Source organism: Macrotis lagotis, chromosome 1 (assembly GCF_037893015.1).
Source record: "Macrotis lagotis isolate mMagLag1 chromosome 1, bilby.v1.9.chrom.fasta, whole genome shotgun sequence".
Classification (NCBI taxonomy): domain Eukaryota; kingdom Metazoa; phylum Chordata; class Mammalia; order Peramelemorphia; family Peramelidae; genus Macrotis; species Macrotis lagotis.
Window position 1 is genome coordinate 43,511,151 of NC_133658.1, and position 60,948 is coordinate 43,572,098.

A 60,948-nucleotide genomic window follows, 5' to 3' on the forward strand; every position below is an offset into this window, starting at 1 on the left:
AATGATCTCCCCAAAGATCAGGGGTGAAACCAGGGTGCCCATTATCACCACTACTATTCAATATTGTATTAGAAATGTTAGCATCAACAATTAGAAAAGAAAAAGAAATTGAAGGAATTAGAATTGGGAAGGAAGAGACAAGACTCTCACTCTTTGCAGATGACATGATGGTATACCTAGAGAGTCCCAAGAAATCATCCAAAAAACTACTGGAAACAATTAGCAATTTTAGCAAAGTTGCAGGTTATAAAATAAACCCTCACAAATCTTCAACTTTTCTATATATGTCTAGCAAGATACAGCAGGAAGAGCCAGAAAGAGAAATCCCATTCAAAGTAACCTCAGACAATATAAAATACTTGGGAATCTATTTGCCAAGACAGACTCAGAATCTTTTTGAAAACAATTATAAAACACTTCTCACACAAATTAAATCAGATTTAAATAACTGGGCAAATATCAACTGCTCATGGATAGGTAGAGCTAATATAATAAAAATGACAATTCTACCAAAACTAAACTACCTGTTTAGTGCCCTGCCAATCAAAATTCCAAAAAATTACTTTAATGAGTTAGAAAAAGTTGTAAGTAAATTCATATGGAGAAATAAAAAGTCAAGAATTTCCAGGGATTTAATGAAAAAAGGTGCAAAAGAAGGGCTAAGCCCTACCTAATCTAAAATCATATTATAAAGCATCAGTCATCAAAACTGTTTGGTATTATCCTAAAAAAAAACTGTTTGGTATTGGTTAAGAAATAGAGTGGTGGATCAGTGGAATAGACTAGGTGTAAAAGCAGGAGATGATTATAGTAAGATGCTGTTTGATAAACCCAAAGAGCCCAGCCATTGGGATAAATACTCCCTCTTTGATAAAAACTGCTTGGATAATTGGAAGTTAGCATGGAAGAAACTTAGATTAGACCAACACCTCACACCCTTAACCAAGATAAGATCCAAATAGTTACAGTACTTAGACATAAAAAAACAATACTATAAGCAAATTAGAAGATCAAGGACTAGTTTACCTGTCAGATCTATGGAAAGGGGAGCAGTTTATGGCTAAGGAAGAATTGGAGAACATCACCAAAAACCAATTAGATGATTTCGATTACATTAAATTAAAAAGCTTTTGCACAGATAAAACCACTGTAACCAAGATCAAAAGAAATGTAGTAAATTGGGAAACAATCTTTACAACTAATGATTCTGACAAAGGACTTATTTCTAAAATATACAGAGAACTGAGTCATATTTTTAAAACAAAAAGCCATTCCCCAATTGACAAATGGTCAAAGGATATGCAAAGGCAATTTACAGATGAAGAGATCAAAGCAATGCATAGCCATATGAAAAAAATGCTCTAAATCATTAATTATTAGAGAAATGCAAATTAAAGCTTCTCTGAGGTACCACCTCACACCTCTCAGATTGGCCAATATGACCAGAAAGGATAATGATCATTGTTGGAAGGGTTGTAGGAAATCTGGGACACTATTACACTGTTGGTGGAGCTGTGAACTCATCCAACCCTTCTGGAGAGCTATTTGGAACTATGCCCAAAGGGCAACAAAAATGTGCATACCCTTTGACCCAGCAATACCACTACTGGGTCTATACCCTGAAGAGATGATGAAAAAGGGTAAAAACATCATTTGTACAAAAATATTCATAGCAGCCCTGTTTGTGGTGGCAAAGAATTGGAAATCAAGTAAATGTCCTTCAATTGGGGAATGGCTTAGCAAACTGTGGTATATGTATGTCGTGGAATACTATAGCTCTATTAGAAACCAGGAGGGATGGGAATTCAGGGAAACCTGGAGGGATTTGCATGAACTGATGCTGAGTGAGATGAGCAGAACCAGAAAAACACTGTACACCCCTTTGATAGAATCACCCCTACAATCAAGAAGCACAAGAGGGAAAAAGTAAATACAAATATAAACTTCTGGTCCATTTCTTCTCTCTTCTGGATACATCTGATATCTTTTGTATCCCAAGGAGCCTGTGAATGACCAGGCTTTTCCCAAGTACATTCAAATTACTTGTATGCAACTTCCTTTCTGATAAAAGAAATAATCTCAATACAAATTTCAGGTCAAAGCTTATGATTTTAGAACATCTTTGATTTCCAGTTTTACAGAAGGACCTTAGTTTACAGACAGAAATTTTTATAAAACAAATCTTATGCAATCTGGTTGTTCCACTAACAAAAACAACTTCCATAAGAATAATCATTTTTGGAACTGTGTTTATCTAGTAGGTGGTTTATGAATCAGTTTTAACCTTTTGCCCATGAATCAGAAATAATCAGGAAAAAGAAAAACAATTAAAAAAACCAAATGTTTTAAAATAGACCACATCATCCTTCTTTGTATTCATTTTAGTTGACTTGCTAAAATATCGCCTTAGTATTTTGAAAAGCTAAAGTATACTAATTGTCACAGGAGAATGAAGCTGATAACTTTTTCCAAGTTTAGCCTATCTATTAGAATAAGATATTAGTAAGCATGATGCTGCTGAGATATTGTGAGGAATATGAGGGTATTTGGGTTCCACAAGAATGTGAAGGGAGATTGTTTATACTACAAAGACTGGGGTCTGCCTGTATAGGTGCCTATGAGCAGGTATGGGAGGGTAAGACAAAAGACTTAGCCTCAACCTGATCAAAACCTGCGATTAAATCAGGTCTACCCCTGAGTTAAGCTAGTTCTGAGTTAACCTAGGGTCTGCCTGCTTCTCCTTTGTGCATGGTCAAGGGGATTACTGCATTTCCAGGCCTAGCATTTCCAGGCCTAGCATTTCCAGAATTCAACATTCTTCTTTCCTTTAGAGACATATGGTCCTTTTATTAATAAGTCTTAATAAAAGACCATTTTAATCACTCTAGAATAAGTATTCATGAGCCATTTATAACAATATAGGGGTTAAGAGGGCAGCTAGGTGGCATAGTGGATAAAGCACTGGCCCTGGAGTCAGGAGTACCTGGGTTCAAATCCAGTCTCAGACACTTAATAGTTACTTAGCTGTGTGGCCTTGGGCAAGCCACTTAACCCCATTTGCCTTGCAAAAACCTAAAAAATAAAAAATAAAGCAATATAGGGGTTCGTCCGTCATATAATGTAAATCCTTTCAATATTTTCCTGGAAGAACATAAGAAAATACGTGCACTTGATTTCAAGAAAACTTTCTTGGTGTTCTCCGGGACAGGGGGAGGAGGGAAGTATCTGGGAAGACTGGACCTGGTTTGGAATCAAGTGATTAAAACGTCTTGGAGTAAAACTGTGTAAAGGACTTAAGGTAGTAACAGGGGTTTCTAGAACTACCTTAACCTAGCTAAGAAGTTCTTGTACTGAGCTAAGACCCAAATAGGAAAAATAGGCGGGGGGATGATTTGTATGTGTGTGTGTGTGTGTGTGTGTGTGTGTGTGTGTGTTCCTGCAGGTGTCTTTGAATCTATGTTCTGGGTTAGTTATTTCTGGATCTGGAGATCCGGTCTAAGTTTTAACCTGTGGGGGAAGCTGGGAGTTGAGGCAAGGAATTTCAGTAGGGGGGGAGAAGGAAGCTCTGCAGCATCTAGGTGTCCCTTGTGGAGCTCAGCCCCTTCCCTCTGAGCAGTGAGGAGGGAGGCCATTAAAGAAAGAAGCTGTGATAGAGGGAAAGTTTAGAAGAGAACAATGATTAAGATTGAGAAGTTTTAGGACAGAAGATTTCTTATGAACATCTGGGGAGAAAGCTTCTAAGAAGAGACATTCAAATGATTTTCTTTCTGGTCACTTTGACAGAGACATATAGTTGGAATCCTAATGGAACTTCCATTGCCCAAGTGGAAAATAGAGACAGCTGAGAACTGCTCTCCAGGAACCACCACAGACTATCCCATGGACCCCTAGCATTTTTATCTACATCCTAATCCAAATGACCAATAGGAACACACTCAAGCTACACAACAGAACATTTCATAGATCCCAAGGCCTCTCATCTCTATTTCTGATACCTTTACCCAGGAGCATCCATCCCAACAGCCAATACAGATCATCTCATTTCCTATATTCAGTATCAAGACGGAGAATAACCCCCCACTATGAACCCCAGGACATCCCTTCAGCTATTGATGATTTTTGGTATCATGAATGAGAAAGAAACAAGTTAGTCTAATTTCCCAAAATAGAATCCAGAACATCTATTCCACTGATACCCCTTTGATAACATAAACTATGAAGAACCAGTTGGAAACAGTTCCCAAGACTCAACTTTCCATCTCACAGACTGTGCCAACTCTAGATTCAATCTAGAATGAGAGATAGCTGACACCACCACCCAAGATCATACCCCACAACAGAATTACTACATCCCAACATTCTGTACCCAGAATCAAGGGACCTATGAATGTCATCCCCTAAAGTCAAGCTTAATATGTCCATCACCACTGCCCAACTGTTTGATTAATGAGTTTGATTTTGATTCACTCCTACAAAATGGCACATTTACACCAACAAATGTAAAAAGTATATTTAATAAAGTGATTATACAACAGGTAGAAATAAATCATTTTTTTGTAGCAAAAGTAACTTATAAGTCCTAATGTAATAAAAAGAAGAGCAAAACCTACATAAACATAAATATTATGAGAAAACATCACCAATTCAGAAGAGCTTCAACATCTGAATCAACAGTGGCTAGGGGGTCCCAGGGTACAGCCTCCAGAGTCCCAATCAGGAAGGTCCAAGGCAGAGAATCCTCTCCATGTGCGAGACTCCAATTAGGCTAAGGTATATAAATCATATAGCTTGAGAACAAAGAAGGTTTCTTGCCAATTTTTGTGGAATAAAACCAAATTTTCCAGGTTTTCTAAGGAGGGAGCCACCCCTCCCTGAACTCCAAGAATTATTGTGTTTACATTCAGGAATGGCTAGTTCCTGAGGAGATAGGCAACGTTAATCAAATACAGCCTTGAGAGTCTGGCCAGAGCTAGTCAAGGAATTCATTGGTTCTTTTAAATACTCAAGCTGTTTTAAATATATGCATAAGAGCAATCCTGTTCATCTCCCCTCCCAATACATCAGGGGTGAATTGGGGGTCAGCGATTCTCTATACACCAGAGGTAAATTGAGGGTCAGTAATTCTCTAGAGCTAAACTATAAGGCCTTACCATGGAAAATCTTATATCTTATGTATTAACCCTAGACCAATCCCTATGGACCATCACAATTTTCCACCCACTTCTGTATTTCTTACCCAACATCTCTGTCAAAACATGATAGGAACTCCAAAATAAAGACACCAATTTTCTCAAAAATAGAAGATCATTACATTATTTATTTTGGATAAAACTTGGTGGTTAGAGACCTTGGTTGGGTCCCTAGACTTCTCCTTTCATGTCCTCATGTTCCTTCTCTTCTTCTTGACTGAATCTGCCCAAACTAACCAAGATTTTCTACAAATTTTGAGATGTCATCAATCTGGATTTCAGAGGAAAATAGTGGTGGCATCTCACATGTAAGGGAATAGACCAAGATTGAGTAGGGGATCCATCCTCTGGAAATTGAGAGGGGTACTCAGCTAGGGAGTCTCTCTTCCTGGAGACTGGGCCAAGATCTCTGGCCAATGGAACACATAAGAACTAAACAATGCCCCTTCCAATCCAAAGTCCTTCATAGTATGTTTGCTCTGTTTAGTGTCTATGACTTCTTAGGAAACCATGTCTAGCTTTGTGTCCAAAGAAGGTACCACTAAACTAAGAAATAAAATTGTCAGATCCTATCACTATTTCTTTTTTTATTTTTTCTTTATTTAATATTTATTTATTCTCATTTTGTATAATTAATGTTTTTATACATTAATAAAATATTCTTGTTTAAGAGTAAATAAAATACCCCCTCCCCCAAAAAATATAGACTCGCTTGAGCAAAGTAAAGGGGAGAGAAAAAAAATTTAAAAAATTAAAAACATAATAGTAATAATTGTAGGTATGGCCAAGTGGCGCAGTAGACTGAGCACCAGCCCTGGAGCCAGGAGGACCTGAGCCCACATCCGGCCCCGTACTCCCAACAATCACCCAGCTGTGTGCCATGCAAGCCACCCCAACCCCACTGCCCTGCAAAAAAACAAAAACAGAAAAAAAATACCCAAAATAAAATAAAATAGTAATAATAGTAGGGGCATCTAGGTGGCAGACAGAGCACTGGCCCTTGAGTCAGGAACACCTGGGTCCAAATCCGGCCTCAGACACCCAACGATCACCCTGCTATGCAGCCCCAGGCAGGCCACCCAGCCCCATTTGCCGTGCACCCCCCCCAAAAAAAATAATAATAATAATAAATATGCTTCAGTCTGTGTTCCAACACCACCAACTCTGTTGTGGGTGGATCACATTCTTTATGATAAGTCCATCACAAAAGTTACTTCCATATTTTTCCACCATTGCCATTGCTGATCGCAGCTCCCTCCTTTCATATTTCTCCACTACCATGTACTATGCAAGAAGTAAAAAAGAAAATGTGTTATATCTGACCACTCTCCCCCCATGGTCCATCCTCTTTTACATCATTCACATCCCCACCCCTTCCCCCTGTCCCCCACCTCTCTCCTTCTTATTCCAGATGCCTATACCCCATTGAGTATATATATGCTGTTTCCTCTCCTAGCCACCTCTGATGAGAGTGAAGATTCCCTCATTCCTCCTTGCCTTCCCCCTTCCATGTCATTGCAATAGCTCATTGTAACAAAGAAAAATCTTATTATATGAAATATCTTGGCCTATTTCCCCTCGCCTTTTTCTTTCTCCCATTACATTTCCTTTTTTCTATTCACTCTATTTTTACACCATATTTTATCTTCAAATTCAGCTTTCTCCTGTGCTTCATCTATAAAGTCTCCTTCTACCAGCTCTGTTAATTGAGAAGGTTCATTTGAGTATTATCAGTGTCATTTTTCCATACAGGAATACATGCAGTTCATCATCATTAAGTCCCTCATATTTTCCCCTTCTCTTCCAATCTCTATGCTTCATCTGAGTCCTGTATTTGAAGATCAAACCTTCTGTTCAGCTCTGGCCATTCCAACAGGAACATTTGAAATTCCCCTGGTTTATTGAAAGTCCATCTTTTTCCCTGGAAGAGGACATTCAGTTTTGCTGGGTAGTTCATTCTCGATTGCATTCCAAGCTCTTTTGCCTTCTGGTATGTTATATTCCAAGCCCTATGAGCTTCCAATGTAGTTGCTGCTACGTCCTGTGTGATCCTGACTGCAGCTCCACGATATTTGAACTGTGTCCTTCTGGCTGCTTGTAATATTTTCTCTTTGACTTGGGAGTTCTGGAACTTGGCTATAATATTCCTGGAGGTTGGTTTTTTGGGATCTCTTTCTTGGGGGGGATCGGTAGATTCTCTCCATTTCTATTTTGCCCTCTGCTTCTAGGATATCAGGGCAATTTTCCTGTAGTAATTCTTTGAAAATGATGTCAAGGCTCTTTTCCTGATCATGACTTTCAGATATTCCAATAATTTTTAAATTATCTTTCCTAAATCTGTTTTCCATAGTTGTTTATTCAATGAGATGTTTCACATTTTCTTCTAATTTTTCATTCTTTTGGTTTTGAAGTATTGAGTCATGATTTCTCGTAAATTCATCAATCTCCCTGAGTTCTATTCTTTGTCTGAAGGATTTGTTTTCCTCAGAGAGCTTTCTTATCTCTTTTTCCATCTGGCCAGTTCTGCTTTTTAAAGCATTCTTCTCCTCAATAACTTTTTGAACTGTTTTATCCATTTGACCTAAGCTGGTTTTTAGCATGATATTTTCTTCAGCATTTTTTTGGATTTCCTTGACTAAGCTGCTGGCTTCATTTTCATGTTTTTCCTGCATCTTTCTCATTTCTTTTCCCAGTTTTTCTTCTAACTCCCTCATTTGATTTTCAAAGTCTTTTTTGAGCTCTGTCATAACCTGAGCCCAATTTCTGTTTTTCTTGGAGTCTTTAGATGCAGGAGCTTGTGCTTCCTCATCTTCAGACTGAGTGTTTTGATCCTTTTTGGGCTTATATGCGAAATATTTCTCAATGGTGTTCCTCTTTGTTCTCTACTTGCTCATTTTCCCAGCCTTAGCCTGTTTTGGAGGTGCTTCCTGAGCTTTTGGGACACTCCTACAAGGGTCTCAGTGTGTGAGGCTCTGTCCTCCCTCCTGGTCTGTGAATGACCATAAGCGCTCCCCTCTGCCATGGGGCTGAGGTGGTTGGGGGGGGGGGGCTGCTGTTCTATGGGGGGTTTAGACTGCGATCAGATCGTCTCTCTCTTCACTCCCCTCCCTAGATTCAATGGGCTCATACCCTGGGGGCTCCTGCTTACCGGGCTCTGCCTGCTTCTGTTTCCTGGATCTGGACTGCCTTGGCCACACTGCTCGCTGTGTGCCCTGAGGGCTGGACTTCACGTGTTTGCTCTGGCAGAGGTCCCACCCCCTCCCCCATTCCCCCAAGGTGTAGGTCAGGAAACTCCCCGGCTGCTGTGAGGAAATGAGATGTTTAAATAAGAATCTTAATGTTTAATTTATATTAACAATGTATGTTTCATTTTAAAGAAGTCAAAAATGTGGACTTCTCTCTTACTGCAGACAACTGATGGGGGCTCTGAACAAATTGCAATGGTGGGCCTTATTGTAAGATAACTTATTGATGAATAAGATGTTTTTATCAGTTATGTGATTCTTTTGTAACTGCGAGGAGATTATATTTGCAATATTTAGTTATCTATTGTGAATATGTTATTTAAGTACTGTATTGTTAAAGCCTGGGATTAATATGATTGCTTTGAAGGGCAATAAGGAAAATATGAAAAAGTATGACCCTTTCTGGGATAGCTCTGTGGGTTCATGAATAATGTAATAATGGAGGAATTGCTTTAAAAAAAAGTGTGTTACTCTGTTACTCTTATTGCTGTTCTGTTATAATGAAATTAATAATGCATGTTGGAAAGTTAAAGCTACCTAAGATGTTTTAATGGTTTTAAAGAATTCTGAAAAGTAATTTGTATGTTAGGGGGCAGCTGAGTGGTGCTGTGGTTAGAGCACTGACCCTGGAGTCAGGAGACCCCGGTTCAGGTCAGGCCTCAGATACTTAGTGATTGTCTAGCTCTGTGACCTTGGGTAAGTCACTTAACCCCAATTGCCTTGCCAAAACAAAAATAACCATTTGTATGCTGAGGATGGCTAGCAGGTAAACAAGTTTATGTATAGAAGTTTCTAACTAACTAACTAACTATATATATATATATATATATATATATATGTATATGTATATGTGTGTGTGTGTGTGTGTGAATTGGGAATATTTTAGATCTATATGTATATTCTAAAGCAGTGGTTGTTTGTTTTGAAGTAAAAGCACTATATAATATAGGAAAGATAAACACAAGATAATTTGATATTTCTCTATGCAATCTCCTGGACGAAGAAGGAATTTATTTGTTGTAAGATACAACAGACTAGAAGGAGGTTTCTCTAACCAAGGGGGCTCTGATTATACCATCTTTATATACAGTTAGAGTAGATATGATTTCAGACAAAGGGATGTCTCTAGTAAGAGGTAGGAGACAGGCCTGTAGGGCCAGTCATAGTTAGAATACCTGGTTTTAGGCAAAGACCCAGGAAGGATACTCAGGGCTTTAGGTAGGGGTTTCACTAATTGGGACTCCATTAAGATTATAATTGGAATTTAGTGAATTGTATTCACTGGAAGTTCTAACTAGGTAAAACAACTATTTTAGATCACAGGACTTTTAACTGATTGTCTCTTATGTCAGATACTAGGATGGTCAACAAAAGGAAATGCTACTAGGTAAATGTTATGTTCTTGGAGCCAAGGATACCAATGGGTCAAGGATGTCAGGTGACAGGGATGGGCAGCCGAAGGGGCCACTTCTCAGTATGGCTGAGGTTGGACCCCTTTGACTTGATTTCCCAAAAATGACATTTGGATAATATCTCACCTGGAAGAATAAATCTGGCCCAAGACATGTGATTTACCCACATGACCTACCTGGACACTGACATTCAATACTTATATCTGTAAAGGAATTTTCCTTTAATGTCCTGGACCTTTATAGTTAGTTACTAAGCAAACTAAAAAGGTTTTAGGTGAATTGGATCCAATAGCCAGAGATAGGTTAGGTGTCTGGCTCTGACACCTGCTATCAGCTACATGCTAAGGTAGGAATTAAGTTTCCTTAGTTTTTCTTTTAGAGGGGATATTTAGGTAAGGAGAAGAATGGGAAATTCTTAGGATAATTACAGTTTCAAATTCTAGTTTAAGGAAAGGAATGTGAGTTAGATAAATGCACCAGGAAAAGGAAAATATGGGAATATTTGGAAAAAAATCATTTTGGTTAAGGATGTTAGAGTCATTGTAATGGGAACAAAGGTTAAAATTGTTTTATTCTAAACCAGATGTTGGGTACTCTTAGAACAAAGATGACTGTTGAATGTATATGTTACAAGCTTGTGAGTTTGCTCATGTAGTAAAATACTAACGGAAGTTAAAAGTATTGAAAGTGAAGTATGTCTGTCAATATGGCAATAAGGCAAAATGTAAATTGTAATAACCTCCAGAATCTCATTGTTTTGTGATGTAAGACATGAGTTTTGAACTGAATTAAGATGTTAAGCAGTTTCTTTACCAGAAGACAAGTAGTCACCAGAGCTGGAGAGGACTTTTTGGAACAGATTCAGAGGATGCTGAAAGACATCGGATGCCTCCAAGGGAGAAGAGAAGAGAAGGAGAAATGAGGAGAGGAGAGACACTGAACCAGTTCCATCTCCACCATCTCTCACCTATGTGTACATTGTTTATCTGTAACTTTTCCTTGACTCTGTAAGCGTGACACCCCTACTTATGCCCTTCTCCTTATGGAAAGGAAGAGGGGGAAGCAGGGTGAAAATGTTCTCCACTGAGAGAGAAAGAGAGATTAGTAGGTGGCAGTACCCCTGGGTCTGACCTAGATTCTCAGTCCCTGATCAGAGGTGCACTGTGGCACAGGATTCTGATCCAGAGGAGAGAACCAGTGGCATATGACTGAGTCAGTTCAGGGAGACTATTGTTTATAACTGACTGGCCAGGATATTTACCTGGGGAGTAGAATATGTCTGATTATGTCCAGAAGCAGGGTGCATATATTTTGGATTGTACAATTTAGAGACAGGTGGCCTCAGGTTAATGAGGTTAATGTGAGGTTAATGATGATACCCAGATCCTTTGTAAAGATACACAAACTGGGGCATTTATTAAGGGAAACTGATTGTGAGTTAGTATGAACTTGCAAGGAAAGTGTGGAAATGGCCATTTGCAAGAAAAATAAATTAAGGAACATCACTAGATATATTAGCTATTCTTGGGGTTAATCCAATGACACAAAATCAGGGATTTAGTTTGATCAATTTTGGAGCCAGAAAGACCTTTCTAAAGATTTTGGTATAAAACTTAAAGTGGAAGGAGGTAGAGCAACCTTGGAAATGTACCTATTATCATGGTGATTATAGGGTTTATCTAAAAGGGTCCCTGGGAAGTAAGCAGGTGATCAGAGTTGTTATTTAAAATTTAGGGCCAACTCAGAAAGGTGAAGAAAACTCATCAAAATAAAAGAGGAGGGATTGAGTGGGATAAAATTCTGAGATTTCTTCAGTAAAATATAGATTGAATCTGGTTAGCTATGTGCCCCTCCTTGACAAAGCAAACTCCTGGGGTATTGAAGTCAACTGACTTCATCTTATCTGTTGATATCTGGAGAATCATTCAATTCCTGGGACTAAAGGGATAATCTGGTTTCGATTTGAATTTTATGTTCTTTTCCCTAGATTAGTTTGCTTTGTTTGAATTCTATGCCCCTTTCCCTAGGGTAGTTCTCATGTTTAGATTGTAAGACCACATTCCTCATTAACAAGGGTGGGTCAGTTGGGGGGGGGAGGAATCATGTTGGGATAAATGTGATTCTTGAAACTTTTCAGCTTTTGCCTCAATCTCTCTCATTGATTGTGGCCCGTTTCTCATTTCTCAAGAAACGAATAAAGCCTTCTCTTCATACCTTGAGAGATCTCTGAAATTTATTTAAGTGGTCTTTGTCCCACACATGTCCATGATTTAACACCCAGATTAGGTGTTGAGTAGGCTGCCAATAGGATTACTAGGATCAGGTGAGAACTCACCTTTGTAATCTATTTACAGGGTCTATGTAAACCTGAGGGAACTCAATCTGAGCCAATCCCTGTTTGAGGTTGCAATTGAAAGAAAAACACCAACCACCAATAAAGCTTTAAAGATGGGGCAAAGATCTACATCATCCACCAAAAGTGAGAAGTTCATGAACCCCAGGGATCAGGCTTGAAAAGAAGCCCCCAAGAGAGAATTAAAGAATAACAAAAAATAATGATGGTTCAAGCTGCAGTACTAAAGGTGAAAGATCCCAAACAGATTATCTGGGACATGTAGAAACTGGATGAGATGGAGTTCAATCCAGTACAGCAGCCACAGCTAAATGAAAAGGTACTAAAAGATAAGCAAAAAAAAAAAACTTCAGGAAACTTTTGAGCACATTCTCCAATTCTATAAAAAGGAAAATATAGGTAGCTACAAAAGTTAGTGGTAGAATATGAGCAGAAAAGAGCCCAACTCAGGCAATACTGTGATACTGTAAGGAATGCTCAGTATATTGAAGTAGAAAGCAATCCATTGCCAGACATTCCTTATGCTCCTTCTAACATCGTGATCCAAGACATCCCATTGCCTGGTGCTCAGTCACTCTCTATTCTCAAAAAAAAAAAAAAATCTGCCTGTAGACCTCCCACTAGGAAAAATTATATATTCCCTCTTCTTGGATATGGAGTCCCTTGTTTGCCTCCTGGTTCACCCCTGAGACCACCTCCTCCCCAAGTTCTGCCCATGAATGGCTGTAAAGTGGGCTTTGCCCTAGAACCTGCCCCTCCTCAGCAAGGGGCATATTTCATATAGTCCAGAACTTGCTCATCAAGGTCATGCTTCCAGCATGGGCAAAGATAAAGGTTATCCTGACAACATGGATCAAAGTAAGCATGATGACTACAGTGATGACAGTGAGGCTGACAGGTCAAATGCTGACAGTGAAGGAGAGGAGTTCATGCACTGTAATGATGATGGAGAGAGAGAGAGAGAGAGAGAGAGAGAGAGAGAGAGAGAGAGAGAGAGAGAGAGAGAACAAGGACTTCAAGTCAGGTCTCAATGTCAAAGTTGTTGATGCTCCTGGAAAATCATGAAAGAAAAAGAAAAACACAAAGGCATTAACACCACTTCAAGTTATGATGTTAGAATGGCAGGTCAGGAAATTCCTGAGGAGGGGCAAGAAGTGGAGGAATTTTCAGAAGAGGAGGAGGACACAACACAGCAGCAGCACAAAGAAGAATCTCTTTCTGATGGGGCATCACCATCTCCTGCTTCCCAACAACAGCAACTACTACATCTACAATCTGTCCCTCCTACTCAAAAACAGGCATCTCTCATGTCAGAACCACCACCCACTCCACCATTTCAACCACCTAGGCTACCTACTAGCCTTCCTCCTGGTCTACTTCCAGGAGCTCCTCCATTTTTTTAAATTTTATTTTTTTGAGCTCCTCCATTTTTAAGACCACCTGGAATGCTAGGGTTTCAAGGGCCTTTGCACTGGTTTTTTCCTTCTGGTCCTCCTCCACAAGGACCACCACCAAGGCTACCTCCTCCAACAACTCTAAGCACACCTCCACCTCATGTTGCTGTGATGCGTGCACCATTGTTGCCTCCATTTGGAACTGCTCCACCTGGGCTTTACCCATCAACTCTCTTGTCTAATCCAGAGATTTTAAATGCCCCACCCAATTTGATCCAGAGACCCAAAGCAAATGTTACCAGTGCAGTCACTATTGAGAAGAAAGCCACAGCCACCATCAGTGCTAAAGCACAAATCATCAATGCCAAGGCACAAATGACCACATTTCTGCACTGAGGGTTCAACAAGAAAACAAAGGAGCTGCTTCAGTTCCCCAAAGAAGTCAGAAGATTCTATTATACCTTTTGCCAAAGTGGGTCCTAAATCTGGCCCCTCTGCTCCTGTTTCAATACAAACCAAGGATAAGGTGTATGAAGCTTTCATGAAAGAGATAGAAGGGTTACTGTAACAATCTTTAATGCTGGGGAAGTTTTAATCCCACAAATTCATGTGAGAAAATCATCATAGAGGAAGGAGGCCTTAAATATTGGAATGTCAGAGTATTTCCTAACTTCAGTACAAGGATTATTTTAACATTATTTAGTCTGGATCAAATCCACTGCATTGAAGAAAAAGATGTTTCCTTCAGAGTAGACTGGTAAGCTTCTCTGGCAATATCCCTTCAAATTTCCAATATAGCCATCATAACTCACCATTTCCTTTCTTTGGAGATATGAGATAGAGAGGATTTTAGTGTCTACTTTTATTTTTGAAATCCTTTTCTAAAGAGGGTTGGGTAAGCTACTGAAGTGATATTTGTCAAAAACAATGAATTTTCTTTTGTGTTTTTACTTCTGGTTTTGTTTTTTTTATCTTGTAAATATTTTTAACATTTGTAGTAAAATGAATGGATCACAACTTCATTTTCTTCTTATATATGTGTGTTGTAATTGAGATGACTTCTCCGGGGCCCAAAAAAAAGTTTTGACTGTCTTTCATGAAAAAAAATTAAAAAAATAAATGTTCTACAAGAATAAAAAAAAAATTACAGCAGTTGTAAATGTATAATTTTAATAGTTCATTTAAAAGTTATTTTTAACTAAACATCTCCTGTGAGAAGTGATTTTTGATCTATTGTTACTATATTAACTTGTGAATGTCAAATAATCCAATCAACTGGGGCATCATTCTCTTCTGTGTGGCTGCCATGGTAATCTCTTCCCATCGAACCTTAAACCCCCACCTCACCAGCTCCTGGCCAGGGGTTCCCCCAAAGTCATGTACCAGAAATTTTATTTCTATGAGGAAAATGAGGTTGATCTGAGTGGCATCATTCACACTCCCTTATACCATGTTCCCCTTTAGATCTGCTTCAAAGCTCATTGGCTGAGTATTGAAGGGGTTCAGTCAGCTGTCCCAGAGAACCCAGCTCCCAAAAGGGAACTGCATGGGTTGATGAGAAAGGGAAAGGGAAAAAATCCATCTCTCTTACAGAATATCAAATTGAGAGTGAGGATGCCCCAGATGTCTGTGGAGCAGCAGCTCTACCACAAGGAGATCACTGAGGTTTCTTTAGGGTCCTGTGTGATCAACAGACTTGGCTCCAGATACCTTCAGAGGGCCAGGGGAGACTGAGGAAGAACTCCTAGGAAATGACCCTTTAACCATTTGTTCCTATTTCCTTTTTTTCATTTCATAGAGGCATAGAGTTGGGAACTCCTTGCCAGGGTGAACTCCGCATCTGGGCCAGGTGCTAAATCAGATAACTGCTTAGAATGTAACCTCCATTTGACATGAGCAGAACTGAGTCAGACCTAAAAGTCCCAGTAGCCACTATATGCAATCCCCTGGAACCCAAGTTCTTTTAAATGCATCTCAAAACACATGACAGATGGCAATAAGTCCCCAAAACTCACCTCAGGTCATTCCATGGTTAGCCAGTGTCTCCTCCCTAGATCCTGGATCAAGAGCCATAGAACACCTTTCAAAGTATACCTCAAAAGATCCCATGGATTCCAAGCCCATTTATCTAGATCCCAAAGCACAAGACCCAGAAGAATATCCCTCAGGTCCACCTCAAGAGATCACATGGACCTCAAATTATTTTAATGTCCCAACAACATGAAAGCATAACACACACCTTGTCTTCTATCTCAAGGTTCACCCCACATTATCCTGAACCAAAAAAGCTCAGGAGTATATCCACAAAGGTCAACACCAAGAGATCCCATATTCCCTCAAGGCCTGTCATCTCTCAAATTACTTGACCCAGAACACCTTCCAAAATGCATCACAGATCATCCCATATCAGTCAATATAGCTTCTTTAGAGCCAGGACACTGGGATCACTACTTCTGCTGTTAGAAGCTTTGATGTTTTGTCCTTCATTCTCAAAGAAAACCAAGACATCAGGGAGGTGATACCATGACAAGCACATGAATTGGACTGGAATGAGTAGGGACCCCTCCAGAACCATCTGGGTCCAGTGGGCCAGATATGAAGCAGGACCACTGGAGATGGCCCTGGATGCAAGGCATTCAGGGTTAAGTGCCATGCCCAAGGTCACACAGCTAGCAAATAAATGAGGCAGGATTTGAATTCCTGTCCTCCTGACTCCAAGGCTGGTACTCTATCCACTGTGCCACCCAGCTCTGAAGAACCAGCTGAGAAACACCCTGTTAGTGGTTTTATCCCTGTTAGTAACAGAAAATGAAGAGTTGGCTGAGTCCATGCCCCAACTTCATCCCCAAGAGATGACTTCCACTGTTTCCCTTTTTACACACTCTCCAACTTCCTCCCCAGGAGATTTCCTCCACTGTTTCCCCTTTTACTATCACAATGAGGGAACAGCTGAGAACACCCCCCACAATAAGGTGAACCCAAGAGAATTCCTTCGGAAGTTGCCCCTTTGAATATCAAACAATGAAGAAAGAGCTGCCTCTTAGTTCTGGGGAAATATCTTTGTATTTGAAGGTCAAGCACCTAAGTTCTTAATCTCTGAGGTTACTATCTATAAGTTGCAAGAAACCTTTACCTTCTCTGAGCCTCAGTTTCCTCTTTTGAAAATAAGAGTGTGGGGGAGATGACACTGGGCTCAGATGCTTCTAAGGTTCCTTCGAGCTCTTCCTGTGCTTCTTAAAGAAAAGGTACCATAACCAATCCTCAAGGGCACTGTGTGCCCTCCTTCTTCTGGACACATCTGCAGTTACATGCCCAGTGGTGACCACCATGTTTTAGCATTAAGAGTACTGAAAAGTTGGAGTGTCCAGAGGAGAGCAGCCAGCAGGGGCAGCTCTTGAAGCCCCTGTCCTGGGAGCTTAAGAAGTAGGGGCTCATCTTGAAGAAGCAAAGACATGAGGTAGACAGCGCTATCTTGATATAGCTCCACATTTGTGGCTCTGAAAAGAAATCTGATGCCTGCTTGGCCCCAAGGGCAGAACTGGTAACAACGGGTGGCAGTTACAAAGAAGCACATTAAGGTTTGTGGGCAGGAAAAAACTTCCTCTGTTGGAAAAGGGTTCAAAACAAAATGGAAGAAGGCCAGGAAGAGGTTCCCCCTCAAAGAAGGTCTACTGGCAAAGTCTGGGAGAAGACATTTTGAACCTTTTGTGTTTGGACATTCTTGTTCAGGAATAGACTGAACTGACCTCTGTGGTTCTTTCTAACTCTGGCATCCTAGGAACCTGGTTTCAGCTCCAAGGCCTCAGAACAGGACTGGAAAATACATGTTTGGGTCACTTGCTTCTCTTTATCCTTCACAGAGGGGCAGAAGGAAATGGGAAGCAGGGATTGTAGTGGAGGGGAAAACCAGAGGCTCTTCAATCAATTGGTGTCCAAGTTGTCACATTTAGTTGCTAGGTGATCAGGGGACTGTAACAAGACTGAGGTGATTTCTCACTCTTACCTCCCTCACCACAGGGTAGATGTGAATCAAGTGGTCTGTAAATGGCAAAGGCCCTTAGAAATGTCCTTATTTGTTCACACGGAGCAGCCTCAGATCAAGTTAAGGCAATGGGATAAGCAGCCAGACCATACCATCTCCTCTTCCAATAGATTCTTCCTTCCAGAGGGACATCTAGGGAATGTTCTGTGTCTGAGATTTTAAGTCTTGTCTCTTCCCTCCAGGATCACCAGAAGAACGGCAAGTGTACTTCATAAATATAAAAAGTACATAAAACATACTTCAGCTTCTGAAGATTGTGATGGTAGACTAGCATACCAGATTCTCCTGCCGAATCTTCAAGTATTTTGCCCTCCCCTTTGTACAGTCTGGGTTCAATGAATCCTAAATAGATCCTTTACACCAACCTACCCTTCCCAATGGGGCCTCCCTCCTCAGGGCAATGATGGCCAGGAAGCATAGGAGCAAATTCTGCCACTGGTGAGTTGACCCAGTCAACCCACTGGCATGAACAGAGCAAAGAAAGCAGTTGAAGGAGTCCACTTTAAAGTCCCAGCCCTAATCCTATAGAACCTTGTGATTTGAAGCCATTTTCTCAGAGCATCCTCATTCATTTATTTTTTTGCAAGTCAGTGGGGTTAAGTGACTTGCCCAAGATGACCCAGGTAGGTAATTAATGTCTAAGGGTCACATTTGAATTCAGGTCCTCCTGACTCCAGGGCCAGTGCTCTACCTACTGCACCACCTAGTTGCCCCCCCATCCTCATTCATTTATAAACTGTTGAGTGAACCTTGTTGGAGTACATCAAGTCAGCGTCACCCTTCTGCTCTCCAAGGACATGCCTGGAAGAGATTCTGTGTCATCTACAAAGGTATAATCAACCATTTGCACAAGAAAGATGTGCAGCAATGCTAAGTGCAGTGTTCAGATGGGATGTGATCTTTGGAAGACTTGTACTGGTCTATCTAGGAGGCTAAGGAGAAAAAGCAGGGGGAACCCATTCCCTGTCCATTTTACGAGGGCTTGGAAAAACTCCTACTCTGCACACAATAACTGATATAAAGATCCTGAGTCTGAAGCCCCTAATTATGATCTCACAAAGGATCTCAGGAAAGTACTGGACAAATAAATGTAACAGTCCCAGTTTACTCAGGCAAGGTCCCTCAGGAGACCCAAGGATCACTGTCCATGCTCTCCCTGGTGAGCACCAGGAGGGGATATCAGGGTGAAGTCCTTTCCCATGGTTCTCCCATTTAACTAAAAATACAGGTGACCCTGGGGTCCATCTGAAGTCCTACCTGGGAGTCAGAATGGGACCAGGGAGACAGTATGAAAGATATTCTAAGAACAGACTTTTAAGCCTTCCTACACATTTACTCCTCTTGTCCCTTTCATAAGGGTACAGTTGGAAGTACATACCAGGGTAAACTCCTTCCTGTCTGGAATAGGTGCTAAGTCAGGTAATTGCTGAAAATATAAACTCTGACATGAGCAGAACAGAAAGACAGCCCCCCAAAAGTCCCCTCAGAAGCCACCACAGGCAATCTCATGGACCCCAAGCCCTTCTATCTATGCCAAGGTGATATGATAGATGGCAACATCCCCCAAAAGTCCATCCCGGGTCATACCATGGCAGCCTCTTCCCTCTATCCTGCATCAAGAAGGCACAGAACACCTTCCAAAGTACATCCCAAGAGACTCCATGGTTTCCAAATCTGTTTTTTTTTGCAAGGCAATTGGGGTTAAGTAGCTTGCCCAAGGCCACACAGCTAGGTAATTATTAAGTGTCTGAGACTGGATTTGAACCCAAGTACTACTGACTCCAAGGCCAGTGCTTTATCCACTGCACAACCTGGCCACCCCCAAATCTGTTTTTATATCCAAAACCATGTGATCCAAAATTATATTCCTTAGGAACCACCCCAAAAGATCACATGGACCCCAAACTATTTTAATGTCCCAAACATGACAGTATAATACACCCTTACTCCCTACCTTAAAGTACACCCACCCACCATGATCTCTTGGCAGTACACCCCAAATGAAGAAACACAGAATATCCACAAAAGTCAACACCAAGAGATCCCATGGATCCAAGGTCACTCATCTCTCAAGTGATTTGATCCAGAACACCTTCCAACATAAATCACTTATCATCCCACACCAACCAATACAGCTTCCCTACAGAAGGACTGGGATAGAACAACCCCCATCAACACCAGATCTCTTCTACTTTTAATGTTCTTTAACATAATGGTGATGATCAACTGTGATGGACTTGTTCATCCCAGCAATATGATAATCAAGGACAATTTTTCTGATGGAAAATATCATTCACATAGAAAGAAGGAACTATTGAGTCTAAATGCAGGTAGCTTACTATTTTCAATTTTTAAAATTTAAGGTTTTTTCACTCGTGGTTTTTTCTGATTCTTCTTTTATAATATGATTAATATGGAAATATGCTTAACATAGTTATATATGTATAACCTGGTTTTTTTTAGATTTTTTTGCAAGGCAAATGGGGGTTAAGTGGTTTGCCACACAACTAGGTAATTATTAAGTGTCTGAGGCTGGATTTGAACTCAGGTACTCCTGACTCCACGGCTGGTGCTCTATCCACTGCACCACCTAGCCACCCCATATAACTTATATTAGATTGCTCTCTGTCAGGGGAAGCAGGGAGAGGAGGTAAGGATGAAAATGTGAAACTCAAAACCTTACCACAAACCATCAATGAAAAATCTTTGCATGTAATTGGCAAAGTTAATCAATTAAAAAAACATTAAAGTGAAGAGGGAAGACCATCCCCAAGATCAACTCCAGGGGATCACTTCCACTTAATCTTTTGCCATGGTAAACATTGAAGAAATGGTTGAGCTGGTCACCTGGACAATGTCTCATGTCTGAGATTAAAGCTTTGTCTCTTCCCTCCACCATCATCAGGAAAATGATCAGTGTACTTTACAAAAGGAATTATTAGATCTCTCATGAGTACATGAGCAGAGCAGCACATTCTTCTGCAGAATATTTAGTTACTGGCATGTACCCTCAGAAAGGCTGGGGTCCTTACATCCCAAATGGATGGTCCTTAATCCCAACCTCCAGGTGATGAAGAAAATAAGGAAGAAACTCTGTGTGATGTATAGGGCTATAGCCAACCATTTACACAATGAGGGTGTGTAGTAAAGCAGGATTCAGAGTCAGGACAGAATGCTGCCTTTGGAAGATTTATCCTGGTCTATCTAGGAGGCCAACCAAAAGACAGGGTGAACCCATTCTCTGTCTATTTCATGAGAGCTTGGGAAAAGTTCTGCCCTGCACACATTAATATGAAGGCCTTGGGGGCAGCTAGGTGGCGTAGTGGATAAATCACCGACCCTGGAGTCAGGAGTACCTGGGTTCAAATCCAGTCTCAGACACTTAATAATTACCTAGCTGTGTGGCCTTAGGCAAGCCACTTAACCCCATTTTCCTTGCAAAACCTAAAAAAATAAATATGAAGGCCTTGATGATGATCCCTCAGTTTATGAACCTCAGATAAATACTGGAAAAATAGATTTAACAGGGAAGAGCCAAGATGGCGACAAGAGAGGAAAGTCTCTTAGGCGCTCTCATAAAATTTTGAAACTAAGAACTTCAAGGGCTCACAGCAGAGGGGGAGTTTCCTGAGCTATGCCCCGGGGAGCACCAGGCACAACTTGGGTCCCCCCCCCCCTCTGCCCAGCCCTCAGGGAACACAGCAAGCAGCAAGCAGCAGTGTGGCAGACCAGGAAACAGAAGCAGGTGGAGCCGATAAGCAGGAACCCCCAGGGCATGAGCCCATTGAATCTCGGGAGGGGAGTGAAGAGACTGCTGAGCTCCGTCCTCTGCCCCTGGAACAAAAATCTGGGGTTCTGACCACATTCAGATCCTGATCGAAGTCTAGACCCCCCCCCAATAGAACAGCAGGGGGCCCCTCCACCTCAGCCCCGTAGCAGAGGGGGGCGCATATGGTCATTCATAGTCCAGGAGGGAGGACAGAGCCTCATACAGAGACCCTTGTGGGAGTGTCCCAAAAGCTCAGGAAGCACCCCAAAACCAGGCCCAGGCTGGGAAAATGAGCAAGCAGAGGAAAAAAAGAGGAACACCATTGAGAAATATTTCGTATATGAGCCCAAAAAGGATCAAAACACTCAGTCTGAAGATGAGGAAGCACAAGCTCCTGAATCTAAAGACTCCAAGAAAAACAGAAATTGGGCTCAGGTTATGACAGAGCTCAAAAAAGACTTTGAAAATCAAATGAGGAAGTTAGAAGAAAAACTGGGAAAAGAAATGAGAGAGATGCAGGAAAAACATGAAAATGAAGTCAGCAGCCTAGTCAAGGAAATTCAAAAAAATGCTGAAGAAAATAGCATGCTAAAATCCAGCTTAGGTCAAATGGATAAAACAGTTCAAAAAGTTATTGAGGAGAAGAATGCTTTAAAAAGCAGAACTGGCCAGATGGAAAAAGAGATAAGAAAGCTCTCTGAGGAAAACAAATCCTTCAGACAAAGAATAGAACTCAGGGAGAATATGAATTTACCAGAAATCAGGAATCAATACTTCAAAACCAAAAGAATGAAAAATTAGAAGAAAATATGAAGCATCTCATTGAAAAAACAACTGATATGGAAAACAGATTTAGGAAAGATAATTTAAAAATTATTGGAATACCTGAAAGTCATGATCAGGAAAAGAGCCTTGACATCATTTTCAAAGAATTACTACAGGAAAATTGCACTGATATCCTAGAAGCAGAGGGCAAAATACAAATGGAGAGAATCCACCGATCCCCCAGAGAAAGAGATACCAAAAAACCAACCCCTAGGAATATTATAGCCAAGTTCCAGAACTCCCAAGTCAAAGAGAAAATATTACAAGCAGTGAGAAGGACACAGTTCAAAAATCGTGGAGCTGCAGTCAGGATCACACAGGACTTAGCAGCAACTACATTAAAAGCTCGTACGGCTTGGAATAGAATATACCGAAAGGAAAAAGAGCTTGGAATGCAACTGAGAATCAACTACCCAGCAAAACTGAATGTCCTCTTCCAGGGAAAAAGATGGATTTTCAATGAACCAGGGGAATTCAAATGTTCCTGTTGGAATGGCCAGAGCTGAACAGAAGGTTTGATCTTCAAATACAGGACTTAGGTGAAGCATAGATTGGAGAAGGGGAAAAGACGAGGGACTTGATGATGATGAACTGCATATATTCCTGCATAGAAAAATGACACTGATAATACTCATATGAACCTGCTCAATTAACAGAGCAGGTAGAAGGAGCTTTTATAGTTGAAGCACAGGAGAAAGCTGAATTTGAAGATAAAATATGGTGTAAAAATGGAGTCAATAGAAAAAAGGGAAATGTAATGGGAGAAGAAAAAGGAGAGGGGGAATAGGCCAATATATTTCATATAATAAGATTTTCTTTATCACAATGAACTATTGCAATGTTATGGAAGGGGGGAAGGCAAGGGGGAATGAGGGAATCTTCACTCGCATCAGAGGTGGCTAGGAAACAGCATATATACTCAATGGGGTATAGGCATCTGGAGTAAGAAGGGGGGGGACAGGGGGAAGGGGGGAAATGTGAGTAATGGAGGAGAGGATGGACCATGGGGGGAGAATGGTCAGATATAACACATTTTCTCTTTTACTTCTTGCAAGAGGCTGGGATTGGAAGGACTGTCCGGGACCATAGGACCAGGTGGATGCTGGGCCTAAGGGGTGGTAAGGGAACTTGGGGCCTCTTGGCCCCAGGACCAGGGATCTGTCTGCTGCGCCACTCAGCAACCCTACAGCAGAGTCAGAGTAAAAGGAGAGAGAAAATTATAGTACATGGTAGTGGAGAAATATGAAAAGAGGAAGTTGCGATCAGCAATGGCAACAGTAGAAGTAACTTTTGTGATGGACTTATCATAAAGAACATGATCCATCCACGACAGAGTTGGTGTTAAAACAAAAACTGAAGTGCAGAGCAAATGGGGCTGGGTGGCCCGCCTGGGGCCACATAGCAGGGTGATCTTTGGGTGTCTGAGGCCAGATTGGGACCCAGGTGCTCCTGGTTCAAGGGCCAATGCTCTGTCCACCACCCAGCCACCCCTACTATTCTTGTGCTCCATCCATTGTGCCAACTGGCCATACCTACAATTATTACTATTTTTTTAATTTTAATTTTTTTTCTCTCCCCTTTATCACTTAAGCGAGTCTCTATTTTTGGGGGGAGGGGGTATTTTGTTTACTCTTAAAGAAGAATATTTTATTAATGTATAAAAAGTTATTTGTACAAAATGAGAATAAACATTAAATTAAAAAAATAAAAAAATTTTTTTAAAAATTTAAAAAATAGATTTAACAGTTCTGAACAGAATACTGACAGGACACCTTAGAGGACACAAAAGCCAGTCCCATTTCCCATTGGAAAGCACTATTAAGGTCTATCAAGGTGAAATCCTTTCCCCAACTGTCCTTCTTGGGCTAATAATACATGTAGCCTGGATTCCTCTGAATTTCTACCTGGGGGGTGGAAGGATGGGGACAAAAGAGTGAGAGATGCTCAAGAACAGACCATCAATTTACACCTCTTTATTTTTCCGTTTCATTAGGCCATACAGTTGGAATTGCCCCCAAGAGCCACCTCAGGTGATCTATTGACTCCATGCCCTTTTATCTATATCCCAAACCATATCACAGATGATAACATCCCTGAAAAGTCCACCTCAGCTCAGATCGTGGCAGCCAGGACCTTTTCCCTCCATCTTGATAGAAGAGTCACAGAACAATACCTTCCAAAATTCATTCCAGAAAATCCTATTGAACTCAAAACCAGTTCTCCATATCCTAAGACATGTGACCCAAAAGAACATTGCTTTGGTTCCACTCCAGGAGTTCCCATGGGCCTCAAACCATTTTAACAACCCAAACAACATGACAGAGTATAACTCACCCCACAATCCAAGAATCACCCCACATCATCCCTTGGCCAGGATGTTCCAAACCAAAGAAACAAATAACATTCCAAAAGGTCCATATCAAGAAATCCCATAGACCCCAAGAACCTCACTTCTCAAATTACTTAAGCCAAATGAACACCTTCCAACATGCACCACAAATAATCTTATACCAACTAATACTGCTTTCCTAGAGTCAGTATCTAGGGACATATGAAAACAGCTCCCATTATTATACCCAGGTAATCTCTTCTACTATTAATTCTCTAAACACAATGAAAATGGAGAGGTAAAACTACTACCTCATCAAAGACCCAACCCCTGGACACTGAATTCACTATTACCCCTTTTACTGACATGAAGAATTAGAAGGTAGCTGAAACCTCAAGGGTATCCCAAGCCTCATTATCATTCTCACAAAAGTAGAATCTGAGAGTGTATCTTTCAGTGTCCACCTTTAGGAGACCTTTTGGACATTAAGTCCTTTTATTTGTGGACCACATCACATCTTCTCCCATTCCAACATTAACCCCAGATCAGCCCATTCCAGGTCATACTTCTTCCTGACATTTATTTAATAAAAAAAACAGGATATTCTCAACACCAAGAGATGCCTTCTCCTGGTGAAGCCTTTACCAACATGGATAATGAAAATACAGCAGAGAACCATCCCCAAGATCATTCACAGGGGATCCTTTCACTTTTATCCTTTTTTTTTTTAAACTAAGACAGACATTGAATGACAGAGACAATGAACAGCAACTTCATCTCCAGGGGATCCTTCCACTCTTTGATCATCACATACAATGAAGAGGTAGCTCAGAACAACTCCCAACACCATTCCCAGGGGCCAACTTTAATTGTTGCCCCTTTGACCATCATAAACAATGAACAGATAGTGAAAATATTCCCTCAACATTATCCCTAGGGAATCCCATTAACTGTAATCCTTTTTTATAAACAATGAAAAAGTAGCTCAGAATATCCTTTGATCATGGGTCAAGAAGAGAGCTGAGGTCTTTACTTCAGTTTAGGAAATCATCTAAATTGGGGAGATACAGATAACAGCTCTTTTTGTTCCTTAGATTCCCCCATAATCAACAAGTTCCCTATCCCTTTGAGGACAATATTCCATGCTCCAAAAATCCAATCAGTGGGGTCATACTTTAAACAACAAATTAACCCAATTTAGCATAAGTGCCTTGGTAAGGTAATAATACCCTTATAGTGCTTTGCTCTCATTCTTTTAAATTTAGATTTCACTTAATTGTGGACTATTGGTCCAAATATAGGCCACATTTTTTACATCTGGCTTGAAAAAATCCTAAAAGGCCTATTATCAATACTTCCCCCCCCATGCCCATTACATGTATGTATTTTTTTTCCAGAGATACCAACTCCATTTCCTGCATGTGTGACCATAGCCATGTCAATTCCTCTCTACTCCTGAGCTTCTTCATCTGTAAAAGAATGTTATTTGAAGTGACCTGCAAGCAGTTGTCATGGTGCTGATGCTTTTGTTTTTTTGTGGATATTTTAGGGTTTTTGCAAGGCAATGGGGTTAAGTGGCTTGCCCAAAGCCACACAGCTAGGTAATTATTAAGTGTCTGAGGCCGGATTTGAAGTCAAGTATTCCTGACTCCGAGCCAGTGCTCCATCCACTGCACCACCTAGCCACCCTGATGCTATTATTAAAATTCACTTTAAGGATGTGCCCAACACTGTGACCACAACAGTAGTTGGTCTGTTCTCCATCCCCTCCCACTGGGTCATAAGCCACAATGCTTAGCAGCTGAATTTGCAAACAATAATATGTTGGAATAAATCCAGAAATTTGATTTGATATCATTTAATAATAATAATCAAGCACCTCCAAAAACATGAGGGATGAGACACAAACCAGAAGGCAGAATATTTAGCCAAGGGATGCACAGGTCAGGAGAAACACACAAAGATGGGAGAAAACACACATTTGAGAAAAAAAATGTCCTTGGTCTGGTTGTTTCATGATTGCAGATGTTGTCTTTTCAACCAGACCCTCAAACCCAGAATGCCAGCAAATATTCTTCTTGCATCCCACCCCACCCCGTCCCCCAAATAAAGTGAAGAACAATGGTAGGTTGGTAGGAGGTGATGAAAACACTCAATTATTACTGACTCATAATTTCACCATTAGAAAACTAGATCACGAATAATTTAGACAATTTCATAATTAGTTTAACAATTAACATAAGGAGAGGGGATCTACAAAGAAGCATTTCTTAACTGTGTAATCAATAAGTGTCCCTCAAGCTATCAACAAATTTTTTACCAATCAGTAGCATATCCCATTCCTTATTTCATTATAACTCCTACCACAGGTAGGCATTCTGCTAAAAGGGTACAAGATGCCCAAATAGAAACCAATTCTTCCAAATCAGTATTCTAGGCTAGGAGACAACACAGTCTCTTATCCCTGACAAAGTGTCCAGGAAATAACCTAAGGATTCATCAGGGATGCATACTGTCTTATGCAACAGGTTTTCCCAGAAGCAGAGCTGGTCTGTAACTCCTATTCACCACCTCAATCTTTAGCAAAGTTCTGGAGAAGGGAGAGCAAAGAGCTGACACTGGAGGGATACCCAAAGGAGGATGCATCCACCTCTGGAAGTCCCATCTTCCTGCAGTAATGACACTGTGTCTCTGAAGTGATGCTGCCATTCTGATGGAGTTTCTGGTGACGTCCACAAAGCCAGAGATGGGGTAGCAGGGGCTTCCCATTCTCATCTGACCTCGTCTAAATGCAGAGACCAGCTGCCTCCAGGGTTTCCTTGGGGACACTTTCTTGTTTCCTGCTCAATTCTGAAATCAGTGGGAGAAACTGAGATTTCCTAAGGAAGCAACCTTGATTCTCTCCCTTTTCACCTCCCAGATAATATTTAAATCGAGATGGACTAGAATTCTTTTGCTTCCCTATTCTCTGTAAAACAGCAAATAATCCCCAGCTCAAACTATCCATGGAGAGAAGTCGTTTATCATGAGCTTGCCTAGAGTGCAGAAGGGGCCTAAGGAAGAAGGAAACCAAGGGAAGCAGAAATTCAAAAAAGGGTCAGGAAGGGCAACTAAACAGGCTTAAAACTACTAAGACTCTATAGTCCCCATCAAGGGGTCACAATCTACCCACAATGTTAAAAGAGGCCACAGGTGATGTCAGAGGCAAATTCCAGAGGGCTATAGCTTCAGAACTTTCCCCATTTTCCCTCCTGCCCCTGCTCTCAAACAACACACTTGGAGCTGAAAGCAAGAAGCTGACACAGAGGAAGAAACCCAGAGGAGGATTCATTGGGCTCCTACGATTACAGGTCCTATGTATTACATTGGGTGCACAAAGAGGCTTGAGAATTGGTAGATTCCATTACCCATACCACCATACTTCCCATTAACACCCATCTGAGCCAACACAGATTACAGAGAACAGACTTTGGACATTCTAACAGCCCATGTTCCATGTGGCAAAAGAAACCAAAGTCAAGAAGGAGGTGGTGACTTGAGCAGACCAACTGGAGGCTGAAGTTAGGTTATCTCCCTTGAAGGGTAGCTGTTTGGCTGTGGAATGTGGGATCTATAAAGGCTCTGAAATGATCATTTCTTTTCCAAGGCCCAAAAGAAGAATTCATAGCAGCTGAGCTGTCCTATCCTGGGTTAAGGAGCAGGCATTCAGCAATCTCAAAAATCTTGTTTCTCATTGTCCCCAACTTTCCACATCTTCACTACACCCTCATCTGGGTGCTGTCTTCCATCTAGTCACCAAGAAGCCAAGAATGGTGTGAGAACCTTCAGAATCACATGATAATTGACCTATGGCCACCCTATAGCCAGGAGACAGAGAGGGAAGTGGAGGTCCCTGTGGGGAGGGTGGACACTAGAGTCTCTTGCTGGTCCAGACACTTCTATAGCTACATACAGTAGAAATCATTCTTCAATACAAATATTAGGGACCCGAAGAGATGTCCCACATCTGACATGATTTTCATTGTGAAAACTGAGCCACCTTGCCAAGACAATGAAGGCAATGGAACTCTCAAAACAGCTGGGGTCAAGATGGTCTCCTCTCTCTGAGTCACAGAGGTAGAGACCTGCTGCCTTCAATACTTCCATTGGAGAATCCCAAGTCTAAGATCACCTGTCCCTAGCTCCAGTTACCAATTCCTCAGAAATTTGAGGACCACAGAGTGTAAATGATCTGGCAGTTGAATAGAGTCACTAGGATTCCATGATCAAACTAATATTGAACTGATACTGGTAAATCTTAGATGCCAACCCCTAATCTAAGGTTTAGCCACTGTACAGATTTTGTAGGTCCTTTTCATCACCCAAACAATTTCTTCATGTTGGTGGCAGAGAGAAGAGTTGCACCATCCTAGCTGGGGAACTCTCCTCAGTTCTTTTTGGCTTTGAAGCTGTCTTAACAGGCTCCCCTTGGCTCTGCCTCTTCTATCCACTGTCACCTCAGCTCTGTTCCTTTGGCAGTTTGATGTATAGTTGGCACTCAGAGATGTTCTTGTCTCGTTCTGGGATTGAGAGTAGAACCAGATGCTATCACAGTGGATACTAGAAGCCAATTATTCATAGATGTGATAGTTCCTTAAATAGAGTCTTGAGGTGGGAACACATTGGCTTTTTTGAATGTGTATGTTTAAAATATTTTTTTTTAAAAGTCCAAATGTAATTTGAAATGAGGTAGGTAATTTCTCTATTCCCGCCTTAGTCTTTTTTGGTGACTGGTTGAGAGTTGTGTCAATTTGAAAAACAAACAGTCCAAATGGAGCTGGAAATGCACATCCAGGGGTATAGGTGAACTTTAGCCAATGCTTTTCAGTTGGCTATTTTCTCAATTTCATCCAAATCGTCAGTGTCCAATCTGTCTATCTTCTTGTCTGCAAAGAAATTAAACCAGAGTGATTCAAAATAGGGCCTCCTGGAGTTGCGATCAGCAATGGCAACAGTGGAAAAATATGGAAGTAACTTTTGTGATGGATTTATCATAAAGAATGTGATCCACCTGCGACAGAGTCGGTGGTGTTGGAACACAGACTAAAGCACATTTATTATTATTATTATTATTATTTTGAGGGGGGTGCAGGGCAAATGGGGCTGGGTGGCCTGCCTGGGGCCACACAGCAGGGTGATTGTTGGGTGTCTGAGGCCGGATTTGGACCTGGGTGCTCCTGGCTCAAGGGCCAGTGCTCTGTCCACCACCCAGCTGCCCCTACTATTAGTTCTATTTTATTTTATGTCTTTTTTTTCCCTTTTTTTTGGTTTTTGCAGGGCAGTGGGGTTAGGGTGGCTTGCATGTCACACAGCTGGGTGATTGTTAGATGTATGGGACCGGATTTGGGCACGGGTACTCCTGGCTCCAGGGCTGGTGCTCCATCCACTGCGCCACCTGGCCATATCTACAATTATTACTATTATTTTTTAATTTTTTTTCCCTCTCCCCTTTATCGTTCAAGAGTCTATATTTTTGGGGGGAGGGGGTATTTTGTTTACTCTTAAGCACATTTTATTAATGTATAAAAAACATTTGCACAAAATGAGAATAATAAATAAATTTTTAAAAAAATCAAAATAGGGCCTCCTTGGAGAGTCTGTTTCAGCTCCTATTGCAACATGAGAACAACCTCTGCTCTACCTAAGAGAGCCAACTAACTAACAAACATAGAATGCTCCTTCATGTAATTTGGCCCCAGGACACAAGAGCGGCCCCTGCTCTTTTCTCCCATTTCTATTTCTCTCACAACAAGGAGGGAGAGGAGAGAGATGGCAGGTGAGAGACCCAGGCCTTTGCCCAAGGGCCCTGGGCTTCCCCACTTAACCCCAATGGGTCACAAAGGGCAGATGCTCTGGGACACTCACTGAAATGTTCTTGAATTCTGTTGAGAATGTTCATGCTGTGCTTGCTGTCCACCATGTTCACAGCCAGGCCTCGCTTGCCAAAGCGCCCAGTGCGCCCAATGCGATGGAGGTATGTCTCATTGTCTGGATTCCCATCTTTGTCCACTGGCAGGTCAAAGTTGATAACCACAGACACCTGTTCAACATCGATCCCTACAGTGCAGGAAGATGGAAGGGAGACAGGGAAAACAGACAAAAGAGTGCTGACACCCACAGTCTAATCCATGACATCTTAGCACCATAACACCAACAGCTGGTATCCCCAAAACAAGATGCAGGCCCTAAGGGTGGAAATCAGAACCCTCTAAATGGGTCTGACCAAAAAGGATCAGATTCCTTCAAAGGGAGTCTACTTTAAAGGACTTCAAAGATTTCTCCCAAATCCACTGTCTAGATAAGAGGGAGTTCCATCTTAAATTGCTTCATGCCATCAATCTCTCACAGCCAATACTGGAGCTATTTAAGTAAATATGTAGCAAATATGAGACCCTTAGGAAAAGCCAGAGTCAGAACCTACAGCTTAGACTCAGGAGATGAGAATATACCTAGAGAATCATCGAGCTGCTAAGCCCAGACAAACCCCCATAGAGACCAGCTGAAGGCTCATAAGTCATGTCTATAGCCTGGGGGGGAGATGACCACATGCTCATCATTGCTGAGGAGGGCAATTCAATCCCCAGCAGACCCTTTCTGAAAAGGCAGAGGGGGCTGCTGATTGAGGCTCTGAGAAAACCCAAACTGCCCTTTCTGGAAAGGGGATCCCAGGCTCCCTCCTGCTCTAAGCTCCAGACCCCAGAGTCTGGCAGGATCTTCTCACCTCGAGCACACACATTGGTAGTCACCAACACCTTCTCCTTGCCCTCTCTGAAGCGTTCGATCACCGCAGCTCTCTGCTCCACCATCATTTCACCGCTAAGGAGTGCTACCTGGTGGCCTTCTTTGGATAGTTCAGCTGCCAGCCAACCAGCTGTTTTGCGGGTCTGGAGTGAAAAGAATTTGATAAAATGAAGATCCTAATATAGGTGTGCCTAACCCAAAGCCCCTTGGGGTTCATTGATGCAGCCCACATAGCATTTGCTGTCCTCATTGGTGCTATGCACTGGAATGTAGAATGTTTTTGGGGGGTTCGTGTGCAGTTGGACATACCTGTATTAGAAGGTGGTTTCAATCTTTAGGTTAAATGGAGCTTTCATTCTTTAATTAAACAACTAAGAGTTAAATTTCTAGAATCTTTCAAGATTTCAGAAAAATTTTTTTTCACTGGGGTAGTTATGACTTTTTCCCCAAACATACATTGAAAAATCTAGAAAAGGGGAGCAGCTAGGTGACACAGTGAAGAGAGCACCAGTCAGAATCAGGAGGACCTGAGTTCAAATCCAGTCTCAGACACTTAATTACCTAGCTTTATGACCTTGGGCAAGCCACTTAATGACACAGCCTTGCCAAAAAAAAAACTAGAAAAGTCCTCCAGTACATTGAGTGGTTCTTCTTTAGTGGATTGATAGGAAACCCAAACAAGAGCTGTGTAGCCTGAACAGGTATGGCTAGCTTGTGATATAGTGGTGAATGGGACTACCACATCAATGAGATAATGACTTCATCAAAGTAAGAGACTTTATAATATTAATCCTTGAAGTGCTATTTATAATGAAGACCATTCAAGAACCATTTTTTCTGTTTCTGTCCAAAATACATCTCCTGGGGGAAACGTAATGGTTCATAAAACTTTCGTTTCTTCCTATCATTATTAGCAACACTTGTTGAGTAACTAGAAATTCTGTAAGGGAACCAGAAATATTTTCCTATTTTGTGTGATGCTCTGCACTGAGCACTACTCACATGACAGAAGATCATCGCTTGAGCAATGGTGATGGCCCCATAGAGATTACAAAGGGCCTGGAACTTTTCATCTCGATTATTACACAAAACGTAATACTGTTTAATGGTATCTAAAGTTTCCTCTTCTCGCTTCAGTTTGATGATGTTTGGATCTGGGACAACTTTCTGAGCAAACTTCCACACGGAATCTTCAAAGGTAGCAGAGAAAAGCAGCATCTGACAATCCTTAGGGAGCATCCTAAGAGACAAGTCCACACACACACTGATCAGAATTCTGAACTAGAAAGTTACAGAATGCATTGCCTTCACAGGTCAATGAATAGCCCTGAGGAAGGACACACTATCTTCTAGCAAGACACACAGTATCTCTTATCTCTCAGACTGTATCTGGAAGCATGGGATGGATGGGATTGGAGGCAATAAAAGTATAAACAAAGAATGTCACCTTCTAGGTGCCTAGTTTTAATTTTCTGGCTGTAGGCCAAAAGGAAATTTTTTAAGCCACATTCAAGTCTCAGACATAGAAAACACTGACCTAGGAAGTCAAGAGAATCTGAATCCCAATCCCAGATTGAACAATAAGTATCTAGTATGTGAGCTTGGACAATTCATTTAATTTCTGTCTGGGTTTCCTTATCTCTAAAAGGTGTAATAATAATTTAGTCTACTTTGGCATGAGAAGGTTGTGAAGATCAAATGAATTAACAAGACCTTAGGCCCATCAAACATAAAAAAGATAATAAAAGATGGAAATCTTCAATGATGGAAAGCTTATAACAGACACATCAATACATTGTTAGTATGTTGGAAATTGTTGCAATCATTTTGGAAAACAATGTAGTTACTCCATAGTTCATTCATATCCTTTGACCCAGGGTTGCTAGGTATATTTCCCAGAGACCATATAAAAATAAAAACTGGAAATAAAATTGGATATCTATTTAATAAATTGTATATGAATATAATGTAATATTACTACATGTAAGACATGATGACATGCCAAGAATTCAAAGAAATGTGTGAATACTTGTATGAAATCAAGGAGAATAAGCAAAACCAGACCAAAAAAATCTATAATTACAATATTATATATGAAAACTACAACAAAAATAAATCATCAAATGCAAATGATACACAGACACATGATAAAAAATAGGCATGAATAAGAGTTGACAGAAATAATGCAGTGTGGAACAAACCCACAATTTGCCCCTTCATGGCCAGCTCCCAGAAGGTTGAAGGTCATGCCAGTTGGCTGAGCAGCTCTGTAGCAGACCCAGTACCCAGGATCATAGAGGGGCCTTCAAAGTGATAGAAAACAGCCTTTTCTTTTCCTTTATCCTTGAAGAAAAGAACCTAGAGCCTTCACTATCCACAATCATCCACCAGCCAGTGGCCTGATGTTATACACAAAGTGATGGCAAACTGCTTTCAAGGAAAACACAGGTCGCCCCATACCCCTTCTTTAGGGAGTGGTCAAGCTGTTGCCAGCAGGACTCTGGCTTCCCCTGTCCTAAATCTTGATCTTGGGAGGATTCTCCTCCTCTGTGGTCCAGGCACCTGAACAGTCAGTTGGGAGGGGAAGGGCAAGGGAATAAATTATTAAATAAATGAAATGCTAATATTCAAACAGAAACTCTGTGGACCAGACAGAATACATGAACATTTGCACTTATAATGAATCCTTCTATTCTGGTGGCAATCTTAAAGCCCCCCTCTCCCCCATTAAAGATTAAGATAGGGTGAAGCTTCTCATTCTGTCACTATGTCTTCAACAGATTTCACTACTAAAATATTACCAAGGAATACAATTTGCAATCTATAATGTCACTCAGAGAACTACTCTCACATCCCTCAGTAAGAAACCATCTTCTCAGTTCAACAAATTCTTCAGCTTCTAAGTCAAAGTAAGTTTTCAAATAGAGCTAGCTTCCTCTAGGAAGATTTCCCTTCCCGACCCTCAACAGTGCCTCATACCTCTGGATGCGGATACTTTGATCCTGGTGGCCTTGGGTGGCTATCATCACGTCAGCTTCATCCAGAACAAATACCTTGATTTTTTTAGGATCGATGAATTTCAGCTTGGAGCACCAATCCAGGACTGTGCCAGGGGTACCGATAACAATCTGCTCACTGATCTTCTGGCCTCTTTCTACTATAGAAGCAAAGACAAGTTTTCCATAGGATTATTTTTGGTCTTCAAATAGTTTCTCAGTTTCTCACATGTCTTTTCCCCTTGAATCCCATAGAATAATCATATGACCCCAAAAATCTTCCCATAATGCCAAAAAGAAAAAAGCTAGATTTTCACAGTGGCATTTAAATCTATAGATTGAAACATAAGAGGCAAGATTATCCTGTGACACTTTATCCTTGGGCAGAATCCTCTTTGCTCATCCTCCCTTTTACCACCACCATCCTTAGCTGAGGTCCAAAACACTTCACATCTGGATAACTGCATAGAGATGCAGCCTCCAACCCACTTGGCACACTGTTTCCAGACTCATCTTTTCACATCACCTGTCTGATGGTCAATTAAACAAGGAAAAAGCTTTAATAGGTGTTCAGTCATTCTGAAAAGCAATTTGGAATTATGCTGTTTGAAAGTGGGGAAAAAGTGACTAAAATGGTTCAGAGCTCTACTGCTAGGCAGATGCTCCAAGGAGTTCAAACCAGAAAGGTTACATATGCACCAAGATTTTCAGAAACTCTTGTCATAGTCAAGAACTGAAGAGAGAGGCAGCTAAGTGGAACAATGGACAAAGCACCGGCCCCAGAGTCAGGACGACCTTAACTCAAATCCGGCCTTAGACACTTAATAATTGTTTAGCTGTGTGACCTTGGGCAAGTCTTGCAAAAAAAAAAAAAAAAAAAAGAACTGAAGAGAATGTCCTTCTTGGATCACTCTGACTTTCCCTCAGGCCCTGGGTCCTCCTCTGCCTGAACTATCAGCTATCAGGCCAGTTCCCACCAGGCCAAGTCAGGTCAGCTCCCATGGATGAGGAGTTTTCCAGGGAGCCTCAAGCTTCATTCTGTCACCAACTCTGTTCCAAAACCAGGGTCCCAAGCCAAGCACCTTCATTCCCACCCAAGTCTCCCCAAGTTTTTTTTCCCATTTGGGTGCTATCTTCCCCCATTACAACAGGATTTCTGTCTGTGAGGGCAGGGTCTTTACTTTGCTAGTATTTATGTTTCCAAGGTTCAGCATGGGGTATGGCACCTACAAGAAATAAAGACAACTGGAAAAGAACTCAGAGAAGCAGAAGAAAGCAGCTAAAGAAAACAATATATAAAATGATCATCTAAATGGAAAGAACAAATAATCAATTTATAGATATGGAATATTGCATCTACTATTACATACAATTGATATGTTGATTGGTGACACATTCCTTGCCCTTAGGGAACTTATATTCTAATAGGGGAGATAAGAGGAATAACAGAAAGTAGTTTTGGGAGACAGAGTATGAGTAGCTGAGGGATCAAGAAAAGTTTTGTGAAAAGGACCCTAAAGCTAAGCCTTGAAAGAAACTAATTGTTCCAGAAAAGTGGAGAAGAGGAAGGAGACAAAGCAAGGGATGGAGGGTGGTGTTTGAGGTTCTGCCAAGAAGGCAGCATGGGAGTTGATGTACAGAATCCAAGAGAGTGAGGGATACAAAGAAAAGGAAGGGAGAAAGGGGCCAAATTCTAAAAAAAACTTTAAATGCCAAAAATAGGACTGTCCAGTTGATTTTAGTGAGGAAAAGGGAAGTTTACTGAACAGGGGGAGGGGTAACTCAATCAGATTATGTTTTATGATATCTTCAGAATAAGGAACTTCAGGTAAGGAAATGCAGGTGGACACCTTTTCTGCAAAGCTTAAATGACTTGTCCAAGGTCATGCAATCAGTATGAAGTCTTCTTGGTTTTGAGATTGCTCTCTCTCCACTATGTCATGTGCATAAAGATAAAAATATTGAAAAGCAAAAAAAATTTTTTTTTAAATGAAAGAAAGAAAAATCTGCCAACAACTACCTACTATCTACTATATCAACTCTAGGCCTACTCTACCTAATTAGATTAGTCTCTTTATTTACAAAATGCTTGAGCCTTCCTGCCTCTGTGGCCCTGTCAATGTCATTTCTTTGGCCTAGTTTGCCCTGCCCAGACAAATCCTACCCAGTCTTCCAGGATTGGCTCTGGTTCTACCTTTCTCAATGATTATTTCCTGACAGTTCAACCCAGATTCTTTCTAAAGAAGACCACTGTAGTCTGTGCTTTGTGGGCCAATGAGCCAAGGAATCATTTTGTACAGCTGTTAAAGTAGGGAGAGGTAAACAACATTTTTGTTTAAGGTTCCCCAACATTTTTTCAATGATCCTTGCCATACCCATCTCTAGACATAGAACATCCTAATGCACCTGCCCAAAAGGAATAAAAACCAGCAATCTTCTTGGTCTGGCTTGAACTACGTCAGTTCCTACTCCCCACTTGTGGGCAACATCTTGAAGGTTTCAGAAGTCCCTCCTGGAGAATTTCTTACTGTTGGATCTCTTTCACCCAAGTACAAGCTGACAACATCTTTTCAAGGCTGACATTTGTGGGTCTTAAATGTTCTTTGAATTTCACCAGCACTTGTGTCCAATACTCTTCAATCCCCCCTACTATCTCTACAGCCTTTAAAAAGGATACTTACACTTGTTGCCTCGAACAGCATAAGCCAGTTTAAGTTCTGGATAAAATTTGCCCATCTGTTCAATCACCTTTCCCGTCTGAAGAGCCAGCTCGTAAGTCGGGGAGAGGCACAAACACTGTAAAACAAAGAGTCCAGAAGATGCCCTAATGGATACTTCAGCTTAAAGGAAACCTCCTTCTTTTTATGACAAGCCACTTTGAAACCCTTGTGTTCAGGAGCTCATAGGAACAGAGGGATTCTTCCTTTTCCATATGCCACAAAGGGCCAGGGACAGAATCTCTCGATTACAAGTCACCTCACCAACTTCTTTTTTGATTGGTCCCCAGTTAAGTTGGCAATCTCAGGGTTACAGTGTATGTCCTGCATAGGGTGGCTTATCACTGCTATTCTGATAGCTCTTTTTAGATAGAAAGGCAGGAGGATAGAACTTTTCAAATATATTCAAAGCTCAGGGGCAAAAAATTGCTCCAATCTGATTGAACAAAGAAGAGCTTGAGATTCCAGTGGGAAGGTTCCCCCTCCCTCAGAGGACTCAATGGTTTTCCATGCACCAAAGGACATTGGGTCTTCCACAGTGCTTTAGTCAGGGAATACTTACCTGGGGGTACTTGTTCAGTGGCTCCACTTGGCTGAGCATAGCCAAGACAAAGGCAGCTGTTTTTCCAGTACCAGACTGAGATTGGGCAATCAGGTTCTGTGGGCTGTACCAGGACAGAATAAGAATCTCAAAATTCATTTTTTATCTTAAAATGCCTACCAGCCTAAGTTCAAAGACTGGTATGAAGAGGAATTTGAACACCAACTCTATAGCAAAACTACTTTTCTCTCTCTTTTTAGTTTTTTTCTTATAAACTTGGACAAATAAATAGAAAAAATAAGAAATAAAATCTTACATAAACCCCCTTAATATTTAACAAAGTTGAAAGAAAAGAATTAAAAGGCAACAAACAAAAATACCCAGACTCTTTGCTCCTTTCCATGTCTGTATGAAGTTGTTACTTTTCTTTTTCTTTTAAGTACAAAGTCTATATTTCTCTCTACAATTCTGGGTCTGCTGATATACTTTGCATTATTTCATGTCTATCTAGGGCTTCAATATTCTATTCCATCAATTAACCTTAATTTATTCAATCATTTTCCATGTTTTCCAGTTGTTTTTTAATTAATTTGTGCACAATTAAGTCTTTTTTCTTTTCTTTTTTCTAATGATAAAGTTCCTAGTAATAGAAGTACAATCACCTTTGGACTTTTTACTATATATATTGCAAGATTATTTTCCAAAATCTTTTTATGCTTTTATAGTCACATCAATAATGTATTAAAGGGTCCATTTCTCCATAAGACCTGAGTTTTTAACAATTTTATTTCTATTTAGGATGAGAGGAAGATCATGTTTAGTAGGGATATAGTGACTTTTTTTATTTCTCTCAAAATATGAGGATCTTTTCATGTTAGTATTTCACTTTGTATTTCCTGCTTCAAAAATTATCTGTTTACACCTCTTTAGAAAATTATTCCTTTAGAAAGAGCTTATGGATCAATTCCTTATTAACTCTGGAGGTGACAACTTCATTTATTATCCTTTCAGTGTCCCAAATTTTGCTATTTTGAAGTCATCCTTGACTCCTTCTTCATTCTAATGTCTAATCAACTCTCAAGTCTTGTTGGTTCATCCACATTCACAACTGAGCTATAAATATGCTTTTTGATACTACTTCAGTTATAATCTTAATATTCTGTATTTCTGAATCACTGTTTTTATGTAATGTGCTGATATTTATAGCTCCTCTTTTGTCAAGTCATTTCTTTCCAAGTCCATTAATTCTTGCTTAATATTTTGTTCAACTCTTTTAAATTCTTTTTCATTCATCTTTTTTGTGGAATTTATTGTATATGTCATAAAGCAATAATTTCCTACTTCTTGATTAGGAAATAGTAAGAAGTCATTTTTTTCTTACAAGACTGAAGTTTTCCTTTATGGTTTTACTACAAAATTTTAGGATGGTATGTATTTAAATTTTTAACAATTTCAAAAATATACTTAAATATTTCCAGATTAAATGTGTTTCTTGCAAATAGCATACTGATGAATTCTATTTTAAAATCAATTTTTCTCATTGTTTTATTAGCATTTAGTCCATTAAGTATCAAGTTTTTCTATTCTTTATATTCTTTTTGTGATTATTTTTTAAGCCAATATTAACTTAATGAACCTACTCCAAAAAAAATCTTCTGTCCTTTATTACTAGCAATGAAGATTCTTTAACTAGAATTCCCCCTAATCAATGAAATTTACATAGAGCTTTGCTTTGGGATTCCCCTGCCCTAATACTTTCTTGCTATCATTTTCTGCCTCTTTTCTGTTTCCCAGAAAACTTCTGAAAAATCTAGTAATTTAGTCACTATATTACTGTGAGGGTTCTTAATTTTGTTAACAAGAGTTAACAAATTCCTAATGATGAGTGGGAGTTCTGATTGTTCTTCCAAGAGCCCTTTGAACTATTTCTGACTTTCATCTCTTGAATCGGTCAAACACACTAAGCTCTGTCGGTCAGAGATTCTGGCTGTGATTTTGTACTTTGTTGACAGCACAGTCACATTTCTCCCATTTGTCCCTTGTACTCTGTGGCTCAGATCAGGTCTGACCAGGCTCAAGAGTTCCCAGACTCCCCCAGATGCCAGAATTTTCTTCCAGAGTGGAACAATGTCAGAGCTCAGGGTCTGGGCCTGCTCAGGGATGGCTTCTATTTGGGTATTACTGCAAGCTATAATTACCAATTCAAGAAAGCTTTTTTTTTTTTGATAACCTCTTGAACTGTCATTTCAGTCCTCTATATTTTAAAACTTTCTAAAAGATCCAGAAATGCTTCCTCTCTGCTTCTTAACCCTTTCATTATCTACAACTCTACCACAGATGTTACAGATTCCAACACTGCTCTAGTTACCCTATATTTCTGTAACCTACCTTTGTTTTATTAATAATCTTAGTTTTGATAAAAGTAGAGATTTACATATTTGAGGTTTTCAAGAATGTAATAAAAATACTTTATAGAAGAGATATCTTAAGGATCAGGACTTTTGGGGAGAAAGCTCATGATATTAATTTATAGTCTTAAAAATGATACTAGCTACACTACTGAAAACAGCCTGCATCTGAAAAGAATTAAAACTACATTGCAAAAGAACTGAACTGTCTAGATACATACGGTTCAGCAAGCATCATGGGAAGTGCATTCTCTTGTATCTTAGATGGTCGGTTAAAGCCCATGGCATAGACCCCTTGCAGAAGTTGTGGTTTCCTGGAAGGAATAGAATGAAAAGGAGTCATCATCCCAAATCACAGTAGCTAAGTGATAATTAAACATCTTTCTATTCAGTCTACTTCCTATCCAGCAAGGAGTGGTTCCTAGCACTATAGAAAAACACTTCTCAGGACATTCACACTAGCACCTGCTCTCACAATTTCAATCTTCAATAGCTTCTTTAACTTAGAAAATTCAGAATAGCTATCTTTTTGAGGACAGCAAATAAATTTCTTTCCACCCAAAAATCAGGCCAGGCCTGGATGTTGAGTCTTTCTTGGAAATGTCAAGAGTGCTGACTATCAAGTAATTCATAGCAAGAAATTAAAATAGAATAAATATTTAAACTGAAGCTATGTCTTATCATAAAATATTATTTAAGTTTTATAAAATAGTAATGCAGTTTTGAATATTCTCAGTACAGACACTCAATACAGAAGAATATCAGTCAGGGTGGGGAAAGCATGTAACACTATGACCCAAGATGGGTTATAAAAAATTAAGAAATGATACAATAACTTAGTCTTTGCTTGAATTAAAGACCTAAAATCTTCCTTCCTTAAAACAATATCAGGGAGAGGTCTTAATTCTCTCAAGGAGATTTATTCTTATCTATCGTGAGCAAACCATGATTAGAAATGTCTTTCCTCAATTTAAGTAAGATATTTTTGCTCACCTTTGATCAGATTGAAAAGGAAGTAAAGGTGGCAGCAGGACCTTGAGCAGGCTCCTTGGGCTATGGTGACCATTAGTGGCAACTGCAAGCCCTTTGCCCTAGGTCTAGTTTGAACTACAATACAGTACTGAACTGGGAAAGGAGATGCCAGAAATATCTTCCTGAGTTCCAATAACCCAGAGATCACTTTCTTCAATTTCTGGTTCAAAGACTGTAAAGTGGGAGTTGAATTTTATACTTTAAAAAAATTATTACATTATATTTTCCTAATCTTCCATGATTAAAGTATTTTTATTTGAATTTTATGGTTCAAGAATGCCTGCTGCATTAAAATGAATATCTTGACTATGATGGAATAACATAAATTTAAGCTTAACCAATTATTTTTTCTGTGTGCTAGCAAAAATTTAAACTGTATACCTGTGTTTCTACTCTGTTGTTCCAGCTTTTGTCTCTTAATTACTATAAAACAGATGTTGGCAGTTGCTTGGCAAAGAGTATTCTGAATGGCAGAAGTAATTCTAATTCTTTCTCAAAGCAGAAACATCTGCATATTAATAAACTGTCTTGGATAGACCAACTAAAATGCAGAACATAGTTTTCTTTCACAGTAGCAAAAATGTTGATTTGATCTTTATTTAATTTCACAAACAGGTAGTCCTATTCACAAAATGTCAAGGAAAAGAAAAAGTAATAAGTAAAACTAGAGAATGGGCAGCTAGACTGATAATATCACTCAAGACTGCTCTTTTAGCTAGTCTTGTTAGTTGGTTAATTCCTTTAACTACTTAATAATCATAATAAACAAAAACAATAAACAAAATCATCTAAATTTAGAAAGTGTGTATTTTTTCCCCTAGCACCTTGCTTATAATTCAACAGACTCTATAAGAGCACATTTTCCCTACAGCCTCTGCTTCACAAAAACAAAAGGCTCTCTACATATAACCTTTCTTTGTCCTCCATTTGAAAGCTCCCTCTACTGAATCTGTTGCCAAGGATACAGTGAAGACTTACAAAATGAAGACTCAGTCTGAGTGATCACAAGATTAACCAATTTTCTTTTGACACAATCAATTATATATTTTAAACATAAAACTAACCAAGTGCATTATCAAATTCAAATTTAATTTTGTCTCTATTTGATTACTGACTAGCCAAACACAAGAGAATCTGTCTTTCAAGGAGACCAATTTTTGTGAATTATATGAATTTGTTCTTTTAAAAAATAAGAAAGGTGGAATAATCAATGTAATCAATGACCAAATTCTTCTCTGGTTCAGAAAAGGCGCAATAAAACAAAGACAAATCTGAGTAGAAGCTTGGTCATAGCCAACTGCTGGCTAGTGTGGCCAATTAAACAGAAATTAAATAAGGACAGAGTGGAATGTGCTTTAAAAAGGAAAAGAAACAGAAAAAAGGATCTCTAACAGAGCTACTCCTTGATCTTAGCTGTCAAATTTTCATTGGCAACCTGATTGGGTTTCACTAAGTTCCACTTAAATGCTTTTAAAAATGTCATATATTGGGGCAGCTAGGTGGCGCAGTGGATAAAGCACCGGGCCTGGAGTCAGGAGTACCTGGGTTCAAATCCAGTCTCAGACACTTAATAATTACCTAGCTGTGTGGCCTTGGGCAAGCCACTTAGCCCCATATGCTTTGCAAAAACCTAAAAAAATAAACAAATAAATTAATTAATTAAAAATTAAAAATGTCACATATTAACCAGGTATAGTCCAAGCAGCCTAGCACAGTGGCCTTGCCCAAAGGGGGAGCTCTAAGCCCACTGATTAAGAATTGTACAAAGCCCTAGGGACACAAATACAGACAAGCAAGACAATCTCTGCCATCATGGAGTTTATATTCTAATGGGGAACAGCTTTAGCAAAAAGTGGGAAAGAGGGCTATGCAGAGTTTGGGGAGAGACCATGGTTTGGACACACCTATGAAGTTCAATTCGATAAGACCTAGAGTTCCTTTGCTTTGTGCCATAGTTCTATAGGGTTGAAAATACAGTCTCTTTCACAGAGCTACTATCTAATTGGGAAGAAGAAAACATGGCTATAAGCATAAGCATGATTTACAAGTGGAATGAAATGGGACCAAGGAGAGACCTAGAAATACTTCTAAAGAGATTTGAAAATAAGACTGTTCTGTTTGGACAGGGAAAAGGCAAAGGTTTCTTGGAGGAGGTGACCCCCGAGTCAAGCCTTGAAGGAAGGGATGTGGGAGGATTCTATGAGCTGGAGGTATGTTGATGTCAGTACAATTCAGTTAAGTGCTTACCCTGTAGCAGAAACTGGACTAAGTTAGCTTCAGGGAGAGACACAAATGAAAACCCTCAGGAGCTAACTGCTCTCATACAGGAACATCCAGGGGACAGTAGGAGAAGTTGGAGTTGCTATTGTTCTCTCTGGGAGCCCTGGAAGATTTAATTTAGGAAGATGATTTGGCAGCTTTGAATCCAAGAAGAGAGGCAGCAGGGAGGGAGATCATACTTAGGAGGCCAACAAAGTTGTCTAAGAAAGAAATGAATGTGAATGGAAAGGAGGGGACTGATGTGGGAGTAATCACTAAGGTTAGAAAACAGGTCAAGTTCTCATGTGTTCATTCAATCCCTACTAAGTGCTAAGCACTGAGGATACAGAAAGGCAAAACCCCGAGTCCCTGCTCTCCAGGAGCTGACAGTGGAAGGGGGAAGCAGCAGACCAACCGTTTTGCCCCAGCAAGAGAGGGCAGGATCTACTGGAGTTAGACTTGCCAAGGAAATGCATCCAGTCAGGTGATTGCAGGTCCAGTGAGGGGAACAGCAAGGAGGTCAGAGGGACCAGGTGCAGAAGGATCTGAATGCCACACAGAGGAGGTTGATCCAGAGTCACTAGAGTATCCTCAGCAAAGGGGCAACATGGCCAGACAATCCCTTTGGTAGCTGAAAGAGTGGACTGGACTGGGGAAAGACTTGAGGCAGGCTGATCCTCCCAGCAGGTTATTGAAATAGTACATGAGAGATGTAATGAGGGTGGTGGCAGTGTCAGAGGAGTGACTAGAGATGGAAGGATATGGGAGGACGTTTTCTAAAATGAATGAATAGAAGCTTAATATCAAAGATTTAAACAATCAAATCCCATTGATTCACCTGAGACAATGGTGAAATTTTAGTATCAGCCAGCACTTTTCTTCAGAGGATAGGTACTACATCTATCTAGTTTTTGCTGTGGAAAATCCATTTTCCTCACCAACTTTCCAACTTAGCCATTCTTATTAAACATAATACTGTTCCAGTATTTTAGGTTCAAAATGTTGTCTTTCTTTACTTGTCCTACATATCCAGTTCAAGGTTTTTGTGGAGGGGAAGAGTTGAGTTATGATAACTGTTCCTTCAAAATCTCCCTCAGATTTATCCTTTCATCTCACTCCACTCCCACTCCACATTCTAATTCCAATCATTGCATGACCACACAGTCACCCCACACCAAGGAATGCCCTTCTTCAGTCTGACTTACACTGGGTACCACAAACTCACCCCCAAAAGCCACTGATTTCTTCACTTCCCTCTGCACTTGAGAGCTTACAATTCTCTATTACTTGTCACTTTGAAAGCTAGTTTCCCTACCTACCTTTTCCACCATTTAATAGATCTTATCTTTCACTGTCCCCAAACACACCTTCATTATTCTATTCAAAATGTTCTCCTTACTCACTCCCCTACCCATTCAGGGACACTTGCCTCTGGGCCTTCACTGGCACTTGCAGCTTAGACTGTTCAAGGTCATCAAGCTGTGCACTTATTTTTATTCTCAGTCTTTCCAGGTCCACATGGGAAGAGATCTGGCATCACTTCATCCTTTTTTTGTAGATGAGGTCCATAATACATAACTAATACCTCATCCAGTATGGATTTTCTAATGCTATTTTTATTTATGCATATTATCTTGTTCAGTAATTGTTTTTATATCTATCATCTTCATACTCAAAGACATGTTCCTTGTTCACTGAAACACTAGGGAAGATGTCTCCTAAGCATATTATCAATCAATTAAAAACCACAAATTCCAAGTGTTTATTAAGAGTGGGGCAGCTCCTTCTGGGTAGTGGTTAAGGGCAGGTCCATTATCATTGTTCTTTCCATGATGCTGCCAATTCCCAGTGATCATCATTTCATCATTTAACTCCTCCTCAGGAAGTGTCTGAAGGACCAACAGGTGGTATTGGTGAGAAGGAACTCATTTTCTGGCAAGAAAGGAAACTAAAAATGTCTGACCATTTCCCCAAAAGACAGAAGTCCCTGGGAGGCATATCTTGGGCAATTATATCTATCTATCTATCTATCTATCTATCTATCTATCTATGAAATCACTCTTTTTATTTTTTATTTAAGGAAATGGGGTTAAGTGACTTGCCCAAAGTCTTACAGCGAGGCATTTATTAATGTGGCTGAGGCCAGATTTGTACTCAGGTCCTCCTGACTCCAGGGCTGGTGCTCTATCCACTGCACCAGTCCCCAAACCTCATCTTCTTCAATGCAGCTAGGCTGCTCCTGAAGCCACTTTTTTTTTAATTAATTTATTTATTTTGAATTTTACAATTTTTCCCCTAATCTTGCTTCCCTCCCTCTACCCCCCTCAGAAGGCAATCTGTTAGTATTTACATTGTTTCCATGGTATACACTGATCTAAGTTGAATGTGATGAGAGAGAAATCATATCCTTAATAAAAAAAAAAGTATAAGAGATAGCAAATTACATAACAATGTTTTGTTTTGTTTTTTAATTAAAGGTAACAGTCTTTGGTCTTTGCTTAAACTCCACAATTCTTTTTCTGGATACAGATGGTATTCTCCATTGTAGATACCCCAAAATTGTGCCTGATTGTTGCACTGATGGAATCAACATTAAGGTTGATCATCACCCCCATGTTGCTGTTAGGGTGTACAATGTTCTTCTGGTTCTGCTCATCCCACTCAGCATCAGTTCAGGCAAATCCTTCCAAGCTTCCCTGGTTTCTAATAGAACATTAGTATTCCATCACATACATATACCACAATTAAGTCATTCCCCAATTGATGGACATTCACTCAATTTCCAATTTTTTTGCAAGCACAAACAGGGCTGCTATGAATATTTTCATATAAGTGATGTTTTTACCCTTTTTCATGATCTCTTCAGAATACAGACCCAGTATTTGTACTGCTGGATCAAAGAGGATGCAGTTTTGTTGCCCTTTGGGCATAATTACAAATTGCTCTCCAGAAAGGTTGGATGAGTACACAGCTCCACCAATATTGTATTAGTGTCCCAGATTTCCCACATCCTTTCCAACATTGATCATTGTCCTTTCTTGGTCATATTGGCCAGTCTGAGAGGTATGAAGTGGTACTGAGGTCATTTCTAATGTGAGAGACCTACTGTGATATGGCCAATCCTTGGACCTGATGTGGCCCAGGCTCTGTGATGCACTAAAGGACACTAACAGCCCTGGTCCTCAAGGGAACTTACATCCTATCAAGGAAGCCAATGTGTCCAAAGAGACATTTACTCAAAAGACACAAAATAATTTTTGAGAGAAGTAGGGAAGATTTCACACAGAGGTGAATCTTAAAGGAAACTCAGGACTCTGACTGGTGGAGGTAAGGGAGCACATGTTGGGCACAGGGACAGGAAGAAGGCAAATTTGACTGGACCGTGGGGTAAGCATGCAGAGTGAAGCTGTAAAGGCAGTATTGCCAAAAAGAGGAGCTTATTCTAGAGGAATAGGGAACCCAATGGGGCTGATTACCCAGGTGAGCGGCACCTCAGTGGTTGTGTGAAATAGGGAAGACACTGGAGGCACCAATCAACAGAGGAGGCTACTGCAAGAGTGATACTGAGAGAGGGCAGCTAGGTGGCACAGTGGATAGAGCATGGGCCCTGGAGTCAGGAGGACCTGAGTTCAAATCCAGCCTCAGACATTTAATAATTACCTAGCTGTGTGGACTTGGGCAAGCCACTTAACCCCATTGCCTTGCAAAAAAACCTTTTAAAAAAAAAAAGAGTGATACTGAGAAGAGGTGCTCTGGACACAGAAATGGCTAGAACCAAAAAGGGATAGCCACAAAGCTACAAGGACAGATGTCCCTTCAACAGAAAGGGTGTGAAAGAGAATCAGCTGTTTTGGAGATGCTGAAGCTGAGATGCCAGAGGTAGGAAAGAACCATAAGTAGCTAGCTATCTCTGCAAGCTGACTGCAAGAAAGAAGAGTGTATTTGGGACCCAGGATGAAGTCTTGAAGGGGGGCTTAATCAAGATGATGAGCCTGAGAAGGAGAGGCCAAAAAGAAGGAAGAGAATTAAGAAAGCACAAAGTTGGAAAAGCCTAGGGTGAGAAGGAGCCCACCAACAGGAAAAAACTGAAGGAGAGCCAGCCCTGCATATGCTCAGGAAACAGAACGTGTTAATTGGTGGCTAAAATATCCCTAATCTTTTAGGCTGAAATAGCAGAATTCTAGCACTTAATGGCAATGCCCCAAAATAAAAAATACATTCTAACGTGAGAACAACTACTCCCATTTACATTCCTATAGTTCTGAAAGCTTTATACAAAAGGGGTCCCATCCTTCCCCAACCCATCAAAATCTCTAACTTAAGGTGAAGTTCTTGGTGGCTGGGAGAGAACAAGACAAATGATACTCACAATCGAAGCTCTTCAAAAGACTTCACTGAATAGAGGGGAGAATTCGGATCCCGCTGCAGCACCTCCACTTGATTGGTGTTGTCCACGAGATTGCTTCTAATCAGCTTGTTTAGCAATGACTGAGCAGCTCTGTCCTCTACAAGGGGGATGACAGGTCCAGTCTATCAAACTGGTCACAAGAGATGCTGCCCACTCCTTTGCCTGGGGCAGCCTTCCCTGTGCTGGCTAACAGTTCCTCCTAAGGACTTTTTTCCCCACTATTGAAAGTCACATTTTTCACTTCTCACTTTGGTCTCTCTCAAAACTCCAGTCTAAAAATCAAACTACGAAAATGACCAAGTCATGCGCAGAAGGTGTAAAAAGCTAAACTAATGGGCAGGGTTGACACTGTAAAACTCTTGTCTGGCACTGTGACATGTTACAAATCACCATCACTGTAAATATTAGCTGACTGACCATTACTTGGAAGTCACCTAGGAAAATGGGTTTCATCTCTAGACTATTTCAGGGTTTAGGATTTTGTGCTGCCATTTCTATAATATAAGCCCTTTGAGAACAGCAACTACATTCTACTCAGCATGTTCTTCTCCACAGGCCTGGCAGAGAGGAGAGTTCTTGTTCAGTTGTTTTTCAGTCTTATCTGATTCTTTGTGACCTCATTTGGAGTTTACTTAGCAAAGATCCTGGAGTGGACACATTTCCTTCTCCAGCTCATTTTACAGATGAGGAAACTGAGGGAAACAGGGTTAAGTGACTTGCCCAGGGTCATACCACCATTAAACCAGAGCTGAATTCAACAAAGATGAGCCTTCCTCATTCCAAGCTTAGCACTCTATCCCCTGGGCTACCTAGGTATTCTGTCAGAACTTAATAAAAGATTCTAAGTTATGTGTAAAAATGAAATTCCAAAAAGAAAAAAAAAATATTTGAAGGAACATCCTATTGGATACTTTTAGACCTTATTCTCAGAATCTCTCTACGTTCTCATGTGCTGTGAATGCCAAAATTACCTTTCTCTTCTTCATCTGTCTTCCCTGAATTCTCTTCAGCTTTGACAATACCTGTATCAGAAAGACAACTGTTATTATTGCAGGGCACTTAACAGATCTAGTCATTTAAATACTAGATGATAGATTTAGTTTCAGAGTTAACCAATGGAGTATAACCCCTTTGGTAGCCACACTTTGGTTAATATAACCATCCCAAATGAAAAGAACTATTATAAATTTAACATTGGTAGTTAAAGGTAATTATCACTGAGTTTATGTGATTATAAACATAAGGTATTGGCACATGAAGCAAAAATTTACTGGGTTTTGTTTCTCACTCCCAACACTAGCATTTTCCTAACACTGCGTGTTAAAGCCTCTAATCTAATCAGACTTCCATATCTGGACATTTGGGGATTCCAGAATAAAGTTCTACAATTCCAGCATTTGCTATTGTATATGTATACACGCACACACACTAAAGCATGAAAGAAATTATTCTTTCTCTCATATTAATAACCAATTATTGAATTACTTTAAATTGAAGGTCACTGTTGATGCATGATGAGATTGCCCAAATTCCCAGGGGTAGCTGCTGGGTGAGAGTCTTATAAAGAATTTCATCTACAGCGAATTTTGACCGAAGGTCAGGTAGAACCTCTGTCTAGATCAGCTGAGGTTGTGGGTGATCTAGGAGTGATCAATTAGGATCCTCCCCTCATTATAATATTCATTTTTTTTTCTCATTAACTGTTAGCCAAAGTTGGTTGCCCCAGAAACACCCACTCTTACTAGAGCATGTAAGCCTTGAGTGGGTTCCATGAGGGGTCTTTGGTATTTGAGAATCCACTGACCCCTTTTATTATCTACTAGCAATAAATAATAAAATAATTAATTATCTAGGAATTAATTCTTCTGAACTTTTTATGTCACACCCAGGAACACTCTCACTCTCTCTCTCTCTCTCTCTCTCTCTCTCTCTCTCTCTCTCTCTCTCTCTCTCTCCAATAAAAACTATCACCACTTACCTATCTATATATATCTGAAATTCTCTAAGAAAGGTCATTTGACCAAGACAGCCCTGGAGTCAGGGAAACCTGGATTCAAGTTCCACCCTTAACATAATCAGTCTGGGAGATTCTAAGCAAGTCACTTCACCTCTCAGTACCTATCCTCTAAGATGATAAATACAAGAAGAGTTATCCATCTACATTCAATCAACCAACAAATATTTATTTAAAAGTCTAATATGTAACAGAAACTGAAAAGCCAAGTACAATAAATGAATCAATACTAGGAAAATTCTTATATCCTAACAAGGAAACAAGTCCATGTTTAAAGTATCAATAGAATAAATTAGAGAGCAAATATAAGGGAATTAAAATAAAAAATTTGGAAGAGGAAGGCAGCAGGAGTGGGGTAATCAAGGAAACTTCGTGGAGACAATGGAACTCGAGTCTCCAGATCATCATGAGGAGAACTTTAAGATGTGAAGGTAAGAGAGGACTGCAATTCATGGAAGATAGGTGATGTGTGAGGAACAGAGATGGTCTGTTTGGCTGGTTGGAGTGTGGAAAGTGGGAGAAATGGTCAATGAAGCTAGAACTAGATGCGGGTCAAGTTGTGAAGGACTAACAGGTCCTAAATAACCACAAAAATGCTAAATAAAAGCTTTATTTTCATGTAGTTGTTAAATTCAAAACAGAAATCTCCAAGGAAAACACACTGACTTTTACTTGGCTTATGGTTACTAACTACTTACCGTTGGCATCTGGTTTGATTTTCTCTTCCTTGATATTTAAGTTGCTCAACTAAGGAGAAAAAAAAAGGTAAAAGTTTCAGGTAAATTAGCTGGTCAAACAGAAATTTCCAGTCCTAAGAGGTTCCCCAGAGAAGTTGGAGCAGGAATAATTTTTCTTAGTTTTTTTGAACAGTTCCTCTAGAGGCTAGTGACAAATTAATTCATAGGTCAAATTTTACCTTATTGTGTTCAGAGTACCTGTTTCCATTCTTGCTTACTCTCTTGGGTGAGGCAGCAGTTTTAAAGGGACAGAGATTGAGCTGGGGCATTAGGAAAACCTGGGTTCAAGTCCTGCCTCTGACACCTCCTACCATGAGACCATATGACCATGATCAAGTCACAGAACCAAATTACAGCTTGGCCAGTTTCCACACCTGGGCTGAAATCACATAGGGACAAATCACCTCCAAAACTATCTGTGACTTTGAAAAATGGAGAAGTATGTCACAATATTTCCCAGATCCAACCATTTACTTTGATTTTTCCCCAGTGAATCTCAAAATTATATGAAAAATTAAAAGGGGCATCTACTGGCAAATAAACTGGGGTTTAGAGTATCACCTAAGAACCTGGTTATTCATTACTGGTCATTGTTAGCCCTTATCCATGAAGAACTTCTTGGGCTACAAACTGTATCTGTCTGTCTCTCTTTCTCCATCCCTCCTTGCTCTAGGTATTTTCTCTGTCTGTCCCACCATGCCCCAAATGCTCTCCCTGGCCTCTCTTTCTTCAAGAATCCTCATCTTTTGCTAGAAATCTTCCCCAGCCCCTCTGCTCATTATATAGATTGCATGTGACATCTCCCTCATTAGTCTGTGTGAGCTCCCTGAAAGCAGGGACTGTCTTTTGCTGCCCAATACATAGTAGGTATACTTAAAATATTTATTGAATGATAGATTATTGTGACAGTAACTGCTCACATAACTTTGGCACTTTACAATTTGTAACATGGTTCCCTCCAAACAACCTTATAGGGTAGGCAGGGCAGATATTTTAGCCCCCATTTTATAGAGAAGGAAACTGAAGCTGGGCTAGGATTATCATTCTTCACAGCTGGTTCCACACAAAAGAACAACTCTACCAATGGGTGTAACAATAACTCAAGTGTATATGACTCCTGCTACATCATTTCAGAGTTTCCTCCTCACAAGCCTCTCTTTTATAGATCAGCAAACAGTGTCAAAGAGGTTTATGACTTAAAGGCTCAGAATGCTCTGAAGAGAGAAGAGCCCTTTGAAGTCATCTCATTCCCTCCTCCTTAGTTTCAGAGAGGTTCCCTGTCTTGCCTCAAAAGACCACCTGGGTCTTTTGAGGCAATAAAAATGGGATGTGGTCTCAAGTCCTGGATCACAGAAGGACCTAAAAAAATGTTTATTGATTGACTGACTCTTCCAACTTGTCAGAGGGCATTCAGGTAGGTTCTACCCAGGATTTGAAACCAGATCTTCAGAATCTAAACCCTGAGTTCCCTCCATTAGACTGCATGACCTCTAACCTGACCAATATTAGACCCTTATTATCATTAAAACACTAAGTAAGCCCTGATCTCCCTAAGATGGACTCATCCAACTCTAACCTCTCTCTTACTTTCAACCTCCCATCTCCAATTGCTTAATAAAAAAACTTAAATTCAAGGTGTGAATCCCAACCTAAATTCTTTCCCCCAAGCCCTTCCTTCTTCCTAAATCTCCTATTATAGTTGAGGGCATCAGCATCCTCCCAAGACACCCAGGGTTTGCAATCTAGGCATTATGCTCAACTCCTCAGGCTCTTTCTCCCCACAAAGATACTGGAATGGTTTGCCATTTCCTTCTCCAGCTCATTTGAACAGAGCAAAAACCATTTGACAGAGGAAGCAGGGTTAAGCGACTAGTCCAGGTTCAGAGCTAGGCATGACTGAGGATGGATTTGAATTTACAAAGATAAGCCTTCCTTCCAAGCCTGAACTCTATCCAATGAGATGCTAGCAACAGTTATTTTCACCAGTTCCAAGGACCTCTATTTTCATAACAGCTCCAGAGCTTCTGCTTAAAGAAGCTTGCTTTCTCTTCTGGTGTTCAGAGCTTTCCAGTCATCATCCTCACCCCAATCTTGTAGTGGCAGAACTGTCCCCAGTCTTTTTCTGACTCTCCTTAATACAGTGCTTCTCTTGCATGAAATAATGAAGGGCAAAATGAGCAGAACCAAGAGAACACTGTATACAGTAACAGCAATCCTGTTCAAAGAATAGGGCTTCTAGGACGACTAGGTGGCGCACTGGATAGAGCACTGGCCCTGGAGTCAGGAGTACCTGAGTTCAAATCCGACCTCAGACATTTAATAATTACCTAGCTGTGTGACCTTGGGCAAGCCACTTAACCCCATCTGCCTTGGAAAAAAAAACTAAAAAAAAAGGTGGGGTGGGGAGAGGGAAGTAAGGGGGTGGGGGGAGGGAAGTAAGACGGGGGGGTAGGGGAGGGAAGCAAGATGGGGGGAATTGTAAAACTCAAATAACATCTTTAATAAAAATAAATTTAAAAAAATAAAAAAATTTATCACTAGATCTTTGAATCTGGGGTAAAAAAAAAAAAGAATAGGGCTTCCAGGTGAAATAGTGCCTAGAGTGCTGCCTGTCAAATCAGGAGGACCTGAGTTCGAATCCAGACTGGGACATCTGTGTGAATTTGGGCAAGTCATATAACCCAGATTGTCTGGTATCCAGAACCATCTCCAATCATCTTGATTCATATCTAGTCACTGGACTCAGATAGCTCTGGAGGAGAAAGTGAGGCTGGTGACTTAGCACAACACTCCCTCACTCATATCCAATTCACATTCATGTCTTGACATCACCTCCCTAATGTTGTGGTCTTCAAGAACAAAGGACAAACGCTTTCTAACTTTCAAAGAATAACTATGAATGACTAAATTATTCTGAATATTATACTCAAATCAACCACAAAAAGATACATGAAAGAAGGTGCTATCCAACTCCAACAACGAACTGTGTGGGTTTGCATGTCTGACTATATTTATATCTGTTTCAAATGCTGGCCTTCTCTAGTAAGGGGGTGGGAAAGAAGGGAACTTAATTTGGAACTTAAAATGTAACTAATGTTAAATAAAATTAAATTAAAAAAAAAGAAAAATTTGACATCTTACTCCATTAGACTGCCCTAAGGCCTAACAAACTGTGCATCCTCTTTGACTCAGCAGTACCAGCACTAGGTCTGTCTCCCAAAGAGAATCAGAAAAGGGAAAGGACCTACATGTGTAAAAATATTTGACAGCTCTTTTTGTAGTAGCAAAGAACTGAAAATTGAGGGAATGCCTGAAATGGCTGAACAAGTTGTGGTATATGATTGTGATGGAATACCATAGTGCAATAAGAAATGATGAGCAGGATGCTTTCAGAAAAATCTAGAAAGATGGATAAGAAATGATGTAGAGTGTAGCAAGCAGAACCAGATTCTGTATATGTGACAGCAATTGTGTAAGGAAGATCAACCATGAAAGACAAAAGACTTAGCTTACTCTGGTCAATATACAATGATCCAAAATAATTCCAAGGAACTTGATGAAAACTGTTATCTTACTCCAGAGAAAGAACTGTTGAATTCTGGGTACAAAGTATGTTACGGAGGGGGGGGGGGGGAGGAGAAGGGGAGGGAGGAGAGGTATATAGTTCCTTGGGACAGATACTATCTTGCTTCTTATATTTGTATCCAAAGTGCTTAGCATAGTGCCTAACATTTAGTAAGAATTTAATAAATGCTCTACTCCATGCACCCATCCCTCCATCCATCTACTTATCTATCTCATGAAGAAGAATAAAGACTAGAGAAAAGGAATCAGATTTGGGAAACTAAAGAGTCTAGATAGGATGATGGCACAAGCCAGTGGCCTACAAATGGAAGCAGAGGTTGGGAAGCTGAGTCATATCCCTCATGGAGCTCCAATACCCAATAATCCCCCCTACTCACACCTACCTCCCCAACTATTCAAGTTCTTTACTGATTGCCGTTTGGCCAGGAATAGTTAACTTCTTCCAGACATCCAAAGCAACAGCAGCAATGTATGAAGGTAATAGTGAAAAATTATCTTTCTCCATCTTTCTAGTCCCCTGGGTGCACATCACAGCTTGGCATCATGTTTGACTCCTTACTCTTTCATTCCACATATCCATTCAGGGGCAAAATTTTATTTGTATTATCATCACATCTTTCTCATTTCCCTTTTCTTTGTTCATACAGCTGCCACCCTTATTCAGGCCTTCATTAATAAAATGGGGAATGACAGTCACAATATAATTGCAAATTTAAAATGAAACAACATGCATAAAGAAATTTTAAGTTGTTCAGTCATATCCAACTCTCCATGACCCCACCTGGGGTTTTCTTGGCAGAGATACTGGAATGGTTTGCCATTTCCTCTTCCAGTTTATTTGACAGATGAGAACACTGAAGGAAAAGGGTGAAGTGACTTACCCAGGGTCATATAGCTACTAAATGTCTGAAGCCAAATTTGACTTGACACAGTTGGAAAAAAACATGCTACCCTTCTGCTTGGGTTAGGTCACTCAACTTCAATTTGGCTCTCATTAGTTGATAGGTAATCCTTCTATACCTTTTTTTTTTGCAAGGCAAATGGGGTTAAGTGGCTTGCCCAAGGCCACACAGCTAGGTGATTATTAAGTGTCTGAGACCGGATTTGAACCCAGGTCCTCCTGACTCCAAGGCCGGTGCTTTATCCACTGCACCACTTAGCCTCCCCCCTTCTATACCTCTTTTACCAACTTATTACTGTCCTATTCTCCACAATAGCTCTTCCAAACCTTTTCATTCCTCCTCAGATTTCCCATGGCTGTCCTTCCCGCCCTCTCCAGCTGAGAACTTTGCTTCTTATTTTACAGAAAAAAACTGAAGCTGACACATGAAGCTGCCTCTTATCTCCTAGCACTCAGGACCATTTTGCTCTTCTCTCCTCCTTCAATTCTAAATCACATCAAGAAGTGGTCCTATTCCTCACCCAGGTTAACCCTGCGATTTGTTCAAGTGATCCTACTCCATCCCTTCTGACCTTACCATTGAACCAGCAGTGCTGTCTCCAGTGACCGATGATCTCCTATTTGTCAAATTCAATGGCCTTTTCTCAGTCCTCATCTGCAACTTATGACATATGAGGATACCACTTTCTTGACTCTGCCTATCATAACGCTGCTCAATTTGTGGAGCTCCTTATTCAAACCACACCCATTTACCTGAGGTATCACATGGGGCTGTCTTGGGTCTTCTTTTCTTCCTTGATACTACTTCACTTGTGGATCTCATCAGCTTCCAAGGACTTAATTACCATCTCAAACCTGGGGATTCTCAGAATCTATCAATCCTGCCCTAATCATTCCATTGATCTCTATCTAATCTTGAATCTCCAACTACCTTTCCAACATCTCAAACTGGATATATAAAACGGAATGTCTTAAAATCATTATGTCCAAAAGAGAACTCATTATCTTTCCTCAAAACCCTCTCCACTCCTACTTTCCCCACTACTAGAGAGCAACTGCATCCTCCCAATCCCTCAGTTCACAACCCAGCAGTCATCAAGACTCTCACTACCTCTCAACCCCAGCCCCTAACCAAAACCAAGCTGTTGCCATGGCCTATCGCTTCACTTTTGTGGCATCTCTCAAATGTGGCCCCTTCTTTCCTCTGACCCAGCCATCTCAAGTACAGTCCTGGTCATCTCCTACTTGGACAACTTCAACAGCCTGCTGGGGCAATTCTGCTGTCCAAATCTCTCCCCACTCCAGTTTATCCTCCTTTCATTCAACAAAGTGCCTTTCCTCTCCCACTCCCTATATTCAATAAACCTTGGTGATCCACTGGGACCAAACACAAAATTCTCTGTCAAAGCTCTTCCTAACACAGTCCCTTTCTTCCTCTCCAGCCTTCTTGGACTTTATTGCCCATGACACTCTTCCAGACAGGGGCATTGGCCATTCCTCCAAAGAGAATGTTATCCCCACTCTATATTTCCCCCGGCTTCTTCTAAGAAAATTCATCTTCTATAGGCAGTCTTTCCCAGTCTCTCTTAATTCTAGGGCTTCCTATTTTGTTTCCCAGTTTTCCTGTACATAGTTTGTATATGTATGCTTTGCTTATTCTCTCCTGTTCATTCGATTGGGGCAGATGCTATCTCTTGCTTTCTTTTTTTTGTTTTTTTTTTGCTTCTTTCTTAATATAGTGCTTAGCACTTAGTAGCTACTTAATAAATGTTTGATTAACAATTACTAAGCATTTATATTTCTTAGGCACAGTACTAAGGCCCTAGGATATAGAGAAAAAAGTTCCTATACTCAAAAACTTACATTCTATTGGGAAGAAACAGAAGAACAGATAAGTAAATACAAACTATCTACAAACTAATTTCCAGAGTCTAGTCAGGCTGAAACTTTGTGTGGCAGTTAAGAATTCTATGGCCTTGTAAATCCTCTTTTAAGTTTGAGGTAAGCATCAATTCACATTCACTAAGCAGGACAATTGTGGAGTAGTGGAAAAGACAATGAATTTGTTGTCCAAGGAAATGGGTTTAAATTCCACTTCTGTTGCTTACTACTTGTGTGACTTTGAGCAAGGCACTTGAGCAAGCCTCCTAAGTTTCAGTTTCCTCATCTGTAAAAATGAAAGCACTGAACTAAGTTAACTCTAAGATCTTTTCCAGTTCTAAATCCCATATTCCTGAAAGAAACAGGATTAAGTCAATTATCACTTGATTTTCTGTGGCACACACCTGCACTCCCTGCTGCAGGGTCTGGCAGGTGGCGGGCACATAACAAATGTCAAGCTATGACACTAGTCATGACAGGTGAGGTTGATGATCACTTGAGCTCCCAAGTAGGGCCAATGCCAGTCAAGTGTGAGGCCAGTATTGTGAGTTCCTAGGAGGGGGCAGAGCACCATCAGGCTGCCAAAGGAAGAGCCAACTGACTCAAGTTGGAAACAGTGTGCAAGTTAAAAGCTTCTGTGTTGATTACTAAGAGAGGAGAGGAAAGGGAAGGGGAAGAGGAAGAGGAAAAGAAAAGGAGGGGAAGAAATAAAAAGAAAACATGCAGTTAATTCTCAAGGACTTTATAACAGAAAACAGAGAATGACAACAGGGAGTAGAATAAAGGTTCTCATTTATTTAACTATCTGCTCACTAAAAGTAAATCAGCTTTCTTTAAGTTCCCTTCCTTACAATGACACTAATAGATAAAACCATTGAGGAATTAATGCAGAATTGGTTTCTGAGATATCAAATACAACTTACTAAATAAGGGAGTAAAATGTCCCAGGACATTGAGGTCTTTTTTAGCCTGTAAACATGCTGAGAACACAGTCTAAAACTAAAGCAGGCATTAGCTTACTCACAAATCTATTTATGAGCCACTATTAATTCTTCCCCACCCGCTACCCCCATGAAATTATAAGGGAATGAAGTAGTCAAGGGGCCTTTCTTTTCATGGTTCACCAACTCAGAAGTGGTAAGGGTTTGGCACACCTAGAATCTGTTAAAAATCTAGATATCCCAAATACCCAACTTTCCATCTTTCTGCTTAATCATGGGAAGGAAGGGAAGGTGCAGAGGAAGGAAGAAAAAGGAGGGGGAAGAGGAAAAAAAAGGAAAGATGGAAGAGGAGGGAGAGAAGGGGTCAATAACTTCTGTACTTTAAACTCCCAAGCTCTAGAAGAAAATTCTGGGCCCACTTCTAGTAGCCCCAAATGTTTGTTACAGAGTAGCCCATTCTGTGTAGACTACTAGAGTAAAAGATTGTTTGGGAATACTAAGGAAGAGAAAATAAAAGTTGTGTCTTTCAAAGAAACAGGGGGAAAGATATACAAGGTATCTTATCTTTCTTGATTCAAAAACATTAGCCCCTGGACTCCTCAAAAGTCTTCTGGCAGACCTGAATAATGTAATCCTCAGTCTATGATACAAAGGTTGGCAACACTGTTGCTGCTAGCTTTCCCCATCAGTCCAACCTTCAGCTGGTCTGCCTTGCACCGTGGCGTTAAATCAAATGCTGTCAGAAAGAATTAAGTGGTGTATTAATACGGTAGACAGTTTATCATGGTTATTTCTAATGATTCTTAAGAGCCATAAAAAGCCCCACTGCACAAGTCAGATCCCTCCCCCAAAGTACAAGCATCAGATGACAGTCCGTGACAGTGGGAAGGATCATTCACTAGCAGAACTGGGCTGTTAATGGGTCTAGTAACTGTGTTCTTTGTGAATGGGATTTAATACTCCATACTATTTGTAATCTGGAAGAAGTTACTAGAAAAATATGGTTATTGTTCCAGTTTGGCCAAAATGGGTTAAAACAGTTTATTTTACACACCACTACTCACAATCTCTGTCTTACTGATAGAGTCAATAAATTCGATTCAAAATAGTTTTCAGAACTATTATTTTAAACAGACTGTTTCCTCATCTCTACCCTCAGGAGCAAAATCAGAAACAACCTCATTACATTTTAAGCACCAGAAATTGTCTATGCAAGGAAATTCCATAAAATCTCATCTAGAAGTTGCCACAATATTTCTGCAGCTAAGGTACACTTGGACATGAACTCAAGGTCACAGGAGCCCCCAGAGCTAAAGATTCGCTTTACAGCTCCGACGAAAGATTCATTAGCCGGGAAATTCCCCAGTGGCCGGCCCCAGCCACTTCGGGAACTCACGTTCTCATTCAATATAAGCTCTGAAAGAACAGAGTCCGGCATTTGGGGTGGGTTTTTAGTAGCCCCAGCCACGTTTCTTAGGGAACAAATACACCAAAGAAACAGGCCCTACTTCGGAGGAGACATCCAAACACGTGATTAAAGACAAACTAAATACTGAGTAACTGGGGGAGGGTCTGGGGCCGGGGGTGGGAACACAGGAGGAACCACCGGGAGGGAGGGAGGGAGCCCCCACGGGAGCTCAACCTGGGGGAGCTGGGGGAGGTGGGGAGGTGGGGAGGTGGGGGAGGGAGAGCGGCAGGTCCTCTCGGGGGCAGAGCGGGGCCAGCGCCCCCCGGATCCGTGAAGGGGGCCAGAGAGCCCGTGCCACGAGGGCGTCAATGCTCATCCATTATCTATGTCTAATAATACAGAAATTATTACTATATTATATCACATCTCTATAGATATAATGTATAGATAATATATGATATAGATATATAATAGAACTATAATCTATAAACATAGTATATTTTATATAGCTGAAAGCTATGATATATAATAATACACTAGATGATGCATCATATGAAAACATACAAGCCACACATAGACAATACGGTGTATAACGTGCAGAACGTATGATGAACACTGTCCATTCTGGCGCCCCGCGCCCCGCGCCCGGGGGGTCCTGGGGGCCTCGGCCCGGCTCGCGGCCCGGCTCGCGGCCATTGTCCCCGCGGCTCCCGGGGGCCACTGAGGCGCGCCCCGGCCCCGGCCCCGGCCCCGGCCCCGGCCCCGGCCCCACTCACCGACTCGGCCGCCGCCTCCTGCTCGTCCACCGCCAGGGCCCACGAGTCGGTGGCCATGGTCTGGGCAGGGGCGCGGCGGGCTCGGCGCGGCGGCGGCGGCGGCAGCAATGGCGCCGGGGGCAGGAGGCGGCTGCGGGCGCGAGGGCGGGGCGGGGCGGCCGCACTGCGCCGGCGCGGGCCCGCCCCTCCGAGACAGGAAGCCCCGGGTTCGAGGCCCTCCTCCGGGGGGCGCCTCCTGATTGGTCGCCTCCTGCCTCAGCCCCTCCCCGGCAGGCGCGCCCCGCCTCCCGGGGCGCCTGGTCCTCAGACACCCCGGGGCCCGGGCCCTGGTCCCCGCCTCCTCCGGGCCCGGGACGGCCTGAAGCCGGGCCTCCCCCGGGGCGCGGCGGTCGGCCAGGGAGGCGGGCGGAAGCTTCCCTCGGGCTCTCTGGGGGGCTGCGGCAAGGACAAAGGAAAGCAAAGACCCCTTTTGTGTGGCCGAAGAAATCCGTCTGGGAGGGGTTGAAGACCCCCAGGGTCTCCAAAAGCCATTTACCTTCATTCCAAACCAGTCCAGGCTAAACAAGTTTGAGTCTGAAGCTGGAACAGCTCTTCCCGATTTCCAGCCCAAGGCTCCCTAGTTTCCCCTAAGGCTCTATTTGCTATTTTATTTAAAAAAAAATAAACTTCTTTCAATGTTAGGTCCTTAAGTCCAGTGATTGGGATCATTTTCCTTATTTCAACTGAATTCGTTACAATAATTTGGGGTTAGTCTAGGGACTAGATGCTGGAAATTACACTGCATTCTGGTAACTCCAACATCATCAAAAAAAATGACGGAGCAGCTAAGTGGCTCAGTGGATAGAGCACCGGCCCTGGAGTCAGGAGGACCTGGGTTCAAATCCAGCCTCAGACACTTCATAATGACCTAGCTGTGTGGCCTTGGGCAAGCCACTTAACCCCATTGCCTTGCAAAAAAAATATATATATATATTTTACATTTGAGTTCCTAGTTTGTAAGGTCCAT

General features: G+C 40.9%; 1 protein-coding gene and 2 pseudogenes across 1 annotated transcript; 2 read left to right on the plus strand and 1 right to left on the minus strand.

Annotated features, from left to right (window-relative positions):
• Window positions 1–12,294: 12,294 nt before the first annotated feature.
• Window positions 12,295–13,602, plus strand: LOC141505774 (WW domain-binding protein 11 pseudogene; annotated as a pseudogene).
• A 42-nt stretch (window positions 13,603–13,644) lies between these two features.
• LOC141505830 (WW domain-binding protein 11-like) lies at window positions 13,645–14,161 on the plus strand (annotated as a pseudogene).
• A 9,960-nt stretch (window positions 14,162–24,121) lies between these two features.
• LOC141496833 (ATP-dependent RNA helicase DDX19B-like) lies at window positions 24,122–60,074 on the minus strand. Its single transcript, XM_074199421.1, has 12 exons — window positions 59,943–60,074; window positions 50,412–50,460; window positions 48,671–48,721; window positions 47,661–47,796; window positions 40,222–40,314; window positions 37,614–37,716; window positions 37,016–37,130; window positions 34,318–34,495; window positions 32,341–32,578; window positions 31,319–31,481; window positions 30,463–30,654; window positions 24,122–29,483 (listed from the first exon to the last, which is right to left on the minus strand). Exons 1-12 carry the CDS (start codon window positions 59,997–59,999, stop codon window positions 29,422–29,424), a joined length of 1,437 nt encoding a protein of 478 aa, XP_074055522.1. The 5' UTR covers window positions 60,000–60,074; the 3' UTR covers window positions 24,122–29,421.
• Between the last annotated feature and the right edge of the window lie 874 nt (window positions 60,075–60,948).

Excerpts from the sequence above, each read along its gene's own strand:
- LOC141496833 (XM_074199421.1), bottom strand. The coding sequence starts at position 59,999 with ATGGCCACCGACTCGTGGGCCCTGGCGGTGGACGAGCAGGAGGCGGCG. Across the intron at positions 32,579-34,317 it reads CAAAGTATCCGCATCCAGAG|GATGCTCCCTAAGGATTGTC; the intron begins GTATGAGGCACT and ends CTTGTCTCTTAG. Across the intron at positions 29,484-30,462 it reads CAGAATTCAAGAACATTTCA|ACAAGAAGATAGACAGATTG; the intron begins GTGAGTGTCCCA and ends ATTTCTTTGCAG.